Source organism: Peromyscus eremicus, chromosome 13 (assembly GCF_949786415.1).
Source record: "Peromyscus eremicus chromosome 13, PerEre_H2_v1, whole genome shotgun sequence".
NCBI lineage: Eukaryota > Metazoa > Chordata > Mammalia > Rodentia > Cricetidae > Peromyscus > Peromyscus eremicus.
In genome coordinates this window covers 29,053,989-29,126,077 of record NC_081429.1, presented here as the reverse complement: position 1 = coordinate 29,126,077, position 72,089 = coordinate 29,053,989, and the positions used below count along the sequence as shown (strand labels likewise).

General features: G+C 43.1%; 1 protein-coding gene across 1 annotated transcript; it reads right to left on the bottom strand.

Moving 5' to 3' along the window:
* Window positions 1–33,098: 33,098 nt before the first annotated feature.
* Window positions 33,099–44,072, bottom strand: Slc19a3 (solute carrier family 19 member 3). Its single transcript, XM_059278636.1, has 5 exons — window positions 43,923–44,072; window positions 40,002–40,815; window positions 36,996–37,188; window positions 34,116–34,257; window positions 33,099–33,571 (listed from the first exon to the last, which is right to left on the bottom strand). Exons 1-5 carry the CDS (start codon window positions 44,070–44,072, stop codon window positions 33,416–33,418), a joined length of 1,455 nt encoding a protein of 484 aa, XP_059134619.1. The 3' UTR covers window positions 33,099–33,415.
* Between the last annotated feature and the right edge of the window lie 28,017 nt (window positions 44,073–72,089).

Here is a 72,089-nt window from a genome sequence, read left to right as displayed (position 1 = left end):
CATTAGGAACTGTGGTGGTCTGAATAGGGCTGGCCCCCATAGACTCATGTGTTTGAATGCTTGGTCCATGCAGAGTGGCACTATTAGGAGGTGTAGTCTTGTTGGAGGAAGTGTGTCACTGTGGAGGTGGGCTTTGGGGTCTCCTATACGCTCAAGTCACACATAGTGTGACAGTCTCTGCTGCTTGTGGATCAAGGTGTAGAATTCTCACCTCCATGTCAAATTCTCAGCTCCAGCACTATGCCTGCCTGCACATTGCTATGTCCCGTCATGATAATGGACTAAACCTCTGAAACTGTAAGTCAGCTCTAATTAAATTTTTTCCTTTATAAGACTTGCCATGGTCATGGTGTCTCTTCATAGCAATAGAAACCCTAACTAAGACAGGAATGTAGTTAAAATGTTGCCAAACTAATGCTGTTTTTCCTCTTAATTAGATTATACTGTAAATTCTTAGTCATGAGGAGAAAGTTGGGTGCATGGAAAACAATGGTCCAGGGGTGATAGTCTATTTTAGCATTGCTTTGGGCTACTGTCCTATAGTCTGGGGCTCTGGCTGCTACAGAGCTGGGAGCCGCAAATGGCTCATAAACATTCTAGCTATCTAGTTACCATTATGTGGACCACCAGAGTCCCCCCCCCCTTGTATCCTAGCTATCTGACCCTTTTCCTTAACATTTTTGAGTCTTACTGATTTAGAGATAAAAAATTATCCCCTTTACTGTCTGTGTGGAGTAGATGGCATGAAATGGAGACAATGTGGTATACCATCTAATATGAGTAATACTATGTTTTTATTTGGGGATGTCTTTTCTGGTATAGGCCTGGTCACCCAGAAATTTACAAGAACTTGCTGGTAAAACAAAAATCTCATAATGTCCAATCCAGTTGTGTGGATGCATTCTGATAAAAATATCTCTTCATTTTAAGAGACTGAGGCTTTTGCTAGACTTCATAGTCAAAGTTAATGATGCATCTTGAGGTCACTTAAGACTCAAGACTGCTATACTGCTGTGTACTCATCCTGTTTGTTTAACCTGTCTTTAAGGGGACTGTGTAACATCGAGCCTTACTTGCCTTGAATTTCTCATGTAATCAACTTTTACCACTTAAGCTAATGCGTAGCTTTCATCTTAAGCTATGTGCTCTGCCATGTCCAGACCCAGAGTAATTCATGTATGTTCTAACACTCACTTACTAAGAGCAGCAAAACTAGAAGTTGAAAGCAATCTTATTAAATGAATATACACCATAAATGATGAGCACAACATTTGGATATTGATTGATAATGATGTTTGTGGCACTGTTTGTCATTTGGGTCATTTGGGTTTAGTGACTTAATTTCTTGTAAATTTTGTTAAAGATTTCTGTAAAGTATCACTCATTCCTTTCCCATGTGATGTTTTTAAAAAAAAACATTTAAAAATTAATTATTATGTGTACAGTGTTCTAACTGCAGGTATGCCTACAGGCCAGAAGAGGGAGCCAGATCTCATTACGGATGGTTGTGAGTCACCCTGTGGTTGCTGGGAATTGAACTCAGGACCTCTGGAAGAGCAGCCAGTGCTCTTAACTGTTGGCCATCTCTCCAGCCCTTGTACTTCTGCACTGTCTAATAAATACAGAGCAAAGCCTTTTGTTAAAGATGGATACTCTCAGACAACATAGGAACAGCCCCATTCACACAGACAGACAGAGACAGAAACAGACAGACACAGGGACAGATTCACAGAGCAGCCTTAAGGTAGGCACAGATTTGTACTCCTGCAATAGACAGAGGATGGAAGACACAGGGAGAGCAAGGTAGACAATTCAAACCCGGGCTTTCTCTTATTAAGTAACACTAAGGGGAAGTGCTTTGATTTACTTCCTTAAAGCGACATTGACACATTATTGGTGACTCTGGGTTTAGTATTAATGCATTCAAATGGACCACACCTACAAAATTGGGATTGTTGATAATTAATACTAAATGTGTAATCAGTTTCCAGGTTATACTATGAGAATAAGAAATATATTAGTCACACTTCTCATTATTGTGACAAAACCACTAATGAGTAATGTAAGGAAGGGTTTATTCTGACTCTCAGTTTGAGGAAGTATAATCCATTATGGTGGAGAAGATGTGGTGGGTGGCAGAAGCATGGAGTGGCCAGTCACACTGCATCCTCAGTCACGAAGGAGAAAGATAAATGCTCAGATAACCTTGTCCTTTGCATTCCATCTAGAATCCCAGCACAGGGAATGGTACTCCCCACATTCAGGCTGTGTCTCCTCACTTCAGTTAAACATCTCTGTGTGCCACCCGAGGTATGCCCGGAGCTTTGTTTCCACGGTGATTCTAAAGTCCAATCAAGTCAACAACAAAGATGAACCACCACAAGAGACTAAGTTCATAGTTTAACTGAAGTTGCGAAAAGAATGGTTGCAATGAGGAATCGCATTGTCTGGAAGTCCCCTGTCAATATTCTCTTGCATAAGAAAACTCACCATCAAGTTTCTGACAGTTGTCTACTAAAGGGAACACATGGCCTGTTAGGTCCTGCTTACAGTACCTTCTGTTCACACACTGAGTTCCTCATTTAGATATTTTACGAATTCATTTAGAGTCCTTTATGTATGGGCTGTAGTAGTGTACATTTACTGGATGTACCTTTAAAAGACCTGAAAGTAGTCTCTATATTCCAACCTCCTATGACTCAGTATAAGCAATGTTTTATGCCCCACCCCAGAACACTGAGTCAGCATTGTTGTGACATTTCCCACATAACCCAGCAAAAATGGTCCTTTCTTAGCCACAGTGTTGGTTATTATACACTGACCACAGGGTCTTATCTTTTTCGTGGTATTGAGACAAACCTTCTCTTACTGGGATTTTAGTCATACCATTGAGCTTGCTATTTTGGATGTCATGAACTAGACTCAGGACAGTTCATTTCAGTGGAATTTCTCTGTCTCTTAGGGAATAAGAAATTGCTTGATACCAATTTTGGTGCTAGCCAGTGGAGCACTGCTGTAATAACATGTAAAATGTGGATGGGGCTTTGGGATTTGGACATAGGCAGAAGCCAGTATTTTTGAAACATTAGGTAACGTTACATAATGTTAACAGAATTGTGGACTTTAGTGGCTGATCTGGAGAAGGTTCTGAAGGAAGCTAGGAATCTTATCTGTAATGGATTTAGATGATGAGACTTGGGACTTAAAGTTGATAACGTCCAGGTGACATTTTTTGGACCCAAGTTTGATGCTGGAATTTGGGGAATGCATTTTGTACTAGGGAAGGACACGGGCTATATATCCATTCCAGGACAAGTGCTTTAGAGGTAGAGTAGAGAGCTATGTTTGCTTTTTGAGCCAATTGTTCTTGTGTTTGTGGTATTGGGAGTTGAACCCACGACCTCTAGCATGCTAGGTAATAGCTCTTCCCCTGAGGTATGTCCTTTCCCCTTTTTGTACTTTCTATTTTTGAGAAAGGATTTAAGGAAATCGCCTAGGTAGGCCTTGAACTTGAGATCCTCTTGCCTCAGCCTCCCAGGTAGCTGAGTTAGTAACTGTGTTGCCAAGCCTGGCTAAAGGAAGGACCAGCACGAGTTGACTATGTCCCCATAAAGAGTAAGTCCCTGCTGCAGTAGAGTGAGTCACTAATCAATGACTAGTATTCTTATCAAACACTAAGAAATGGAGAAGAGACAGAGGTAGACACACAAAGTAAAAAGACCACCATGTGTAGACTGATAGAGAGACAGGAGTTACGTGTCCACAAGTGAAAGAGCACCAAAGACTGCCAGGAATCAGAAGCGGGGAGCCTCAGGATTCAGAAGCCATGTGATTCTGTCTACATCTTTGGACTTTTAACCTTTAGTACTATAGTGTAGTAAACTTATGCTTCTTTAACCCAGCCAATTTGTGGTACTCAATTATAGCCACTTAGGGAATGGACACAGATTCAATACCTCTAATTTGAATTTTTAATGATTTGCACAAAATACGTGATTAATCTTACATTAAATGGGAGTGCTGTTCAGTGATAGAGTGCTTGTCTAGCGTGGGTGAGGTCCCATTTTCAATCTCCAGCCTGGTCCCCACATAATTTTCATTTAGATTTGCACTGTCCTGTTTTTCTTATTTCTATGCTTTCATTATTGCTAAAGAGAAATAGGACAGATGCATCTTTATCTATATATGGGGTGAAATTTTCCATTTGTTTTTGTAGCTACCCATAAATATCTTCACCTAGGTAATGCATGTTGGCTGAACCCCATATGGCTGTTTGAAAGTTTAGATTTTTTTTTATAGATGACTGAAGTGCAAGTCTTAATAACTGGTTATTGTAGGAAATGCTGAGAGGTAAAGGAGTTCCTTGACTCTTTTAGGTGCCAAATAAAAAGCTGTACATTCCTTTATAGTCATTGCTCTATTTGTAAATTTAGTTCGTACTGATTTTGCTCCTGAGATACCAATACTTACTGCCAATGCGTTCCTTTTTTGGGAGACCTGTGTGCCCCGAGAATGAAGGCGTCTCTTGTTGGGGGCTGATGATGCTGGATGTTTGTTTTTGACAGGTTTATGTTTTCAGCCACCAGAGGAGCCTGCATGCACATGGAGTATTTCACATTCACAGACCCTTTGGGGAAGGAAGGAAGGAAGGAAGGGTGGAAGGAAGGAAGGAAGGAAGGGTGGAAGGAAGGAAGGAAGGGTGGAAGGAAAGAAGAATGGATGGAAGGAAGGAAGGAAAGAAGGAAGGATGGATGGAAGGAAGGAAAGAAGGAAGGATGGAAAGAAGGAAGGAAGGGAGGGAGGGAGGAAGGGGAGGAGGGAGGGAGGGAAGCCATTTGTCAGGTGGTTGTGTGGACTTGCTCTGACTCATTCCTGCACTCATATCCCATCTTCGTAAGTCACAGACAGCGGAACTGTGACATGGCTTTGTCAGAACAAAGAATTTTGCTGAAAATTAACATCCTGCTCAAATGCTAAATATGGGTTATTTGTATAGAATGTTTCCAATGTAAAATCTGTTCTTCACAGCTGGCGCTATCATTATGGAAAATTTATTTTGAAGAAAAGAGAGCTAGGGCTGGGAGTTAGCTCAGTGGTAGAGCATATGTCTAGCCTGTGTGAAGCCTAACGCAAAGCACGTCCCCCACTACGCGCTTTTTTTTTTTTTAGATTTATTTATTTATTATGTATATAGCATGTATGACTGCAGGCCAGAAGAGGGCACCAGATCCTATCACAGATGGTTGTGAGCCACCATGTGGGTGCTGGGAATTGAACTCAGGACCTCTGGAAGAGCAGTCAGTGCTCTTAACCTCTGAGCCATTTCTCCAGCCCTTTTTTTTTTTTTTTTTTTTTTTTTTTTTTTTTTTTTTTTTTTTTTTTTAGCAGACCATGTGTGTGGCTCAGCATTTTGAAACTGAGGTTTGATTTGCCTGTTGCCTTGGGTCTGTGTTGAGGTAGAACAACACGGTGGAAGGACATAGTGGAGCAATACTACTCCCCCAAGGATGTGAAGTAAAAGATTAGGGAGTAAAGGCCAGGGTTCCACAAACCTCTTCAAGGCTATTCCCTCTGAGACCTCCCATCAGCCCACACTCTCTTTTAAAAATTGAAAAAAGAAATTGAGAAAAAAAATCGTAATATTCAGCTCAGGGTGGCCTTGAACTTACGATGTTCCTGTGTCACTCTCCTCAGTGCTGGGATGAGACGGAACTACTACCTAGCTGGGCTAGGCCTCACTTTTTAAAAAAAAGAAAATCCCACAATCTCCCAACAGCAACACGGGCTGGAGATGAAGCCTTCTACACACGAGCTTTTGGGAGACTCTCAAAACCTAAGCTATATCGTTAGGAGGGATGGTTTCTTCTCAAATCCTCTCTTGGCAAAGATATCATTCCCAGAGTGTTGTTGGAATAGATATAGTCCATAATGAGTCTGAAAGCAATTTACAAGGTAAAAACTGATGAGCAAATGCTAAGTATAGAAATCCTCTTTTTTTTTTTTTTTGAACATTTTGCCTTCCAACAGGCTGTCTCCAAGCTTACCTCTACTCTACATTGCACATGTCACAAAAATGTCTGCCCCCGGGAGTGAGCGTGTGAAAGGCTGAGTTATGACTTGGTTTCTTCGCCTGGAGGGGTTGTGTTAACACCAGTTGTCAGCTCCGTTCCCAGTTACTAACTCACTGGGACTCATAGGGAGGGACTGGGACCCAAAGTTCAATTCTTTCATTTATTTATTCATTTCTTTTTGAAAATAGATTCTTCTCTCATACAATACATCCCAACCACAGTTTCCTCTTCATTCTATTCAGTTCCCAGGTGGAGCTGTTCCTGTGGCTGCCTGGGGTCCTCACTTTGAACGCCACTACTTAGCGAACAGCAGTCATGGCCGACCCTTGCTGCTCAATGTTTGAAGGAAGAGGCTTCTGTCCTCACTTGAGTCTCTTTGTCCCCTTAGCAATGTCACTAGAGAGCAATGTGGCTTTGGTACATGGAGCAGATGCTGACTGGTGTCACATGGAGTCCGGGCTCACCTTCTGACTCATTGACAGGTGCTTCTTTGTGCCCTCGGAATCTTTGGTTGTATTGGTCATGATTATAAATGTTCCATACTGCATCCTGTAGCTGAGAGAAGTTGTATTGCTAAAAAGAAGTTTGCTTTCTCCCCTGTCTGTCTTAAAATCACATCTCAATGAGCTGGAAAGCTGAGCTGTTGGGTTGTTACGAGTCTTTATTATTCAGAGAACTGTGAAGTTTGCCCTTTATTTTTAAATGTGTTTTCAGTGGTCGAAGTTCTAGTAATAATGAAAGTCCGGTGTGAGAGCAAATCTATTTGGAGACATGGAGTTAATGTTATCCAAGCTCCTTCTCTAGAATGTTCCTTGGAGCCTTGATTGGTGCTTTGGGCAGGATGCTGTGGAGAGTAGGGCTGCTATGGGAGGAATATCTGTCTGTTCCTAAGTCTTCACCTTTTCCCATGAGGAATTAGAGGCTGGAAGACAAAGTGGCTGGTGAAAGCAATAGGGCCCATCTCCTGACAGCAGCCCTCCCACGGTGCCCTCCTAGGGTCAAAATACTACAGTGGGATTACATAAGAGGACAAAGGCAAGGCAGGCAGATGCATGCCTTCTTAGGCATGCCTGCTTCACCTCTTGGAGTCCTCCTCTTCAGGTCACCACAAGTTGTACCTGACAACCTGCTCAACTGCCACCTCATTAGTGAGGATTTTCCAGTCAACCCCGTCCCAAATGACTCTCTTTCTGACCTTCTATTTCCTCACCTTTCTTTATTGTCAGCTGTTACACGTGTCACTGATGTAAGAGACTCTGTCTTCACGAGACTTGGTATGTTCCTAGTGCTTCATAGGTGCTCAGATTACTTATATCAGATGGGTAATGGATGCTATGGAAAATATAGGACATGAGATTGGTAATGGTAGCAGTCGGTGTTCTCCAGAGAAATATAATCAATAATAGACAAATGCAGACACATATAAATAATATTAAATATGTTAAAATGGTAGAAGCTAGTATCTTTTATGAATGGTTCTAACAGCACCCTGATAATCTAAAATTGTATTAATTCATAGAAAAAATTCATTTGTATTTTTGAGTTTAAAAGCATAATATCATCTAATTGGGCATGGTGGTACACACCCTTAATCCTACCACTCAGGAAGTGGAGGCTGGTGGATCTCTGTGAGTTTGAGGGCAGTCTATTTTATATAGTAAATACCAGGCCATCCAGGGACTCCACCTCAAAAAGGGGGACACAATATCTACTATCATCTAGAAATTGTTTAAATTTAATGACATTTTATTTTCATATATCCTAACTATGTTAGAGAGTATTCTTCTAGTCTTTAGAATGTTTGCATTTAAATAATGTTAAGAATTTATCCAGAGGCCCCTTTGAGGAGGGATTCTTGCACTGGATTTGACTGTAATTGAGATAATTGCCTTGGAGAATACTGGGTATTTAAATATTTTCTGCTCTTTGACTCTCATGGGAGTGCCTTTAATTGGCAGATTGACCTATAACCATATAGTCTTACCTGAGATAAGGATGACATCATCCCAGATTTATTCTATACTGTTGCCACTGCTTGCTTTTATCGCTCATTATTCAGATAACTTTGGAGTTGAGATGTAAGTTTGCTTTGAGTTTGCCATCTCTAAATGGCTTCAAATGACCTCATTCTACTAATAATAGGAACCAGGACACAGAGTTAAAGTTACCCAGGCTTCTTACTGGACTGTCTCTTGATTAGTACTTGGGGACCTGCTAGGAGGAGGCTGTGGAAGATTGACTCTGGAAGGTAGTGATGGTGACCATGATGTTGAGCTGTCAATGGACAGTGAAGCTAAAGATCTTTTAAAGAGGGTCTTGGAGTTTACTAATTTACATAAAGTCTATCTTCCTTTCCTGCTGAGAATCCCAGGGTTTCCTTTCCTTTCCCTTAGTCATGGGGCTCTATGTCTGACCATGATAGAGCTAGGGATAGAAGTAAGTGTGTGTATGTGTGTGTGTGTGTGTGTGTGTGTGTGTGTGTGTGTGTGTGTGATAGAAGTAAGTGTGTGTGTGTGATAGAAGTAAGTGTGTGTGTGTGATAGAAGTAAGTGTGTGTGTGTGTGATAGAAGTAAGTGTGTGTGTGTGGGTGAGTAAGGGATAGAAGTAAGTGTGTGTGTATGTGTGTGTGCATTTGTGCATGTGTGCACGTGTACACATGTGTGCATGTGTGTTCTTCAGTGTTAAAGAAAGCCAGAAGACAAAGGTGAAGAACTGATGTGTTAATAGTTGGTGTCTGTACTTCCTATATTCAGAAGTAAACTCTTTTTTTTTTTTCGTTTGTTTGTTTGTTTTTCGAGACAGGGTTTCTCTGTGTAGTTTTGCGCCTTTCCTGGAACTTGCTTTGGAGACCAGGCTGGCCTCAAACTCTCAGAGATCCGCCTGCCTCTGCCTCCCAAGTGCTGGGACTAAAGGCGTGCGCCACCACCGCCCGGCGAGAAGTAAACTCTTTTATAGTGAGAAATTAAATTGTTTCTGTGAATATTTTTATACTTACTAGTAATAGTCAACCTGCTTTCTGAGTTATTTCACTTTGAGAGAAAGCTGGAGATATTGATGCTCATCAGAGAGTGTGTAAGCATGGGCAGAAATCTGGCTCTCAGTGTGGGAAAGAACTGTGGAAGGGTGACCCCACCCCTTGTAATCTGCCATCAATTCTGCCCTTGCCCAAGGTGGGCCCAGATGAAGACGGACTCTTTTGAAGATGCATTTGATGCATCCTCCTCTGACCTGTGGTAAATACTGTTCCAACTTACATCAATCAAGTTCTTGCTTAAAGAGTCAGTGCCAAAGACAACCAGAACTTGGATTATGTCGATGAAGAGCTAAGCCACAACGGGGGAAAGTATTTGTTACTGGTTACACTGAAGTCAATTGCTTTCCGTGTACTTCTTCACTTAGAGTGGGTTCCTGAGTTCAATAGTCTACTATGATCTTGATCTTGGAGAAAGTGGAAACATCCTCTTCTGTGACATTCCTCTTGTGAGGTCCCTTTCTCCCAGCTGATATCCATCCATCTACTGTCTCTCCTCCAGTTCTCAGACTCTTTTTGGCATCCCTCTTTGTCATCACATAATTCCAAGCCCCACCACTGTCTTGCAGTTCTTCAGCACCCGTAAAGGATGTATCTTACCTCTCTAGGTCCTCCCTTTCCCTCTCTACCTCAGCTTTGCTCTCTACCCTAGTTACCTTTCCTCGTGGTCAAACAGGATTCTTCTCATGATGCGAAGGAGCCAGTCACCTGGCTGGATCTTTAGCTACCTCTCATTCCTGTTCCTTTCGTCACCTCCTTCTACTGTCTACCTTCACCTGCTCTGGACGCCTGTCGTCTCCTTCTAACCAGGCTTCCCTCTCTTTTCTTCAATTATCTTTTTGCCCCTAAACGATCATGTCCTTGTCCTTGCTGGTCCATGTTTTGGTTATAGCTCTGTGGAAAAAAAAAGCTGACTCCAGGAAAATCCATCTTTGGTTTGCTTCATTTATTTTCGCTGGTAAACACCCATACCGAAGTAGAATGATTGCATTATGAGGTCACTGTCGTCAGCCTCAAGTAGGATTTAGCACAAGGCAGTCAGTCATGAGAGGTTTCTCCACTTAGCCAGTCCATCACACCTTCAGGAGCCCCTCTCTTCCATTCCTTCATCCTCAGAGATGAGGGAAGCTGCCAAATGCCATCTCCCTCGTACTTCTGGCAGCATGTAAATGATTCTAGATCTGCCTGTGGCTGTTTGAATGAGAATGTCTCCCACAGGCTCCTACTTTTGAACACTCGGTCCCCAGTGGGTGGTGCTGTTTGGGGAGGTAATGGAACCTTTAGGACATTAAACCTTGCTGGAGGGAGTACATTACTGTCTTTGAGAGTTTAGAGCCTTGCCTCACTTTCAGTCCACACTCTTTGCTTTCCGTGTATGGTTGAAGATGTGATGGGCCAGCTTCTTGCTTCAGCTACCTGCCGCCATGTTTTCCCCCATCATTGAGGCCTATCCCTCTGAAACAGTTAGCCCAAACTTCTTAAGTTGCCCTTGGTGTCATATCACAAAAACAGAAGAGTAATGAATAAACCACCTCACCCTGCCTCTCTGCTCCTGGGTACTGGAGAGTCCTCTTTCTTGGGCCAGTGCCCCTTAGGTCATGGCCTTCCTGCTCCTCTCATCTTGTGAGGACATTTACATGGAACTTTTCTTATTATGTTTTTAATGAAATGGTCTTATTTAAAAACAAAATATTAACACTTTCTCTCTTCTTTTTTTTGTTTTTTGTTTTTTGATACAGGGTCTCACCATGTAATTGTGGTTGTCCTAGAACTCACTATGTAGACCTGGCTGGCTTCAAACTCACAGAGTGCTAGGATTAAAGGCCATTGTGCCCAGCTTATTCACTTTTCCATTCCAGGAATCCCTTTTTTAACCAACAGCCCACTTCACTGAAGGTTTTCTTCCTCTACCTTGCACCACAGACCATCTTCTTGAACAAGCTGTCAGGACTGACTGCCTTGATATTGACTTCCCAGAATTAAAAAATAAATGACTTCTGTGCTTGCAAATCTAATGATAATATTTCAGCAGTGCATGCCTTGACTTTCCAATATTAATATTTTATTTTATGTGCATGAATGTTTTGCCTGCGTGCATATATGTATGGACCATGTGAATGCCTTTGGACCTCCTGGAACTGGGGTTACAGATGGTTGTGAACCACCATGTGAGTGCTGGGAATTGAATCCACGTCCTCTCAAAGAGCAACAAGTGCTCTTAGCTGCTGACTCATCTCTCCAACCCCTCCAATATTAATATTAATTGACATTATTATTGATTACTCTTTTCCATGTCTCACTTTTGTCCCTTGACTGTTAACCTCACAGACAAACACATTTGGTTTTCTTCAGGCTTCTCCTGGAGTCACTGCGCAAGGTCGTCCCCCCCACCCCGACCCCCCCCCAAATAATTAGCCTTATTTATAGTTCCTCAAAACTCTATTATTGCCTCACTTCTCATCTCACTTTACACATATTTTGAGGCAGTTTCATCTCTGTCCCTGGCGTCTCTTGATGCCGCATTTGAATGTTGAGGAGAGGCATCTTGGGTGGTTGTGGTTTTCAGACTTTCAGACTCATTTGTGCCCAAAGCTAATGCCTCTGCCAGGAAATGACAGGACAGCCATCTGCTCAGGACCGAGTTAGACCTTTATTCTTTTTATAAAGTATTTATTCTTGCACAGTTTCATTATGAAATACATATTTACATATACATGCTACATTGGTCTATAGTTTCCTATTATTCTTTTATCCTTATCTCCTGCCACAAGATGCCTTCTCATATCATGAAAGTTCCCCTCCTTCTTTCTGGTAGAGACTTATTTTTAGAAGGACGGTCCAAGAGTCCAGAGTCCAGGATTTATGGGAAACACCCTTCCTGGCTCCGCCCCCACCACCAAAGCTGATCTTTTTCTTTTTCTTTATTCTATGTGTCTTTACATCATGTATCTTAATCCCATTAATTTCCCCATCTTGCTTCTTTAATGCTCACAGGTAGGTGCTCCTCCAGCTCTACCTTTAGTATCTGAGCAACTGTCATGATTCACTTACAAACGTCTATCCTTTCCGCCTCTCTCATGCAGATGGTTTATCCCAAGAGAACTGCTTTTAGCATCAGACCACATGAGAAACCCGATACATGTTAATTAGCTGACTCCCTGGCTGTCCTCAGACCTTCTGATTTAATGGGTCAGGTTTGACGCTTACGAATCTATGACTTAAACAAACTCCGGTGTTCCTGATGGCGTGGTCATAGTTTGATGCAGGCGACCTTTCTTCTAACCTTTTTGCAAGGTATTTCCCACAGTATACATTTGCTGGCTGGGAATGCAGAAAGTCAGAGATCACGTAGGCAGGATGCAGTCCTGTAAGGACGTGGAGCCTTTCCTCTCTCCCCTATGTCTCCCGGCTGGACTATGCTACTCTCAATTCTCTCCTTTCAGTTCCTTCAAGCTGTTTCACTGTCTTGATTCTTCTTCCTCTGCTGGCAACTAGGTTGATGAATCTTTGAGAAGGGTCGACATCTGCACTGTTGGGTGTCTTTAAATGACCACTTATTTCCCCAGGTGCATGAGTTCTTGAAATCAGCTCAATCCATCTCCAAACACTTTCAGCCTGGTTCAACAGGATCCTGTGCTCTTTGCGACACCTACAGGAAAAAGTCGGAAAGGCCAGCACTTCGGTGATTTTATTTTAAGAACGTGCAATTCACTGGTTACCACTGGGAAAATAGTTGCCATTTAACGATGCTCATTGTCTTAGACAACAACCTTAAGCTACACAGGCTCAACCTTTTGTAAAAGTCCAGGAACTCAAAGCTCAGACACAGCGGGAGAGCAGCTTTGATGAGGGCCTGGCTCTTCCTGTGTGGCCTGTGGCCCAGGGAGCCCTGAGTGACAGCCCTTCCTGTCCCTTCCTCAGCTGCTCAGGCACTGCCTTTTGTGGATGCTGTCAACAAAGGAGGCTTCTTCTGAGATGCCTTGTTACTGCAGCATCTCCCAGTACACAGTTCTGAGCAAATTTTCATCCTACCTCCAATCTGATTGAATGGTCTTTCTGTTCATGCAAAAGACCCCCTCCACGACAGAGACAATGAAGACCAGAAATAAGAATCCCATGCACGTTATTCTTACTATTGCCCTTTCTGTTTTGATATGACTTTTTTTTTTTAAATCTCTTCAACTCCATTTTATCCAATTAAAACTCATATATTGGCTTTCCTTCCTTGTCTGTTCTGGCTAAGACTAGTTACCTGTTAAAGCCTTATGAACGGAGCTCACTTCTTTGCACCTTCCCTTTCTGGCAAGGTAAATAAGACACTGATGTTTCAAGCTTGGCTATAGTGGTCGGCCACCCCCCTCTCACCACAATGTGACACACCAGGGGTTGTATTACCAAGGTTCCCACAGAATTCTAGCCACACTAGAGGAAAGCGCAGGCATATCGCTTTATAGTAGAGGCGATACTCCTTCTACTAAGAAGCAGGGTGGAGCTGTAGAACTAAAAGTGGTCGATGAAAAAGCGCTGTGCAAAGTACAGTGTTCGTGTGCCTGGCTGGGGCAGAGTTTATAACCAGCAATTACATAAGCGGCTGTCTCACATGCATTTCTCGTGCACCTGCTGAGCTAGGATATGTAACAGATAATTATGCAAGCACTACTTGTTGCTCTTCAATTAGTAGAGTTGCTCCATCGTCAAATCATGGGTGGCCTGTCAATGGGTACAGAACGGAATACAATGTGAACGTCATGTCGTGAAAACAGGAGAGACTCCAAGGAGTGGTCAGAGAAGAGGAGGGATGGAGAGGAAAGTAGGGTCCCAGCATCTTCCCTTCAGCACATGGGGGTGGACAAAGCTAGTGTCTTCACCATGCAAGAACTAAAGAAGACAGTGATGACTTGACAGGGCTTGACCAACAGAAGAACTCTAAGCAACAAAGCGCCTGTTCGGGAGCTGTGAGAAAAGTTAACTAAATCTCTCACAACCGCAAATCAGTAGATAGTGTTAAAACTTGAAATGCAGGGAAAGCATGGGTGTGTTTTTCTAGAGATTGTCTCCTAGGTGACACCCACTGAGAGGAAGTGGGGCTGAAGAGGGAGGGGTGGGAAGGTCTGTCTTCTGTGTGCTTTTCTAGCTCTTTCCAGTGTTTTGATGAAACATTTAAAAACACACAAAATTAGTGCCTTTTTAAAGAGTATATACTCACAATTAATAAAGAAACGGTCCCCTGCACAACTTTCCACTCAGGAACCAACCAAGCCCAGTGTCTCCAAATTTGGAGAAGCCAGTTAAGTTTGTAAAAGTAACTAGAAAGATAATTGACTCTCACTGCTGTGTCTTACAGTGGTCAGTGAAGCCCAGCTGGGCTTAGCTTCCGTGCTCTGAAGGCGAGAGCAGAGAAACTGTACACAGAGGGAGAATGGAGTGTCAACTGGCAAGAAAAGAGCTGGATCATGGGTGTCTAGGACTGTGGCCTCCACCTGGACACAACAGCCTTTCTGTTCACAGGACAGACTGTGGAGATAACACCTGCCTTAAGCCTCCCTAATGTAAAGGCCCTCCCACCCCCCGGAGTGCTTTCCCTACTCTGCAGTTAGGAGGGATCAAGTCAGAGTCCCACATTTCAGATTAGTGAAACCTCTGCCTCTCCATGGGCCAGTGGAGGAAAGCGCTGTTGGCCATGTATGACATCATTGCTCTCTGTCCGCAATGTCTGGGAGAATCAGTTTCTGATTTTGTTAGTGACCAGAAAAAGTCTTACATTCACCATATGCCACTAGCCTTCCGCTTCCGCCTCATGCCCGGGGGTTTTTCCAAGGTCACATTTCTCTTCCTGGTACATTGTAAGGGTCTGAAAGGTTCACACACTCCTCTTTTCTTCTATGACACATACTTATTAATTCCCTGCTCCAAAGTTGGCTGCGTCTCCACCCTTTGATGCCATTAGTTTGTCATAGAGAGTCTCCTTTTCCGAGACCTCAAATACAATTTAATCTTTTAGGTCAAAGTTCAGTGGCCCCATTCCCTTTATCGCATTTGATAATGGCTGGTGGACTTTTCTGATGACACAGCTCAGGACCTGCTCACGAGACACCTCTTTCAACTTGTTGCTGGCAGCTGGATCCAGGTCTGTCACTGCTCTAGGAGATGGTGGGTCCTGGGAAAATGGAGCCGCTAAGTGTGGCAAGCTAAAGTCTCATGCAATAGCCAATTATATTCAGAACATCAGACAATCGATAGTCCGAAGGTTAATGAGAATTGCACACGTAAAGTATACAATCACAAGGGCAAACAGCAAGTGGCAGACAAGCCCAGGGTGGCAGAAACATGTTTTTCTATAGAGTCATGAAAACAAAGAGCCAACTTTCATGAATAAACTAAAAGCAAACTCACTCCTATCCACTACACCTGGGAGGAACAGGAAAACACAGTCCAAGAACAATTCCATGCTCTGAAGAAACTGAGGTCACAAGACTATTGTCTTGTTTTCTCATAAGCACTCAGAATTCTCCTCACACGACTCCATCCTTGGACTGTGTTCCAACACAGGTCCAAGCTCTTCCCTCTTCATGTAGGGCAGCTCACAGACACAAGCATCTGCCAGCTGGCACTGAATTTTACATACTGGTCTGAAGCCCACACGCCTTCCCTGCTACAGGAGTGGTCCTCATACTGGCTCTCAAATGGAGAAGGGAATGATGATCATGAACAGAACAAAAATAAGTGACAGTGTCACCTATGGTTCTCATTCTGTGCAAGGAGAAGGGACAGAGTGGGGCTGTGGCCTCCAACAATACTCGAAGACTTTTGAGACTTGGTTTAGGGTAAGTTAGCCTCCCGGCCTCCGTAATTCTATTTATCCTTCTGTGTCACCCTGCTTATGGAAGAGGAACTCGGGTGCAATCTTTCAACAATAGTGTCCTATGAACCCAATTGGATTCCCAGTGTTTCTCACCTTCCTGCGGCCTTTCTCCAAAGGCCCAAAGAAGCTGAGCAAGGGCTACAAAATTTGTACATGATTTGATTCTCATTACCATAAATGCCTATTGTTCTGACATCAGTAGTTTACAGTCTTCATACCCCGTCATTTCATTCTAGTTTTCCCAATAATCTGTTGTCTATAAAGCTGTAAAGAAGGGCTTAGAGATGTGACTACCAACACAGAGTACCAAGAAGTGGAAATTTGGGCATTTGGTTGAATTTCATGTACATTCTAATATGATGAATGTCCAATTGACTTATTATGGAAGCAGAGAATATCCCTGTACATTAAATAAAAGCATGAAATGTCATTCCAGTCTGGGTTGTGATTAAATTGAGCAGAAATGATGCTTTGGGTAACAAAGAGAGTTGGTTAGTGTGAGTGTGTGTGTGTGTGTGTGTGTGTGTGTGTGTGTGTGTGCCTATGGAGGCTAGAAGAGGGCATTGAATCCTCTGGAGTGAGAAATACACAGCTGTAAGCTGCTGGCCATAGGTGCTGGAAACTGACACCCCACCCACTCCTCTCCAAAGAAGCCTGGAGCCATCTCTCCTTCCCTAAATTGGGTAATTTCTGTGTACTGTACATTATAAAATTGAGGGGTGTCCTTCTAAGTCTCTTGATTAAAAAGAAGCTAATTGCAAGACCTGGACTCATATCTGTTTTGTATCAAGTACTCAATGAGTTCCTAGGAAAGGGTCTAAACTTAGTGAGGCCGTCTTCAGTATGGCTTGGATTTGCCTATGGTTAGGCCTTCCAAATTGCCCATTTTTGTCATAACTGACCACAGTTCCAGACCTCAAAGCTTGTGCTGTGCTGTTTCTGATTTAAAAATTAGACATCTCAGAAGATGTGCATGTCTGGGTCAGAGACCTCGGGATGCTCTCCCTCGGGTCACTCCTTATCCAGCTTAAATTGTGCCCTTGGCCAGTGTCACAGGCTTTTCTCAAAACACCATGGCTAAGGGTTGTTTCCAACAGTCGTGCACTTCAGATCAGTCCTTGCCCACTGGGTTTGCTCAGCACATTTCTTCTCAGAGTCTTACACCTTCCTGAGGATGTTTCCTTCTTCCTGAACACACTCTAAGGAAATCCCTCACAGAGATCTGCTTGTGGTGAGTGCGTCCCTTCATTTGTCCAAAACCTCCCCCCCCCAAACCTTGAAAGGGGGACGTCTTTTGGATTCAATTCCAGTTTGACTTTCCCCTCCTGATTTCTCTTCCCCTGAGACATCCGTCTTTGCTCTGTGATCATCTTTTGTGAAGAAACCTTCTATTTTCTTTCTGGCTGTTTTTTTACATTCTTGTGTGTGTGTGTGTGTGTGTGTGTGTGTGTGTGTGTGTGTGTGTGTTCTTCAGTTTCACTACAAGATTTGTAATTTGAATTGACTTGATTTTATTGAACTGGGCATTTATTGAGATTCTTAAATCTGAGAACAGATGTCTTTATCATTATAGAAGCTACCAGCCTTTATCTTTAAATGTTGTATCTTTTCCATTCTCTGTATGTTCTTTTTTTCTTAACTTTAATCAGATGTTTGTGAAAATAATGGTTAAACTCTATTCTTTGCCACTCATTTCTCTCTGTGAATGTCTAATCATCTTTTTAACCTAACATTTAGTTTATACACTCAATCATTTCATTTATTTCTAAATACTTTAGAAACTTGGTTCTTAACATTTTGGTCATCAATAGTCTTGTATTCTTTGTCGAATTTATATTTTCTGTTATTTACGTAAATTTATGGACCATTTTATATTTTGTTGACTCCATTGCACCAGATGTTATAAGAAGTGTCTTTTGCTAATGTGTCATTAAAACAGGGGCTGAAGAAATCACTCATCAATTAAAAGCACATATTGCTTTTGCAGAGGACCAGAGTTCAGTTCCCAGCACTCACAATTGGCTGCTTGCAACTACCTGTAACTCCCACTTGGAGGCCAAATAGTGCATCTGGCCTCTATGGGTACCTACACTCATCTACACACACACACACACACAAATAAACAAACAAACAAACAAACGTGCGCGCATGCACACACTTAAAAATTAAAAATAAAATTAATCTTTAAAGGGAGAAGAATTAAAAGAATCTGTCAGATTTTTTTAAAAAACAGTCTTCCAGTATGGACTCATATTTTTCTTCTTGATATAATACATTGATTTTAGAATACAATCAAAAGTTTGGCATTATTTCTTGAGATTTCTTCATAATATAAATCAAGACTTAATCTTTTTTCTTCATTAAGAAATTTTTATTCATTTTACATATCAACCACAGATACCCATCTCTTCCTCCTCCCTAGCCTTTCCCTCCTGAACCCACCCCTTTTCTTTCTTCCAAAGTAGTAAGGCCTCCCATGGGGAGTCAGCAAATCTGGTACATTGAGTTGAGGTAGGTCCAAGCCCCTCCCCCTGCAACAAGGCTGTGAAAGGTGTCCCGCCATAAGTAATGGGCTCCAAAAAACCAGCTCATGTACCAGGGATGGATCCTGATTCTACTGCCAGGGAGCCCCTTAAGCAGATCAAGCTACACAACTGTACAGATTATGCAGAGGGCCTAGTCCAGTCCCATGGAGGCTCTACAGTTGTTGGTCTAAAGTTTATGAGTTCCCACTAGCTTGATTTGGTTGTCTCTGTATGTTTCCCCATCATGATCTTGATGCCCCTTACTCAGAGAACCCCTTTTTCCTCTCTTGGACTGGACTCCTGGAGCTCAGCCTGGTGCATGGCTGTGGATCTCTGCATCTGCTTCCATCAGTTACTGTATGAGGGCTCTGTGATGACAGTTAGGGTATTCACCAATCTGATTACCAGGATAAGCCAGCTCAGGCACCCTCTCCACTATTGCTAATAGTCAAGACTTAATCTTTAGGATCATTGTTGAGGAATAGTATTTTAAGACGTGTTCCTTTGTTTACGTTGCATTTGTTTAACTCTGTGAAGCTGTGTTACTGTGCCTGTCTAAAACACCTAGTGGTCTAATAAAGAACTGAATGGCTAATAGCAAGGCAGGAGAAAGGATAGGTGGGGCTGGCAGGCAGAAAGAATACATGGAAGGAGAAATCTGGAAGAAGAGAAAAGAAGGAAGGAGCCAGAGAAGGAAGAGGAATCAGTGGCCAGCCACCCAGCTACACAGCAAGCCACAGAGTGAGAAATAAAGAAAGGTATACAGGAATAGAAAAGGAAAAGCCCAGGGGCAAAAGACAAATGGTCTAATTTAAGTAAAGCTGGCTAGAACAAGCCAAGCTAAGGCTGGACATTTATACTTAAGAATAAGCCTCTGTGTGTGATTTATTTTGGAGTTGGGTGGCGGGTCCCCCAAAAGACCAAAGACCAACCAACAACAGATCATAGTGAGAGAAACTAGTGAGGTTGGGCTGCTATAACAGAAGGCAGCAGAATGAGGGGGTGGGGCTTAAATTATCGAAATGCATTTCCTTACAGTTCCAGAAGTTGGAAGTCCCAGATAAGGTACCACTGGGGTTGGTGTCTGATGGGGCTTTCTCTAGCATTGTAGATAGTTCCTTCTTGCTGTGTTATCATGTGATCTTTCCTGTGCACATGAAGAGAGCATTAGTGTTTCTTTTTCTTCCTCTTAAGATGACACCAGCTCTATCATATTAGGGCCCCATGTGAATGATCTTATTTAATTTTAATTATCTCTTTCAAGGCACAGTATTCAGACCTACATTGGAGTTTCACATTTTGGAAGAATATCGTTTAGTCAATAGTCAAGGCAACTCTGTTTGGGACACCATGTAATAAAGTTCACTTGCGCATGCTTTTCATAATTATAATACTTTTGTTCCGTCTATCTACAATACTATCTTTGTCTTTTCAAATCAGTTTACCAGGTATGGATGATGCAATGAATGATGTTTACATGCACTGACTATTGGGAGGATGTGTGCTTTCCGTGATGTGTGTAGAGGTGGCAATCATTTCCTGTGAGTAACATATGCTCTTTCTTCTGGTCAATTTGCCAGCCTATGGTAGACATTTATGAAACAAGGACCTAGGCAGTTTGTGAATAGAATGGAGTAAGCTAAGTGCCTCACAGTAGTAGAACCTGTTCTGGGCCCAACTCAAGACCCAGTGCCTCTTGGTTGATCAGACACAGCCACCAGCTGGCTCTCTCTGGTGATGCCAGTGCCTTGGAGGATGGGCTGTATCTCTGACTGAGTCCTATTCCTAACTGGCTGCCCTAAGCTCCGAATTCCTTCATCATTTATCTTTTGCCGCTTTGGCCCTTGGCATATTTGATGCCCAGTATCATCAGTATGGTCACTACTCCACAGTACTCCCTAGCCAAGTCTTTTCCACTCCGTGTAAGTCCCAGGAAGTGCTTAGGGGTCCACTTTTTAAGTTCTGAGAGTTTTCTCAGAAAGAGAAAATGCATGTATGCTGAGTTATTTTTTTCTTCTCTCACCTCTAGACTTCCTTGATTTCTTCTCCCCATATCTTACCAAGTTTGAGGGTATCTGTAGTTCATTCACACAAATACAACTCTACAAGGTCTGGGTCTAAGCATGTAAATGGGAGTGTCACAATTTAGTTCTTTTATTAAGCCAAATGTTTCTAGTAAAGATATATCTGAGAAATGACTCCATGGTGTTTTTGAACCCCAGAATAAATAAGAATGAGGAAGTATCTATTGTCATGTGTCTTGAATCACACCACTACCATCCTCCTAGACTGGTACATAAGGGGCTCCCTCAGCAGAAGGAGTCATCACATCTCCCTCTCCTCTCCTGAGTCTCTCTCCTCACTGCACCTGAGTCCTCTCTACTGACACCATGGGTTGCTGTGGCTGTGGAGGTTGCTGTGGCTGTGGCTGTGGTGGCTGTGGCTGTGGTGGCTGTGGCAGCTGTGGCTGTGGCGGCTGTGGCTGTGGCGGCTGTGGATGTGGTGGCTGTGGCTGTGGTGGCTGTGGCTGTGGCAGCTGTGGCTGTGGTTGTGGTGGCTGTGGTTGTGGTGGTTGTGGCTGTGGCTGTGGCGGCTGTGGCTGCTGTGGCTGCTGTGGCTGCTGCCCTGTGGTCTGCTGCTGCCGCCGCACCTGCTGCAGGTCCTGTGGCTGTGGCTCCTGTGGCTGTGGCTGTGGGAAGGGCTGTTGTTGCCAGCAGAAGTGCTGCTGCCAGCAGAAGTGTGGCTGTAAGAAGTGCTGCTGCTAGGATGGCTGCTGGCCTCTGGGTTTCTGCTGTAGCTAACTGATAGAGGTGAGTCTGTCTGTCTGCCTGTCTGTCTGTCTGTCTGTCTGCTCCTGTTGGGATTGTGAGTCACCAGCATGAATCAGCTTATTGCCATTGCAACCTGGCATTTCTATAGTTGCGATCATCCTGCCAACACTTGATGGTCACCAAGCAAACGAATGAATCCAAGGTCTTCTCTGTCAGTTACCATTCAGTCATGACTGTGGCAGACACAGTCCAGGTAGGTCATGCTGTGACTTCCTACAATGCCTCTAACTCTGCACCAATGACTTGTTTCTCCTTTGTATTGCCATATCTGTAATCACAAAGCTACTCTTAATAAACTTCAGTAAATCCGTCTCAAACAACGACTCCTGTGTGTCCCATTTGCTTTCCAGTCCCTAAACTGTCTTTCCAGGGGATGAAACAATCTCAACAGACACCACAGTGCTAGATGTGCAAAAGCAGCAGAGAGCCAGAGACAAGATGGAGTGATGCACACAGACAGGTGTGATGCTGATCCTAGGGGAGGTCTCCTGATGGTTGGCCCTTGCAGTGAGTCAGGGCCCAGCCCAGAATCCTTTTCATCCCACCTACTGGCCATGATCTGGGCAGCTTTGCTCTTTCAGGAGATCCCTGCCAGAGCATGCTGCCTCACCACGGGCCTGAAGCTGCTGGGTCAAACCACTGTGATGCTTATTCTCTGGGCCAGCTTGCCTGTATTCAGATTGGCCTGGGAGAGGGATGCGGTAAACTCTGGATGTGTCTGTGGGGATGTTTGCAGAGATGATGTACGGGGTTTTGGGGTAGAAGAATCACCCTAAATGTGAGTGGAACCATCCCGTGGGCGTTGGGTCCAGATGGAATAAAAGGGAAAAAGAGGAAAGCAGAGCGCCGCCATTTTCCTTTCTCTGCTTCCATCGAGTACCTGGGAGTGGCTGCTTAGATCAGAGGTGATTATTTTCTCATAATCTCCCATCCTAGAAGGCAAGGTCAAGGTGTTAGCAGACTTGGATACCTCTCTGTCTTCACAGGGTCTGCCTGGTGCTCACATCTGTACACTCCTTTCTTCCCCTACCGAGCACCTCAGTCGTGATGAATTTAAACCTCCCTGTCTTAGTTAGGGTTGTCACTGCTGTGAGGAGACACCATGGCCAGAGCAACATGGGGAGGGGAAGATTTGTTCAGCTTACACTTGCATGTCACAGTTCATCCCTGGAGGAAGCCAGGCCAGGAACTCAAACAGGGCAGGAATCTGAAGGCAAGAGCTGATAAGTAAGTGGCCGTGGAGGAGTGATGCTTATGTGTTCCTCACAAAACTTGCTCAGCCTGCTTTCTCATAATACCCAGGAACACCAGTCCAGGGATGGCCCTGCCCACAATGGGCTGGACCCTGGCTCATCAATCATTAATTAAGAAAATACTCTACATGCTTGCCTACAGCCTGATCTCATGGAGGCATTTTCTCAGTTGAGGTTCCTGTCTCAGTTGAAACTTGTGTCAAGTTCACATAAAATTACTCAGTACATTAGTGACCTTATGTTGACTTAGTTGCCTTTTATAGTTGCTGTTAAGATGCTATCTCCAGATAACATCTACTTTCTGAGGTATTCAGAGTTACATTTTCAGTATATAGATGAATGGGCCCAGTTCCGCCTCATAGCAGAAGAGTAACACAATAGAGACTCTGCATGCTTCATTCTTTATTCAGGTAATTTCCACAGTGATCTGTGTTCAGTCTAACATGCCCCCACCTTTTTTTTTTTTTTTTAGTAAAATGGTATTCTGCAAAGAGGACCCAGCACCATGTCTGAAAAGACATGTTCATTAAGGGCCGTGCTACACCGTCTTGTAAATTTTGAGTATCCCTCCCAGGTAGTCAGATGCCCCTCTGTAAAGGTAGCATTGGCCACACAAGTTCTCCTTGTCCACCTCTGAGAACTGGCTCTTAGGGACACCAGTAGAATTCACTGGTACCTTTTGTTTGGAAATTGCATCATCACGCTCCCTCACTCTGCCCTTCAGCCCGACTGGCTGAGCTTTCTCTCCTGCTGCTCCCTGGCATGTGACCCTCTTCTTGGTGTGCAAGCACTCCATCTCTCCAGAATTCTGAGTAAAATAAGCCTTTGTTGCTTCCCTGAGCTTTTCCTCTTTCCTCTTGTGACCACATTTGACATCTGTTTTAAGAATAAAACAATGTAGGCAGACGGGACGGAGCAGGGTAAGGTATTAGTTAACCAAAACTAAGGGTGTGTAGAAGCCTTAGGGAAATCTCCTCATTTGTAAGCTAATCAGCCTACAATGTGAAGATGGGAGCTGTATTAGAGGTAGTGTTAGTGGATAACAATGCTTTCAGAAGATCTCAGTTACTTAAAGTAATTCTCAGTACCAGGCACAGCTTACCTCTCTATAACTTATTGGTCAGGGAGGCCCTGAGGAACCCAAAATAATACAGGCTACTGTCATTGTCCTTGGTTGCCCATCACAACTAAATGGTAAGACCTTAATGCTGAAGATGCTACCTACCTTGATGACAGAACACGGAGAAGCCGACCTCCAACTGACCAGGGAACTTTCTTCCTGTTGGCTAGTTTACATTGTGCTAGAAGGTACTAACAAAGCTGCTGGCGTGGGTGGGGGTGGGGGAGACAGCAACGGTCGTGCCCCGAGATAGATGTGAAAATACTGCAAAGTGAGCACAGCGTTCTTGGGAAGCCCTTTGGGAACCTGTCTGATCCACAGCCAACTGCCATGTTTGCGTCTCTCATGATCAACTCTTCCCTGACTTATCCCTCCCACCCCACATACTGTGTGCTTCTTCTAAAGACCCCTAGACAAGCTGACATGCCTCTTCATCTCCAGCTTCTTAAACCAAATCTTCATGTTTCACACAAGTCAAGGCTTAAATAGAAACAAAAAGCAGACTCAAACAAGCTGGAACCATGGTATTTTTTTCTCAGATGTGGTGATTTTTCTCACCATCTCTATGCCTTCATTTCCATTTCTTTGCATGTGTATGTATGTATGTATGTGGCATGTGTTTGCATGTATGTGGGGCATGTGTATTCATGTGCACATGTGTGTACATGTATTTGAAAGTCAGAGGTTGAGGTTGGGTGTCTTCCTCAATCACTACCCACTTTATTTTTATGTATTATTATTGAGTCAGGTCCTCTCTCTCCCTCTAACCCAAAGCTCTCCAGTTTCACTAGTCTAGCTAACCAGTTTGCCCCAGGATACCCTGTTTCCAATTACTGAACACTGGAATTACAGGTGGGCCGTGTGTGTGTGTGTGTGTGTGTGTGTGTGTGTGTGTGTGTGTGTGTGTGGTGTTTATTTGAGACCAGGCCCTATGAAGTCCAGGCTGGTCTTGAACTTTCTATGAAGCTGAATATGATTGTAAATTCCTGATCCTCCTGACTCCACTTCTTAAGTGCCAGATGCCACACCCAACTCCCACCACACATTTTTCTATCAGAAGTTATCTAACCTCAGAGGATAAATTTTTCTTCTCATCTTGAGTACTTAGCAGGCACAAACGTGTTGACTTGCTTTATGATAAAAATGATGAGAGCCATTAGAGTCATTATATATTCCCAGCTACTGGGGAGCTGAGGCAGGAGAATTGCAGGTTCTAGACCTGCCTGTACTACAGAGTGAGCTCAAAATGACTCTGGGCAACTCTGTGATACCTTGTGTCAAAATAAAAAGTCAGCTGGGGATATTACTGAGTGCAAGAGAGCTTATGTACACACACACACACACACACATACACACACACACACACACACACACACACACTGGATGTCAGAGGACAAGCTATTTATAAATGGGTTTTTAAATGCTGAGACGTGAAAGATCATTTCTGACTCACTTTAGTAACAGTGGCTAGCACTAGCTCATGGAAGTGAGGGAGGCCCCACTCCACATATTAGTTTCCACTCTTTTCAAATGTTTCCACTTGGTGTGAAAATTCGCTGATAGCATTTTCACTTTAGTTATTAATTTTCTTTTCCTAAGAACTAATTGAATTTTCAAGAAGCAGCTAAATTTACAAGCAGCAAATGTAAGAAAAAGTAAATAAAACATTTTTTTTAAAAGAAGGAAATACCTAAATAAGCCCTCTCAGATGATGCATGGGTTAGCTTGAGAGACATGGACATTATCCTGCCTATTTGAATTTTTCATGAGACAGTCATATAAAATTATTAGAAAGGAAAAAGGAACCCAGACAATAAAGCACAGATTAAAAATGCTTATGGTCTCCAGTGCGTATTTCTTTGCCACTACCGCTGAAATGAAATCTTGAACGAATTACATTTAAAGACATTTCTAAAACAGCAGAAATCTCATTTCACCCCAAAGTCATGTAGTATTGATGATTTCAGAAGCCCTTTTGATGCAATCAGAGCAAGGCAATGATCCAGTCAACTGAACTGTGTCAGCCTTCCTGCAGGCTGGAGGGGAAGCTGACGGGCGAGAGCTGCTCAGAACCGCAGCATCCCTGGACTATTACAGCTTCATGCTGAACATTTGACCATAAAATGCTTGGATGAAATTTGTTCTGAGGGCTGAAGAGACAGCTCGGTGGGCACAGCACTTGCTGGGCAAGTGAAAAACTGAGTCCGGATCCCTGACACCTGTGTGAAGAGCTGGGAGTGGGGGTACACACCTGTCATTCCAGTCCTGGGAGATAGAAGGATCCCTGGGGATTGCTGGTCAGCCAGTCTAGCTAAATCAGTGAGCTCCAGGTTCAGTGAGAGATCCTGCCTCAACAAATGAGTGACTGAGGAAGACACTCAGTGTCAACTTTTGGCCCTACTTGCACACACACACACACACACACACACATATGTGTTTTCACACACATGATCCTATCCACATGCATGGGTGTGTTCACATCTATTCACACACAAAAGTTGTATCCTCTATATGTTACATTTCTTGGGGCAGAAACTGCGTAGATCTAAGGATACAGTGGAAGAAGGAGGAGATACTGGGTATAATGACCAAGCCCTTCTGCTCACCTGCGACCTATCCTTGTGCTTTATGTATCTGTTGGGAAGGGGGTGTCCTTCAATTCATCTCTGCTCTCCTCCCACTCTTCTGTTTTATTTTATTTACTTGGCCCTATGTTCCCCACGACTACGGAGAGGGGACGCTGACTGGAACACAAACACAATGGTTTGACCACAGCCCTGGTGCTAACATACGCTAGAAGACACCTGTGTGTTTCAGCTGTGTCCCCAAGAAGTTTCAGACAGCAGCACTTGGGTATCGAGTCAGGGGAAATGAAGTTTGAAGTTTTTATAGCTACAGATATTAATAATTAAGTAGTAAAGTAAGGAGGGAATGGAAAAAGGGAGGAAAAGAGAGAGTAAAGCAGGAATGATAAGGAAACAGAAGGTACATGGGCTACAGGTATGAGGGATAAGAGAAAAAATAGAGTAGGCATGGGAAAAAGACAGAGTCATAAAAATGTAGTCTGGAAAGATACAGGCTCACACAAAACAAGTAATTGAAGTATAGGTGTACAGATTAAAAAATACAGAAATAAATGTAAAAATGAAAACAGGAAATAGAAAGAGATGGGAGGTATTTACAGCTTCAGTCAGTGCCTCTTCCTTGTTGGGTATATTGTCTTTCCAAACACTGCGCTGAGTCCACACAGTCCAAGAAGCCCAGCTTCAGTCATTCTACATCGTGCTGCTCTCAAGGAACCTATTCAAAAGAGGGGAGAGCATTTCAACAGCGCAGGCTGGCCCTCTCTGGGGTGGGACAATGCCAGCCCCGTTGGTCTATCTGCAGCTCACTACTCCGTGGCATTCGTGTCTGCAAGGGGGCTGACCTCAGCTCAGGGTGAGCAGTGCAGCGAGGCTGGAGGTTGGTCTTTGTCCCTCTCCTGTGGCTTTGAAATGAGATTTCCCTCCCTGTCCACCACCCAATGGAGGAATCACTGCCATTGTCAGATGTGCAGCTGGATTGGGGCTTTTGGGAACTGTGGGCTTGCCATGAGGGTATGGCGGCCAGTCTCTTTGCTGGGGCTGTCTGTGGATGCGTTGGATGTGTTTTTGGCTTCCCCAGTCCACCTCTATGCATCACCCAGTTTCTCTTTCACAAGCTTTGGCTCTCCTATCACTACCTTTGCGTTATTTCGAAGGATCTTCCTCTTTTACTTTCGTTTGAATAGTCTGTTGTCCCCTGCCCCCCTCCACCCCCACATCCATAAAAGTGACGGTTCCTAGCCCGCCATCTTGCCTGGAAACTCCCTTTTCCATTTTATTTTATTTTATTTTTAAATAATTCTAAGATTTTTAAAAAATTTTTTTGAATTTTTTAAAATTTTATTTTATTTTACAATACAATTCAGTTCTACATATGAGCCACGGATTCCCTTGTTCTCTCCCCTCCCGCCCCCTTCCCTTCCCCCCAGCCCTCCCCCCATTCCCACCTCCTCCAGGGCAAAGCCTCCCCCGAGGACTGAGATCAACCTGGTAGACTCAGTCCAGGCAGGTCCAGTCCCCTCCTCCCAGGCTGAGCCAAGTGATCCTGCATAGGCCCCAGGTTTCAAACAGCCAACTCATGCAATGAGCACAGGACCCGGTCCCACTGCCTGGATGCCTCCCAAACAGTTCAAGCCAATCAACTGTCTTACTCATTCAGAGGGCCTGATCCAGTTGGGGGCCCCTCAGTCATTGGTTCATAGTTCATGTGTTTCCATTCGTTTGGCTATTTGTCCCTGTGCTTTATCCGACCTTGGTCTCAACAATTCTTGCTCATATAAACCCTCTTTTTTCTGGCTAATTGGACTCCTGGAGCTCCACCCGGGGCCTAGCCGTGGATCTCTGCATCCAGTTCCCTCAGTCATTGGATGGGGTTTCTAGCACAATTAGGGTGTTTGGCCATCCCATCACCAGAGTAGGTCAGTTCGGGCTGTCTCTTGACCATTGCCAGCAGTCTATTGTGGGGGTATCTTTGTGGATTTCTGTGGGCCTCTCTAGCACTTTGCTTCTTCCTGTTCTCATGTGATCTTCATTTACCATGGTCTCCTATTCCTTGTTCTCACCTCTCTGTTCTTGATCCAGCTGGGGTCACCCACTCCCCCAAGCTCTCTTTCCCTCAACCCTTGCCCTTCATTACCCCTACTCATGTCCAGGCTGTTCATGTAGATCTCATCCATTTCTCTGTCATTGGGCAATCCCCGTGTCTTTCTTGGGGTCCTGTTTTCCAGGTAGTCTCCCTGGTGATGTGAGTAGCAGTCCAGTCATCCTTGTTCCACATCTAGTATCCTCCTATGAGTGAGTACATACCATGTTTGTCTTTCTGAGTCTGGGTTACCTCACTCAGGATGATTTTTTCTAGATCCATCCATTTGCCTACAAACCTCATGATGTCATTGTTTTTCTCTGCTGAGTAGTATTCCATTGTGTATATGTACCACATTTTATTTATCCATTCTTCAGTTGAAGGGCATCTAGGTTGTTTCCAGGTTCTGGCTATTACAAACAATGCTGATATGAACATAGCTGAGCAAGTGCCCTTGTGGTGTGGGTATATGCCCAAGAGTGGTATAGCTGGATCTTGGGGGAGATTGATTCCCAATTTTCTAAGAAAGCGCCATATTGATTTCCAAAGTGGTTGTACAAGCTTGCATTCCCACCAGCAGTGGAGGAGAGTTCCCCTAGCTCCACATCCTCTCCAGCATAAGGTGTCTTCAGTGTTTTTGATCTTAGCCATTCTGACAGGTGTAAGGTGGTATCTCAGAGTCGTTTTGATTTGCATTTCCCTGATAATTAGGGATGTTGAGCAATTCCTTAAATGTCTGTGGATGCGTTGGATGTGTTTTTGGCTTCCCCAGTCCACCTCTATGCACCATCCAGTTTCTCTTTCACAAGCTTTGGCTCTTCTATCACTACCTTTGCGTTATTTCGAAGGATCTTCCTCTTTTACTTTCGTTTGAATAGTCTGTCGTCACCTGCACCCCTCCGCCCCTACATCCATAAAAGTGACGGTTCCTAGCCCACCATCTTGCCTGGAAACTCCCTTTTCCATTTTAAAAGACACTTTGTTGGTTCTGTTTCTGGGTAATTGTTAAACATTTATTTATTTGTTTTGTGTGTTTGTCCCCCACAGCGGTGGTACATGCACGTATGATGGTACACTGAGTGCTGGGCCAGAGAACAACTTCACATGGGTGGTTTTCTCCTGCCGTCATATCGACTCCAGGGATAGAATTCAAGTGGTCAGGCTTGGTGGCATCCTTACTGCTGAGCCATCCCGCTGACCCAGTTCTTCTTTTTCATTATTTAAACCACTTTTTCAATTTAAATATATTTTGACTATATTCTTCTCCTCCTCGAAGTCCTTCCAGATTCCCCCGCCCCTACCCATCCAACTTTTTTTCCTCAAAAAACAAATAAAAACCCAATACAACAACAAAATGTCCCCCAAACAAAGAAAACAAAATAAAACCACATCCAAAAAGAAATAAAAACAACAACAAAAACAAAACACGATACCAACTGTAACCAAATAAAAGCATACACAAAAAAACCTTTTGGAGTTCATTATATGTTGGTCAATTACTCCTGAACACGAGGCCTGTCCTGCAGTGTCTGATAGACCCAGTGTCACTCTATCGGAGGAAACTGGTTTTCCTTCTCCCAGCAGGTATAAGTGACAGTTTCATTGTTAACCTTTACCCTAGTGGCAAGGTTTTCACTCATTCATTAAAAAAATAAAAATATAAATAAATATATATGTTAAGATAGAACAAAACCTATCACATTGAAGTTGGACAAGACAAACCAGCAGAAGGAAAAGGTCCTAAGATAAGGCACAAGAGCAGGAGACTCACTGTTTTCATACACACCTAGGAATCCCATAAAAAAAACACTAAACTGGACTGGGTGGTGGTGGCCCACGCCTTTAGTCCCAGCACTTAGGAGGCAGAGCCAGGTGGATCTCTGTGAGTTCGAGGCCAGCCTGGTCTGCAGAGTGAGATCCAGGACAGGTAGCAAGGCTACACGGAGAAACCCTGTCTCGAAAAAACCTAAATAAATAAATAAACAAAAAAACCCCCAAAACAAAACAAATCCAAAACAAAACACTAAACTGGAAGCTATAATATAAATGAGAAGACCTGGTGCAGACCCGTGCAGGCCCTCTGCATGCTGCTTTCGTCTCTGTGAGTTCATATGAGCACTGCTCATGTTGATTTGGAGGGCCATGTTCTCCTGGTGTCCTCCATCCCCTCTGACTCCTACACTTATAGGGCCCTGGCCTCCTCCCAATTTGGGTAGCTGTTGCCTGCTTGCAGACCTTGACCAGATGCCCTCCCTATGCTAATTCCCTGCTGGTTTCCACTCTCCTGAATGCTTAAGGGAAGTTTCTTGTTTGTGTATCCTGCATATTGAGCGTTAACAGCTTAGATGCAAGATTGTAAACATCAGTAGTGAACTTCTGCCCTCTGGGGTTCTCCCAATGTGCTATAAGCCTGTATTTAATGTTTCCTCCTTCTTTCAATAAACGGCATTTGGCTGAGGTGAGTGACTTGCTGTCTTTGTCTCTGTTATTGCTACAACACTCTTTCCACCTCCTCTTCCGAGGGGTTCCCTGGGATCTGAGGGGAGGGATTTGATGGAGACATCTCATGTAGAGCTAAGACCTACCTAGCTCTTTTTTATTTTTCAAATAATTACTTTTACTAGTTCTGGAGGAAAATATGTTATATTTTTCCATAAGGATAGCATTTAGTTTATAATTGATTTAGAAAGGTCTTACATCTTTGTATTTTTTTTTCTTCAAAATCAAGAACAAAGGACAACTTTCTATACATTTAGCTGTCATTTCCTTTACCTTCAAGTATTTTCAGGCCTATTTCTGTGCTTTATACATTTATAGAGTAAATGCAATCATACATGTTTACCATTTTGCCCTACTATAAATGGGATCTTTACCAATCATGTCATAAAAACAGCTGTACAAAAGTTGTTGGTGTCTCAGTTATCACTTGAGCCTCTTGGGTGTGTCCTTGTAGCTTTTGGAGTCATTTTTCTTCTTTTCCAATGTTTGACTCCTAATTTTTTTTCTTGTCTCATTGCACTGTCTAGCATCTCCAGTAGAAGTCTGTTAATTAGAGCACATCCCTTGCATCTAGGTAGGTTTGTTGTTACTTTTTCATGACTTCCAGTGGATGCTGAAACCATGGGCAGTAATGGAACCTGCATATACTCTGTTTTTACTTATGCATACACCTATAATGGTCAGTGTCTCTTTTGCATGACTTCATTCCCAGCATTGCTACTCTAGCTTTAAGAAAAATAAAGTTTATTTGAACATGAGTGCTCAGATAGGACCACAGTTGACTTGAAAACCGAGAAGACCATGATGCAACTATTAAGTGAGTAGCATGGACACACCCAGACAGGACAGAATGGATAGTGAGCTTCCACTTGTGCCTGTCAGAACAGTATGCAGTTTAAATTATGTACTGTTTATTTCTAGGACTTCCCACTTAATAGTTCTGGAGAGTGGCTGTTTATAGGTACTCAAATTACAAAAAAAAAGTACCAGTTAAGAAGATATTGCTGTTTAGGCCTTTGGGATAAATTTTATTTTCAATCCCATTGAATGGATTTTAAAATTTGGAATAAAATATATTTAAATTACAAATCCTAGATCAGTATTCTTTTTTATCCTATAGCAGATTGCTCAATAAATACTCCACTGCATTTCAAATGGCAGAAATTCTTAGACAACACTCAGAGAAATTCATAAATTTGGATTCTTTTAAAATTTTAATATTTTATTGAACATAATCTTTGCCATTTAAAAATTAGGCATGGGCCCAAGGGTTGATCTACCTTAGTGGCAGAGTATTTCTCTGGCATATGTGAGGCCCTGGTTTGAGCCTTAGCACCAAACATAAAAATAAATTAAACAATTAGTATTTAATATCTGCAAGTGTTTTCTTATGTATAAAAGTTGCTGGAAAACTCTGGAATTTCCTTCAGAAATGTTCTACACTCATCAATCAAACACTTATCTCCAGGATCATGGTGGGAAGAAGGCTCATTATCTCTCCCAGGCCATTAGGAACTGATGTGAGGGCATTCCAAGGACACACAGGAGCATCTGGAGTGATCTCTGGAGGAGAGTTCCAATACAAAGTTCAGAAGGGACCACAGGATGAAAAAATGACATGTGTGAAACTGTCCAGTAACAACTTGTGAAAAGAACGACAGTATTTTCAGAGTGGAAGAGGGACTCTCAGAAACGGGTGTAAACCTAGTCATTCTTTCAGAGAGCTGTAATTAAAACAGAAGTCTGCTTAATGGAAGAGGAAGAAAATGGTCCCAGGTGCTGCCTTTTTAGATCCTTGACGTATGTAAGTCAACTCCAGGTCAGTCTTGTTGGTATAAGTGCTCACTCAGGGATCATCATTTCTAGGAGGCTTACGTCTCTTCATGGCTTGTTCCCATGCCCTTTGCTTGTTCTCGGAACTCATCAGAACTTTAGCATTTCCAAGTTATTGTTAATCATGGGGATTCCCGATGAGGGTTGTTCAGCTGTTAATATTGATAGTTGATATTGTCACCTTGAGAGGATCTAGAGTCACTGAAGATGTGTAAGCCTCTTTGAATATCTGTGAGGGACTATCTTTATTAGGATCACTGAGGTGAGAAGACTCACCTTAAATGTGGGTGGTGCCACTCCCCCTGGCTGGGGTGCTATGTTGACTGAAAAGGAGAACGTGGTCTGAACACCAGCTTTCACTGTTCTCTTCTTTCTGATTGCAGATGGAATGTGTCCAGTAGCTTCTTTCTGCTGCAGACATGCTTTCTTTTCCACAATGGAATGTACACCCCGCCCCCAACTGTGAACTACAACGAATTGAGTTCCTCTCTTAAGTTGCTTTTTGTTGGGTATTTTGTCATAGCATAACGAAAGTAACTAATACAGTTGAGGTGGCCTATATGGAGTGCTTGGAATTAGCTGGGTAGAAAGACATCTAGCCTGAGAATGAGGTTTGGTTGTGGTTTTAGAATCCATACTGGCCGAGTGTCTGGGTGTGGCAAAGCACGTCTGGTGGTCCATCTTGAAATCCTACCCTTTTAAAATTGGAGTTGATGTAATTGGGTTAGAACTTTGTCTCTTGTGGTTGTGGCTCATTAGGACTCTGAGTGGCAGCAAGGCTCTCTACTTCCTTTTGGCACTTGGCTGAGTAGATAATGTATATGCTTCTCATTAGGAAGACCCCAGCAATGACAGCAAAGTAAATTCCATAAACTAAAAACTGGAAGAAAACAAACAATTAGCTATTTATAAAATCTGACCATTTGTATCATTGATAATATATATCAGCCTTCCTTGTTTGATTGGATTATGGGGTAATTGATATCCAGAACTTAATATGGGTTACTCTGACTGGACTCTTCTATCTCAAATGAACCAAGGTTAAGAGTGTAAGCATGGGGAATAGTGATGAAGGCTCTGGCTTTGAAGCAGGCTGCTTAGGTTCAAATCCTAGCCACTCCAGCAATGGTAGAGGGAAACCCCAGTAGATCCCAGGGTTCTGTCTAGGTTTTGTGTTTGAAGGCTGGTTCAGTGTAATGCTGAGGTTACGTCTTACCCACCTTCTTCAAGTAGATATGAATCTAGTCACTCTAAACTTAGTTGCTGTTATAATTAAGGACTGCATATTTAAAACTGCTCATAATCAAATAATTTTTAAAAAATCTTCAAGGTTGGTAGTTTATGATCAAGACATCTTAGAAGCAAACTGGTTATCTATATTCCTAGCTATTGTGTCAATAAAGACCAGAAGTCCTGTGGCTTACCTGAGTGGTGATATGCAAGTGGAGCCCTCTTTTATCTGCCACAATCACAGTCATGATGGCTTGAATCACCAAAGCAATAAAGGTGTCTATGCCAAGCACCAGGGCATAACGCTCTACGCTCAGGTTAACGGCAATCTGAAACCTGCCATTAAATGCTGAGTTAGTATTTAACCATAGAACACATAAAATTCTTATCTAATAATAAAAACTGAAGCTGGGCATGGCAGTACATTCCTATAATTCTAGCATTCAAGAGGCAGGAGGAATTCAAGGTCATTCTTGTCCACAGAGCAAATTCAAGGCCACCCTGGAGTACTTGAGACCTTGTGTTAAAATCAAACAAAAAACCAGAACAAGACAAAACAAAAAAGTTGAAAACAGTGTTGTCAAGGCACATTTTCTCTCTTATCCAGTATAGACAAACAGGAGAAGCAAAGAAAAAAGAATTAAATATTGTTAAAGGTTGGATTAAAGGCACTATGATAAAATTTCTTCTGCATAATCTAGCATGTTCCAGAAATTAAATATAAACATTAACATCTTCTAACTTGAGAATATTGAATGTCACTTGCTTTTATACATGTTTGCAATGAAGTTTTATAAAAATGCAAACATCATCCAACCTGAGGACGTAAAAAAATACAGTCAGTTTATTGTCACTGTCCTACAGTGAGAAGGTATCGTGGATCCGTGATTTTTTTGAAGATTCAGACCATGGTTGGTTGTGCAACTGACTGAATCCATAATCAGTTTTTAACTAGAGATGTCAAAACCTTACTACATTTCTTAGACTGCAGATAAAAGGCTTTGGGCCCTGAATGTTTTTTAAATGTAAAGGAATAGTAGTAGTTCTACCTTTCAATCCTCATCATAAAAAAAAAAAAGAAAGAAACTAGACATTCGAGTTTGATACATTAAACCAAGATATTTTAGTGAAAAACTTAGCTTTCTGTGATGGTTAATTTCAACTATCAACTTGATACAACCTAGGATCACTTGGGTAGAGAGTCTTAAAGAGGGATTGTCTAGATCAGGTTAGACTGTGGACACATCAGTGGGGGACTATCTGGATTATTAACATGGGTGGCACCATTCCTTAGGCAGGAGAGCTGAACATAGAAGAAAGCTATCTCATGAAGCAAGGATGCTTTATTCTCTTGTTGCTCTTAGTCATGGTTATAATATGACTCCCCCCACCAAGGTTGGATTATAACTTGGAATTATAAACCAAATAAATACTTTCATAGTCTCTGTTGCTTTTGGCCAGAGTATCTGTCACAGCAACTGAAATGAAACCAGAATACTTGCTAACTAGTTACATCTCCATTTTCTTCTGCGCTGTGCCTTGGAACTCATACTCCAATGTTTTACTGTTTATCAAACACTTTTCACAAATTAAAAATGAATCGTGATAGAGCCTGTCACTATGTCTCAGATGTAGCTTGGAACTACAATGCATGTTTCTATCTCTTTTTGGCTAATACCAAAGGAAACTATACTCTCCTCCTCTCCCTTTTCCTCCTCTTTTCTGAGACAAGATCCATGTGGCCCAGTCTGGCTTCAAGCTTGCCGTGTCATCAAGGATGACCTTGAACTTCTGATCCTTCTGCCTCTATGTCCCATGTTCTGAACAACAGGAGTGTCTACTGTGTTCAGTTTGAAGGGATACTCACCCACTCAAGCATGTGGCTCTGGCAAGCCTTGCCCTTTCCCCACCCCACTCCCTCATTCTTGCTAAAACCCCTTAGATGACATTCCTAAAGTTAGCCCCCGAGGTCTGTTCTCTTATTTGGCCACTTCCTCCTCCTGAGGCTGACCACCAAGGTCCAGCTATCAAAGTATTGAAGTTCAGCAATCAGAAGTTCCCCTTGGCTACCTAATTAACATGCCCAATGAAAATTAAACACCTCTTCCGAACATGAGATTTCCTCTTTTACCTTTATAAACCGACATTTTCCTATGTGCCACGTCTGTCTCCTCTCTATCCAGAGGCAGTTTTTGTCTCCCTCTGGGGATAAATAGCGCTTCTATCTTTTGTTTCCTTCCCCTTCTCCCTGGTCCTCCTGTCTCTGTCACCTCCTATTCCCTATACTTTGTCCCCCTGGGGCAAAGACCTTTGTGCTGAGACCTTGGTCTTGGGGTCCTGAGCTGATACCGCTCTCTTTTACTGTTTATGTAGGGCTAGGATTCGAACCCAGGTGTCCATACATATGTGGCAAGCACTTTACCAACTGACTTACAAAGCCTGTTCCCAAAGAAAATTTCTTGTAGTCAGCTTTAACTGTACCCATACAAGCTCACATGCTTTTAAGTAATTTTTTCTTAAAAAAAAAAAAAATCCAAACCAAAACCTCTTAAAAAGTAGACATAAGTTCTAAAGGAAACTGAATTTCAGTGACCTTATTTTTTTTTAAAAAAATGATTCAAAAGCACACAGTTCCAGGTCCAAGCGAAGCTGGAGTTTTATCATCTTGGCATCATCTCTCCCACCTCCACCTTTTCATAACTTTCCTGAGACTATTTTGTTCACAGAAAGTATGTGCTTAGAACTTCCCAAGCAACTAAATGAGGCTAGGGATAAAAATCTAAACCTGTGCATCTAAAATTAAATCACATCATACCTTATTACGACAAATCGTTGGAAGTAAAAAGAAACCAAAAGTAGACCATGGGTCCTTGCTTTTGGTTCACACAGTATCCCAGCTTTTTTCCCCCTTGGATGACTCGGCGGTATTCAGCTAAATGAAGAGATGGCTTCATTGAATTCCCTTCACTATGGAGTTAACATTTGACATTGCAACTGATGGAGATCCTTCTGAAGTTCTCAGTGAGTCTATATGAAGTCCAGGAAAGAGTAGGGGGATGATAGGGGACACTTACACTGCTATGGTTATAAGAAACATATAGCTAGCCTTGACTAGTAAATAGCCCGCATAGCACACCCAGATGCTGAGCGTGTAATTCATGAGAAACAGAGCGCCGGAGATGACGGCCGAGAAGATGGCTAGACCCAGCTCTCCTAGGAGATCCCAGTTGACCTTCACGTAGCCCACTGAGAAAGCCGCCAATGCTCCTGGAAACAGACATGGAGGAAGATGTCAAGCTTTTGACTTTGTAGGAAGAAAATAGCAATGCATCAAAGAAACAAACAAAACTCAGCTCTTGAACAATTATAAAGGTGATGAATGTACCGTTTCACAAAAACTATGTGATCCACTTAAATGAAGATTTTTTTTTAAAAAAGAACTTTTTTCAAGCAGGCTTTCTTCTTTTCTCACTTCCTATTGTTTTCAACCACTTCGCTCTTATACTTTTAATTAGTATTAATGACATATCAGGCTTACACTAGGCAGAAGAAACAAAAGGTGCCTGAACACAGCAGTGGGACGCAGTAACACAGTAGCCCTGTCATTTACAAAACACCAGGATAGCAAGCATGTAAATGTCTTACAAGTAAAGTTGCTCTATTGTTTTCAATTGTATGTTTTTGAGTGGTGGGTGTCCCAATTTTCTTTCTTCTCTTTCCTTCCTGCCTTTCTTCCTACCTCCTTCCATCCATTCTTCCCTCCCTCTCTTCTTTCTTTCCTTCCTTCCTAGACTTAAGGAACCTTTTGGAGGTCTCCTTGTATTGCGCTTGACCTCCTGGGTTCAAATAATCCTTCTGCTACAGCTGCCATGATTTTCTTAAGGCTTTGGACAAAAAGGACCTGCACTGATGTATAGAGTTTGAAAAGGTAAACTACTGACTGCAATCAGTTAGTAACTATGGTTCTCTTGAACTCAACAAGAGATATTTAGGGCTCAAATTATTGATAACTAGTCAATTATTTTCCCATAGGTGATCTGCAGTACAACTGTCTCTAAAAAGGAGTAGCTCTTCCCAAGAACTTTGGCCGTAAGAGCAATAATTTCAATGGTCTAATTCTGTAATAGCCTTGGCTGTCAGGAGTTTGCTGAAGCCTCCCAAGAGGGAAACAATAATAAAACAGAGGCTACGTGCATTTCTGAAGCTTTCCATAGAGGAAGGTGTGGAAAAATATCCTACTTCCTAAAACACATCTTCAAAGTCGCACGTAACATTTACGTTTCCATTTACGAGTATGTAAATATTATTGCAGAGTATGCTTCAAAGGCAAATTTCTTTTTGATATTAGAATGCTGAGTCTAACATCATGGAAACTGTAAAAAAGCCACTGGTGAAAATTGTTGGTGTACAACCTAGAGTTGTGAAGGTCCCTAAGAAGACTCTCTGAGTAAGATCCTGGAAACCTTCATGCACTTTCTAGAGTTAAAAATAAAAACTCTGCACTTTCTCTTTTCTTTTAATATTAAAAACCGTCTGGACTCTCGTAACTCAGGAAATAAGGGTGACAATCAACAAATGAGATCACATGAGACTGGAAGCTTCTGCAGGGTGGAGGGAAGCAGTCGAGTGAAGAGGATGCCTACAGAATGGGAAGAAAGTCTTTGTTATTGGACACAGACAGAGGCTCTATGTCTACAATACCTGCATCCAAAATACTAAACAGGAAACCAAACAACTAGGAGGGAATGAGAGGAAGGACACAGAGGTACAGGGGGAAGTATGCCCAACATACAATATGTACTCATTGGGCATAAATATGCCCAACAATATGTATTTGTACACAAGATTAAAAAGACCAAAACAGCAAAGGCCTGGCTTAGCTTAGTCAGTAAAGTCCTTGCCATGCAAGCCTGAAGACCCCAGTTTTAGCCTCAGAACCCATATAGAAAGCTGGGCATGGTAGTGTATTGTATTTCCAGCATTGGGAAGGCAGAAACAAATGGAACCCTACCCCAAAGTGGCCAGACAGTTTGGCCTATTTGGTGCGTTAAAGGCCAGTGAGAAACCCTGCTTAAGAAAAGAAAAAGATGGCTGGCACCCAAAGGGTGATACTTAATGTTGTCCTCTGGCTTTCACATGTACCTGCATGTGCACACACACACACACACACACACACACACATACACACACACGTACACACATACACATACCAAAAAGATAAAAAAAAAAGAAGCTATATTGATGTCACTCATCTTTAAATTAAGAATAAAACAAATTATAAAACTTTAAAATATATGAACAAAATACTGAAGGAACAGGGCACATTATCAACATTTATTTCAATAATGAAATGGGACCTATGGATTCTACTAGAAATACATTACTTGGTTCTAAGCTTTATACTCTGGAGTTATTTGTAACTGTAATATATAGCACAAAAAGTTATTGCACTCTTATTTTTTCCAGTGCCTTCTATCCTTGAATGGGAAGATGGCTTAGTGGGTAAGTGGTCTTATGATGGAAGCATGAGGCCCTGAGTTCAAATCCCAAGAACACTTTTTTTTTTTTTTTTTTGGTTTTTCGAGACAGGGTTTCTCTGTATAGCTTTGCACCTTTCCTGGGACTCACTTGGTAGTCCAGGCTGGCCTCGAACTCACAGAGATCCTCCTGGCTCTGCCTCCCGAGTGCTGGGATTAAAGGTGTGCGCCACCAGCGCCCGGCTTTTTTTTTTTTTTTTTTTTTTTTTTTTGCCCAAGAACACTTTTAAAAAGTTGGATGTGCTTTTGCATGCCTGCAATCCCACCACTGTAGGGAGCAGAGACAGGAGGATCACTGGGGCTTGCTGGCCACTAGCCTAGCTCCAGGGTCAGCGAGAGACTCTGTTTTAAGGGACACCTAATAGCTTCCTCTCACCTCTGTGTACACACAGCCACATACACATATGTACATATATTCCCCCTAAAATTAAAAAAAAATTACTCTACTTTTTGATCATCTAATTAATCACCAAGGAGAAATTTAGCATCTGGAGCAATACCCTTGAGAGGGTAGCAGAGGTGGATAGAGATGTGTCTACTTACCTCCAAATGTTGCAATAGCCTCTACTGCTCCATTATAGATGGAAGAGTCTTGGGAGGGTGCCTTGTGTTCCCATAAGACTTGAACATAGTTCAAGATTTGGTTATAACCTGATGTCGCAAAAGCCCACCACAGGGACCAGTAAAGAAGGTGCTTTGAGGAGTAGCACTCCTTCAGATCTTGGAACCAATGCACAAAGGGTCTCAAAGCCACATTTTCTGGCTCTGGGCTACTCAGCTCTCTGTCCCCTGGCTTTCCTGAAGGGGCATGCAATTCTGGGTGAGCTGCCTTGTGGTTCTTCTGAGCTTCCTCAAGGACAGTGTCTTGTTCCAGTGGCTTTTGACGGGCTTCTCTCTCATACTTTGTATGGAAAAACATGCTCTTCTTAGGCATTGGTAGAAAAAGTGAGAAAAATAAGGCCACAGAGACGCAGGCCAAGGATATGTAAAAGAGGTAAAAGTATGGCAGGGTTGCCAGGGATACCAGGAGCTGGGCCAGCACGGAGCCGGCTGTGTAGGCCACCAGCGTGATACTCCGACAGTAGCTGCTCACCTTCTGGTAGTGCTCTGGGCTGACCATGCTATAGATGTAGGAATAGTAGCCTATCTCTGTGGATGAGACGATCCCAAAGAAGAACTCAGCCGCCTGCATGAGCATTACCCCTTGGCCAAACAAGAGAAGCAGGTAGCAAATGATGAAGGCAATGACGTGTAACATGATGACTGGTTTGTAGCGCAGGTAATCGGTGAGGATGAACACAGGGGGCAGTGTCGCCAGGTAGGAGTATGTCCAAACGGGAAGGACCTCATTGGTTATCTGTGGAGTCGATATGTAGGGGTGACCAGAAAGCACAGCATATCTCAAAGAGACACGTGGTAGATTTGTACCTCAAAGTCACATCTAGTCAGATATTCTTTGTATTACGAGGAAAAAAAACAATAGAAAACTGATCTACAGGCAAATTGCTAAGAAAAAGTAGTGTCCTTGGTAAATGAAAAACAAGACAACAACAAAAATAACTCAATATGGGGCTGGGGGGGGCATCGGTGGTAAAGAAAAAGAAAATAAAACCAGTACTCCAAGCAATTTACATACTTAGGTGTATCCTGGTAGAAGAGTTCTAGGGAGATAGTATGTCCTCTGGATTACACAAGAAAGTTAAGTTTAAGTAATATGTAATAGTTGAGTAAATTAGTTTTAAAAAATTCAAGTTAAGTTTAAACTTAAATACTCTGATCTTCTGAGATTTCTGAGTTCTTAAAAAATCCCAGTCTACAGAGCAAGTTCCAGGACAGCCTGGGCTGCACAGAGAAACCCTGTCTCGAAAAAAACCAAACCAAACCAAACAAAAACCCAGTCTAGGAGGCTGGAGAAATGGTTCAGTGGTTAAGAGCACTGACTGCTCTTCTAGAGGACCATGGGTTCAATTCCCAGCACCCACATGGCCGATCACAGCTGCCTGTAACTCCAGTTGTAGGAGATCTGACACAGTCGTATGGACATACGTGCAGGCAAAACACCATTGCACATGCAGTAAAAATTAATAAATTAAAAAAATCCCAATCTACTCTTACACAAAGGTTAGCAATGTTAAGTATGGAGTTCACAAGGTAAAGAGAAGAACAACCTCTCTCTCCTTGATCTGCCTTCCACCCTTCGGAAATCTGGGTGGACACACACAGTCGGTAGCAAAAGCCAATGGCTTTGTCAAATTACCAAGTGGGAACAGGTAATGCACGTCATTTCCTTCTTGTTCAGATTTACTGGGCTCTCCAGCTCCTCTCATCCTATCCATGTCTACAGATTCGTCACTGCTTGCTTAAGTTTACTGTGGGTCATATTACTGTTTAAAGACAAACACATGAGCGCACAAGTTTCACAGGCAGAAAGGACGCAAAAGATTGTTAATGATCTTTAAGTGTGATGGGTAAAAGAGCAGTCTTTTGAATCACTCAACTTGCCCTCATTGACGTCTGGGTCATCCCACGGTCTCAGGAGGGCCCAGATCTAACCTGTGGTTATGAAGGAGAATTTATTCACTTGTCCATAGTGTATGCAGAGGCAAACCTGGTGGGTGGGTGTAGTGGGTAGCCATTCCAGCTTTGACCTGGAAGTTCCAACCCCCATTGAGGCTTCAGTAACTGTTACGCCTACAAGGCGGGGCTGAGAGAGGACACTGAAGACCCAAGATCCGGATGCCCGGGCTCTCTTGGTTCCTGGATCCTGGACGCTGGAGCTAGACCAAGCAGAGTTCTCCAGAGAACACTGCTGGACTGCGCCACACCTTTCCCAGACCCTGCAACCTATCCCTTCACTTGTAAGTTACCCCACAAAATAAACCTTCCTTTTAACTATGTGGAGTGGCCTTAATAATTTCACCAATAGGTGGGTTAAGCTGACTTTGGCCCATCTCTGTGACCTTTGTCTTAAGTATGACATGCTTCAGTCCAAGAAACTCTGAAGCCATTATGTTTCACACAATGAATCTGGCTTCTGTCTTTGCTCATTCCCTACTGATGACCCAGTACCAATTAGCTTTCTAGATGATGTCACATTCCACACAGTATTTTCATGGTTATGGTTGTAGATAGTAAACCAGCCTAGGGTGATTTTCTAGTTGGGTTGGTACATTTTCTTCTTGTACCTTTTAGACAGAGAGAGAGGAAGGGAGGGAGGAATGTATTCCTGGCTAAACTGGATCATGCTATGTAAACCAGGCTGGCCTTGATGTCACAGAACTCCACCTGCCTTTACCTCCAGAGTGCTGGGATTAAAGGCTTGTGCCACCGTATCCAGTAAGAATTATCCTTTTGAGTAAGAGAACTTGACTTTCCAGGAAGGAAGATCAGGGAATCAATCTGTTTATAGCACATTCGCTGCTAAATAGTTTTTCGAAACTGAGTAAGAGTCACAAAGAAATACAATTATGTGTTGCTTTGAAAAATGTGTCTTTGGCTAGTTTTGTTTACTGTACAAACCTTACAGAGAGTGCTTCCAGAAACTCAGATGGTATAACTAACTATGTAGACCAGCTATGCGGTGTATAATAGCCTATTGCTCTTAGGAACTAGAAAAATAAAACACGAGGTTAACTTAAACACAAGAGAATAGGATGCAATTGAAAGGTACAGTAACCACAGGCTATATGGGCTGATGCTGGTGTAGTATGGCACTTTTATTTTTGCTACGTAGGAACATACCTTAAGACAATGATAAAAGTATCAGTAAATGCATAGGCAGTAACAACCATTTACCATCATCACCAAGCTTTACATTCCATACTATATATAAATGTGTGTGTTGTATTTTTATGGGTAATAGAGCACAGCAGTGCGTTTGTTTACACTGGTATCACATAAATATATACATAAACATTGAGGTGTGATTTTTAAGCTGGCTATAGTGTTACTAAAGAATTCTCTGGGATATTATGATTTTAGCTATAGTTAAGATAGCTATAGTTATAACTATAGGGACACCATTGCATATACAGTCCACCATTCACTACACATCATTATGTGACATGCAATTGTATTACACTTTCTTATTGCATCCTGCTTATACTCAGTAGCCTCTCGGTTTCTCAGAAGGCATTCCTTAGGCAGAGAACAATTTCATTTTAGGGTAAGTGTAATAAAACCAATGGAGACCTGAAAAACTCCTATGTATGCAGACTAACTTCAACACACTGAAAATTAAAATACTCTTCATACATGTTAAGTGTTTGGCTTAACATTATTGAAGGTGTGAGGAGGAAAGAGCAGTTCTATTATGTAATAAATTCTGTGAGAATGGGGCTCACTGGAATTCAAAGGTTTTTTTTTTTTCTGTCTTACTGTAGACTGAATGATATCCCTACCTCCGTGTTTAAATTCTACTAAGTTACCCCCTCCCCCTATTAAGATATGTATCCATTAGCTTACCTCTGTTTCGGTTAGATTCTTACTGGGTTCAGACAAAAATGGGATTAAGAATGATTCGGCAGGCCTGAACATGGAGAAAAATCCAAATAAGCAGAGTATCACAGTGGGGTAAACCCAAGAGTTGCTTGGCGGAGTCCTGAAGCAGTTCATGGCTGGGCAAATGGAAACAAAGCAAAGTTAAGCCATGTTTATCCTTGTCTGGCATCCTGGAGAGCATGAAAAGCTGGTTATTTCTACACATTTTGTGAAAAGATGATGTTCATCCATCTGCTCTGAAGCTGGAAAAGTAAGAGATGAATTTCTTTTCACACATTTCCCAGGTGAATCCTCTTTTTTTTCAGAGGCCCCCTTTTCATTATTGCTGGAGGGAATCAGATTTCTTTAGTGTTTTTTCAAACATAGTTATAGGCAGCTACTAATAAACCCTGAGTGGTTGGTCAGCACATGCTTGATCCTAAATCAGATACCAGCTAATGAATCTGTGTCCAATTGTAGCAGGGAAAGTGCTTCCAGATGAACAGACTGGATTAATCAAGCCCTGGTATCTATCTGCCCACTCCACTTTCTGTCGATTTGAGAAATTTTAACACATTGACTGGCATTCATTTATTATAAATTTATCTTTCCACCAGACTGTTCCTGGTCTGGAATCTTACTGGTTGTATAATAAAAAACTGAAATATCTGTTATGTTTCCCCGTCTTTGAAGAATTTCTAATTTTTCAGTTAGAAGAATTGATCGGGAAACATTTGGGTGGCTCAGCCAGGCAAGCCTGATGTCTGAGTTTGATCACTTTAATCCCCCACCCCAACCCCCCCCCCCTTTTTTTTTGAGACATGGTTTCCCTGTGTAGTCCTGGCTGCCCCAGAACTCACTCTGTAGACCAGGCTGGCCTCTTATTTAGAGATCTACCTGCCTCTGCCTCCCAAATGCTGGAATTAAAGACATGTGCCATCAAGTTGCACATGGTGGCAAACATCTGTGACCACAAAACTCTTACCCTAAGATGGGAAGCAGACGTTAGGAGACTTTTCCAGAAGCTCACAAGCCAGCAAGCCTGTAGTACACATAGTACAGGAGACACAGAGACCCAGCCCTAGCAAGGTGGAAGTCCAGAACAACCTCCTGAGAGTTGGCCTCTGACCTCTAGACTCTACAAGTGCACCATAGCATGTATGCGTCTGCCTCCACCCCACCCCATATTTAAGGAAATTAATTGGATAAAGATCTAAATTTCCCCCATATTTCCACCCTAGCCCCATATTTTCCACTGGTGCCAGTTATATTTGGAAATTGGAGGCGTGGCTTCTAAGGCAACCACGCCACTTTTCATTATGAGTTCTTCTCTAAATGTGCAGTTGCAGATTATTCACAGGGATGGGTCATTAATTCTTCATACTTTTTCCTAATGTTGATACTGCTTGAAGTTCAAACTTCAGACATAAAGCGCAAGATCTTAGTTACTGCCCAGAAAGCAAACAACAAACCCAACCAGCCTTATTGTAATGGTGGCTGTATTTGAAAACACCTGACACCCCCACCCCCCATGGATTACAGTGAGCACAGAGGCATTGACTATATCTTCATATTTGAGATCAGATTCATAGTGAGAGGCATTTTTGGTGGTCTTGACTTTGCTTACATTCTGGGATCATCTATAGGAAGGCAGCTAGCTGGCTATGGGTATGACAGATTTCTGTATATTTTCTTGTTAAAGCATCATAGTAATCATAATTCCAAGATGACTATGTGAAAAAAAATCTCACCATTGGATTGGAACCGTGATCAAGACTGGCATCGCTGGGCGGTGGCGCAAGCCTTTAATCCCAGCACTCGGGAGGCAGAGCCAGGTGGATCTCTGTGAGTTCGAGGCCAGCCTGGACTGCCAAGTGAGTTCCAGGAAAGGTACAAAGCTACACAGAGAAACCCTGTCTTGAAAAACAAAACAAAACAAAACAAAACAAAACAAAACAAAACAAAACAAAACAAAACAAAACAAAAACACACAAAAAAGAAAGGGCTGGAGAGATGGTTCAGAGGTTAAGAGCACTGGCTGTTCTTCCAGAGGACCCGGTTTCAATTCACACCAACCACATGGTGGCTCACAACCATCTATAATGAAATCTGGTGCCCTCTTCTGGCTTGTAGGCATACATACAGGCAGAACACCATATACATAATAACTATTTAAAAAAAAAAAAAAAAGATTGGCATCAAGGTCTCCTAACTCCTCCTATCCGGATCCTTTCACCCAGTCTACTCTGCTTTAGTGTGGTGACACTTTCCCATCTACCGCTGTATTAATCTACTGACAGACTCTTTACACAGAGAAAATAAAGTGCGTGTATAATATGACAACCTTGCTTTAGCGTGAGGAACAAGTTTCCGAACAGGAATCCATGGCTGACACTGTGGCTTAATATATAAAACTTTCAAAAGGGAATTTTTGAGTGGCCGGAATAGTTCAAGTGGGTGCTCATCCCAGAAGGGTAGGCCACCTGGGTAGAATGCCAGGTGTCTATTCAGTCACGTCACATTTTGTCCTCACCCAACCTTTTACAAGGTGCCCTAGACAGCTGTACAACTTTTCTCTTAAGTTAAATAAGATCAATACCATTTCCATTTATGTCAACAACTCTCTGGACTTCTCAGCTTAGAAAGCATGATGATTGCATTTTGGAAAATGGTTCCAACAGTGAGCAAGGCAAACTTGAGTTTGTCTGACCACTCTCAACTTATGCCCTCAGCCCAGAAACCATGGGCTTTCTTTTCTCATTTTCTGAGATTCTGCCAGGCCTGCTGGGACTACCTTCCTATCTTATTAATAGTCTCATAGGAATGGTTATCTCATGTAGCCAATTACTAAGGCTAGAGCATCTTTTGAAGGCTGGTGGTGATAGGGTGGCATTTGTTGGCTACATGTGGAACATTCAATCTTTGTTGACCATAGATTTGGCTATTGACCTGAAGTTATTCTGTGCATCTCAGAGACTTGGGACTGTGTCCTTTGTTCCTGGGATGCTAGTAGAACCATGGATTCTTTATCTATTGACTCCTTATGGTCCAACTACACTTAGTTGGGAAGGCAGTAAAAAATATGCCCCTAGAGTGTAAGTCACACAAACTCAGGGCATGTTGTATGGCTCATTGTGCTGTCCTAAGTGGCTAGAAAGTACCTGACAGTCAGCAAGCCCTCGAGGATGATAGGGAACTTAACAAGCAAACAACTCTGGCCTATGTGGACAATGGGGATGGAAAGGGAAGATGTCAGGATTAGGAGAGATACAGGGCATGAGAATACACACAGTTCCCTTCTGGTTGATTCTTCTGGGTGCACTCCACTTTCTAATTGTGTCAGTGAAAGGCCAGATTTCTTGCAATAGTTTTCACACTGGAAAAATTAATTTTGTGGAGGTAGAGGTAATATTGGTCTCATTTAATTTAGCTTTTACTTTTAGTTTTTGAGAGCGTCTCATGTAGCCCAGGCTGGTCTGAATTCCTTATGTAGCTGAAGACAGCCCTGAACTTCTGATCCTCTTGCTTCTACATCCTGAGAGTGCTATCCTGTCTGGGTTTACACAGTGCTGGGGTGTGAGCCCAGAGCTTCATGCATGGCACACAAGCACTCTATCAACTGATCTATAGCCCCAGCCTTTCGTCCTCATCTTATAGAAGGGAAACAAAAGGCTAGAATGTGGACCTGGACTAGGTTTTTCCAATCCCAACTTCCCTAATCTTTCCTCATCCCTGTGGTCAGAAAGCCTGGATACATTTCCAAAGTTTCAGTTCTGGTTTATTTTAGGATACTACTTTTTCTGACTGTGTTGTTAAGAAAAATCTAATGCTCATGAACAGGATTTTTTTCTTTAAAGCAAAACCATTAAAATTGGAGTTCACTGCAGAGTCAATGAGGGTTTTTTTCCCCCATGTAACTTTTGTTTATTTCAATAACAAAAAAATACACAAACACAATTACAAATGTGACTAATGAGGCAGTCTGGGGCCAGCAGTTGAAGAGGAAAGAAGTGTAAGGATGCACATGTATCCCTCAGAACACACTGGGGCAAGTCATCTCAGAACACCTGTGTGCTCCTGGAGGGCCACAGCCTCTGGACTCTTTGTGGGAGCCCGTTCTCGGGTTCCTTGTGGCTTTACCCAGCAGGTCCGCATAGAGGATGATTAGGACCACGGGCCTGAGTGCAGGTGTCTGAGATGGTCTGCACTTGGCTGTGCTGGGGGAGGAGGTCTTTTGCTCCACCCCTTGGCGTCTGTATAAAAAACCTGGGGCAGAGACAGTCCGGACCCGTTGGAAAAGGTTCCAGGCCCTCTTGAGGCTATCCTTTATTTTCTGTTTATCTCCGCAATATAAATCCTTCTATCTAATATTTCCTGCTGCTCACACTCAAGAAAACTCTGGGGAGCTGTGGGGTTGGTGGGTAAACGCCCCACAACTCTTAGATACTGGGGCATGTGATATAGCTCACTACATAAAGGCACTCGCCCTGCAAGTCTGGCACCCTGAGTTTGATCCCTGGAACTCACATAAAGGTGAAAGGAGAGAACCAACTCCAGAAAATGATTCCCAGGCCTCTATACATAGGCTGTGGGGCATGTAAAACACACACACACACTTAGAATAAATGTATGGACTGCACTGCAGTGTTCGGCTGTGTTTCCATTTGTCTTTGTCTCTGACCATCCTCCCATCCCTACTAAAAGATCCAACTGAAGTTCTCCTTGCTTTACTTGTGTAACTTGAGGACACGAACTGGTTTGATATTATGAGGTGATCCTTCTGAAAGTAAGTTTACCTTTCCCCTCCATCTCCTTGCTTTCCAAATACAATAATCCTTTAAAAAGTGGCTCTGGGGGACTGGAGAGATGGCTCAGTGGTTAAGAGCACTGACTGCTCTTCCAGAGGACCCAGGTTCAATTCCAGCACCCACATAGCAGCTCACAACTGTCTATAACTCCAGTTCCAAGGGACCCCACACACCAGTGCACATAAAATAAAAGTAAATTTAAAAAGAAGAAAAGAAAGACATAAAAGGGATTAAAAATAAAAAGAAGTCAAAGTATTTAAAAATAAAAAAACTACTCCTTTAAAAAGTGGCTCCACAGCAGCAGTCTTTATACATTACTCATAAACCTTACAAATATGCATATATATGGTACAAGAATACTGTGTGGGTTGAAGTTAAAGAGAAAAAAGAAGCAGATGAAGCAAAAGAAGAAAAAAGAGGAGGAAGAAAGGAAGGAAGGAAAGGAAGGAAGGAAGGAAAGGAAGGAAGGAAGGAAGGAAGGAAGGAAGGAAGGAAGGAAGGAAGGAAGGACAAAACATCACCCAAGCAAAATCACGGCTCTTAGATTTAAGCAGTGAGCAAGCATCCTATCAGTGAAGACCGGAAGTGCAGCACACAAAGTGGAATTCATCAGCCACTCCTTCTAGCTCAGACTTGGGGCAGTTAAACCTGCAGCAGAACTTACCGGGGTAGCCTGGGAAGGATGTGGAGGATTCTGCAGAGGGAGAGATGAGGCTCACGGCACAGAGGGAGAAAGAAGGAGGTGAATGGACCAGGAGAATAAATAGTAAGTCTCGGCCTTAGGGTCCTTCCCCACCACGCTGGGCACTGGTTGGTCTCACCTGGTCCACCCACTCCCATGACAAGAGATCATCGCACCACCATCCCCACTCTTGCACTGGTGGGCTCACACAAGGCTGCACGTGTGACCTTGAAAGAGTCCACCAACATGTTCACCACAAAAGTGACCACCTAAGTTACCGTCAATGTCGTTCTTTTCTCCTTTTGCTGGGCTCAGAACAGCACTGATTTTCATCTTGAGCAAAAAGCAACGGCTGAATTACTTGGACCTATCAGCACCATTCCGTCCCCAGACTCTCTAGTTTGGGTCCATTTTCATATTCCCACACACAGTCCGCGTATTTTACTGGTTTCTGCTCCCAGATGTGTGAAACATTGTAGCTTTCCAAAAACAAAACAAAACAAAACAAAACAAAACAAAACAAAACAACAAAAAACCCCCGACAATTCCCTTGCTAGTACATCTAATCCTACTTCATTAAAAACCAACCAACCAACCCCTAACTTTATCTCTTCTAATATGTAAGATTTACTTGTGTTTTGACAGTGATCATGTTTGGGTGGAAGGCTTCTCATGGTTTTTTTTTTTTTTTTTGGTACTTTGAGAAAATGTCTTTTAATGCCGCCTCTTACATGCTGGCTATCCTTGGTATCAGAGTTTGACGTTGTGTTCTTCAAATCATTACCATGTTATCGATTTCTTCCACTTTTAACCACTGCCTTAAAATGTTCTTTCCTAAAAAGCAGGAAATAATATTCGAAGCTCTCTGTTTCCATACTGGCTTCAAGGTAAGTTCATTTGACCTCTCAATTCCATGACATCCCATCAGGCAAGGTCTTTCTTCTTTCAGAAATCTGAAGCAGAAAGCTCCACTTCCTTGTCAGGATCCCATGCAGGGGTGGGGGTGGTTACAAGGGAAAGCTGGAAGTCGCTTCCTGATTCCGCTGCTGTTCCTTCAGTTAGCCTGGACTCAGCCCTGCCGTGACTGGTGAATCAAGCCCTTGTCACGCTGGCACACAGAGAAATTTCATATACTGTTTATATGAAAACACACACACACACACACACACACACACACACACACACACACACACACTGGGGTTCCAATTCTCCCCTCATAGATGGCTTACAGAGCTCAGGAAAACGTGTTTACTGGCGGATTATGAGGGAACATTACAAAGGTTACTGAGGTTGGATGACAACTAGGATAAGGTTAGGAGATGCTGCAAGCTCCAGCCCTCTAAGCCTTAATCCCTCGATCTCCCCAGTGACTAGCACTGGACTGAGGTCATCTAAGGGAACCCACTTTAGGATAAAACCATTAGCATAAACTGTAGTGTCAACCAAAGGCTCCGAGATGAAAACCAACAAACAAACAAGCAAACAAACAAATCCAAACACTCCTACCACTCTGGAATTCCCAAGAATGATAGGAAGTGGAACTATGATGGAGTAATGCATAGTTTCTTTTGTACCAGTTGCATTTTCTAAAAAATTCCATCTCCTAGGCTTTCAACAATACCCATCAATTCCATCAACGGACAGAAGCAAACTAGAAGTCTGATTAGCAAAAACTGAAATAGCTACTTTGAACCGATATCAGATCATAAAAGCTAAGTATGTTTTTGCCTCTACTTATTCCTAAAATGGGGAGAATTTAACTTTGAATGGAACAGTCAAAACCACAAAGGCCTGCACGGACATTAATCAAGGCAGATCTGGTGGAGGAGGCACAGACAAAGGATGCCAGGCTACTGCCAAAGTCTATTCCTGTGATGCAAAACCAGGAATGGAACATGAATCCACCCATTTCTACCTAAGCTACTGTATTTTGTCTGTGAATGGACAAATTAAAAAATGCCTTTCACTGTATGTAATGCCCTGTATGTAAAAACCAATTTGATATATAAAGTGTAACACTATCACTGACTACCAAGAGGAAAACATTTTTGAGACCAAGGAACTGGCAAATATTTCAAAGAAATGACAAATAAGACTAACCTTGAAAGAAAGAAAAAAAGGAGAGAAATAGAATTTTATAAAAGCAAAACCCACAAATATTTGCTTATATACTGTTCAAAAATTGGGAAGGGAAGTTATAGAGCCAAGAGAAAACAGCCATAAGCCCAGTGTCTGCCAGAGGAATACCACCCCAAATGTGTAATAAATTCCTGTAGCCCAGGGATAGAAGATGAGCAGGAGATCTGAACATGTTACAAAAATGTGTCTGTCTGGAAGTACAGAGAGATACCCCTCAGAAGTTCTCAGAAACCATATATCAAAACTGCCAATGATGACTTACAATCGCTGGGAGGGCTAAGTGAAAACTGATAGGCAAGCATACCGAATGCTGGGAAGCCTTTCAAGTTAATGAATGTGTATACGTTGCTTTGCAGAAGTGCAAAACACTGCCAGCTCTTTTGAACACCATTTGGCAAGCTGTCCAAGAGAGTTCATGTTTTCATGATGTGGCGAAAAGTGAGAAGCAACCAGGGTGTCTGTTAAATGGGGAAAGGAATATGCAGCACCGTATTCTTTTTATCAACCAATAGCAACCGGCAGTTAAAAGGACCACACTATTGCAAGACTAGGGTGAATAGTAAATCATTACGCTATTCCAGAAGATCCCCATCCTCCCCCACACACAGTCTTAGGTAAGCAAGACTGGCCTAAGGAGACAAGGAGCAGATTAGGGGCTGCCTTGCATGGGGTTAGAGGATGGAACAAGAGCAACAGAGAATGTGGAGGTTTGTGTAGTGAAAAGAATGTTCTCTCTACAGCTTGGCTGTGGTATTGGCTGTAAGTTTTTATCCAAATGTACATAGTACGGACTCATAAGGTACATCTTAGCATAGGGAGGCCATACCCGAACAAAGATTCATATATATATATAAGGAACAAAAGTAAATTAACCTCAAACACTATGTTCCATAAAGGAATCCCGGCATGAAAAGTAATGTTGAGTAATTCCATTTATCCCTTGTCTCTAAGCAGGCAAAACTATAGTACTTCATGTTGACTGAAACCAGAACTCTGAGGTGGGGAGCTGGGAATTGGGAGTGGCCACAAGAGGACACTGTCTGGGTTATTAAATATCTTAATGAGCTAATTATAAGTAGGGGTTTAATTACTAACACCCAAACTTAAATCTGTTCTCTGTCTTGAAAGTAAGTTACACCTCAATATGATGAAAGGCAGCCTCCCCCACCCTCCTCCGAAGCGTTTTATAGTTCAGTTTTCCTTACAGGTACAGAGACTGCAGTAATTCCAATTCACCTGAGGACGGGGCTCCTATATGAATGGAAAACTGAACGCGATCTCTGAGTTTGGGCTTATCCCAGAAAATTTAGAGTAGAAATAGTAGGGAAAGCCAAATCTAGGACAAATGAACTAGCCTGCATTTGGCCCCTTCAGAGTAATTCAGATAGATCAAGTACCTCTTTCTTCAGCGTCCTGAGTTGGGGGCTGGCTTCCTGCCTTAGACTCACTTCCACTCCTCCGAGCTGCTGCGAAGCACAGCATGTCCCTTTAGCTTGGGAGGAAGGCGTTCCTTAAGAACCAATCTGTCAGGGCAAAGGCCCTGGCCCCTTCCGGAAGGCTGACTGTTCCAGAGCCCACATCCCTCCACCCTCTTTTGGCATAAACCAAGCCCCCTAGGCTCAGAGCTTCCTGAAACACAAACGATTAGAAAGGTCTACACATTCCAAACAACGTCCACTTTGCTCTGAATGGTATTACTAAAGTAATCTAGTTTCTCTAGAACACAGTCCTAAGTGACTTAAGCTCTGAGAAGACTAGGAAGGAGGCTCCAGCTCACTGGTAAACCGTCATGCCCACTCCCAATCTTAGCTGTGGGAAGAAGCATGCCGCACAGATTCAAAAGGTGTGAACCGGGCGCAGACATCCAATAAACAGGACAGGTTTATTGGATGGTTCACCTTGGGTCAATGGCACTGTCAAAGCACACGTGATACTCAAAGAATGTGCTTCAGCCTCTATTTTTATCATATATGCTATTTCTCTTTTTATTTGGGTCTGGCATCTCCCCAGGTATGTTTATTCTCTGCCCGTCTATGGCTTGGCTTAACTCTAGGGAGACGTCTGATTAGCAAAGCTATAAAAGTGAAGAGCAGTTTAGCCAGAAAGTCAACCAATAAAATCCCCGCTGTGGATGTGGAAGGGTGAGGACCTGACAGAGGCATGCAATGAGAGTGGAAAAAAAGGATAGATCGGTCTTTCTATTTTATAGCTCTGTATTGTAGTAACTGATAACTTTGTGAAAAACAAATTCTTGTCTATAGGTACGTGAAGACCCTTTACCTAGGGAAGGGACAATATTCTTCTCTCATAGAAATTAGTTTCAGTTATCTCAATCTATGTTTCCTTAATCAATATTCAATGTCCCCGTTTCATGAATGTACCCATTCTTCGGAATCTCTTTCCGTTACTAGTGTCCTCCCTAGTGACTTAAGATCATTAGCACCTTTATCTTTATTTATTTATTCTTGACACAGAAAGGCTCACTGGCAGTTGTTAAACAGTCTAGTCTGTCTTAACCGCAAACTCTCCCGAGCTAAGGCTTTTATTTTCTCTTTCTTTTACTCCCTTCTTCATTAGGTTTGAGTCTGCAGTGGCAGTGTGGGGCAGTGGACAGACCTTGACTTCGAAATCTGAACCTCTATGTTCCTCCTGGCTCCGGCTTTGCTTGTCATGTGTGTAACTTCTCTTAAAATACAGAAGACCGGGTCTGGGGGATGGCTCAGGTGATATCACTTGTTGTGGAATTATTCCATCCAGATGTTGTCACGTGACAGCTAAGACTATGACTCATTTCTTCTCCTGCAAGCACACATTACAGACTCTACCCAGAACCGGTGGTTCTGGGTTCTCACAGCTTAGGGAAAGATTTCAAACAGGTAAAGAGCAGAAAACTTTATGTTAATGGCTAGGGACTGGGGAGGGGGTGGGGGCAGAATAATAAATTCCTCTTTAACTGTTTATGCCTGTTAGATAAAAAATTACAGAAGGCCATTGTTTTCATACGAAGTGCCAGTGCTAGGCCTTCACAGACTGGCTAAAAATTAAGAGCCATTCATGCCAAAGTCCTGTGTTACTATGGTGTAGCTAAGCTGTTGGCTGAATAATGAAGTTCCCTCTGAGTTAATTCTTACAGAAAAGTAGCCACCTACAGTTAACTTGTCACTTATTTCCTCATTCTTCTGCCCCTGTCACACCCACGTAAAGACAGGTACCCTGAAATGACTTGTACAGTCTTCACTCTTTGTATAAATCCACCTCTCTGCCCAGCCCAATGAAGTGTCCGTTCTAGAACCCTTTTAGACCATTAAACTCAATTGCTCAACTGTCGCCCTTCGACATCCTTGAATTTTCGAGTTGCATTTTCCACTACAGAATTTGCTCCATTAGCAAAACCTGACTAAACAAAGTTGGTATGTTTTCCATTTCTGCTACTTCTGAGGCGACACGAAGAAAAACATATTTGGGAAATTAGTTAATGTCTAGGTCTATTTAAAATGTATGTTTAATACAAAAATGCGGTTTGCCTTAGGAGACGGCTGTGTGTGTGTGTGTGTGTGTGTGTGTGTGTGTGTGTGTGTGTTGATCCTGGTAGAATCAGGGCTCTTTCCAATTCCAGAAAACGTTTCCTTACCGCAATGGCACTCTCCTGATAGATACATGGTTTTGTTTTCGTTTCTATTAAAATAGTTCTCAACAGTCTTGGTTCTTTTAATTTCAAAGTTAGCCTTTCCTTTTCTCCCTTGGAAGGAACTTTTCATTTTTTTTGGCTTGGCATTTGGCATTCTGCGCTAAAATTGCTTCTGGTGAAAACCTAGGAAGCCGGGTGTGACCATGGCAGCTGCTGGCACTAGACCAGGATGGTTTTTTATTTAATCTACCCTTGCGGAGGGCTGTACAGGAATCCTGGCTAGAACAACTTGGGTGAGTTCCAGTAAGCAAGGAATACTGAAGATCACCGAAGGCCCCAGAAGCGGAAGCCAGTGGGTCTGCGTGTAAGGCACACGCTCCCCGCCCCAACCCCCGCCCCCGCAGTCTCCCACCTCCACCCCTCCTCCAAATGAGAGCAGAGAGAAGCAAGTGACCCAGGTTCCTGGAGTTTCTTTAATAATTATACTCCTGGGAAGGTCTTACCTATGGAAGCAGGTGTTGCTCATTTGCCGGGACATCAAGTACCTTCAGCCATCGTAGGTGCACGAACTCAAGGAAAGGTGGATTTGGCGGCTGGGTCACTGGAGCTGAATCGAAGGCCACGCCCAACTTTGCATATGCTAATTAACGAAAGCCCCCAGGTTTTTGATCTACAGGCTTGATTCCGAGGGAGGTCCCTGAGTTGGTTTGTCCTGGGCTTAAAAAGTGAAGCCAGTACCTGAAGAGAGCAACCTCAGCAGCGTAGTAGGGCAAGATGAAGGGAAACCAGGGCTGATCTGCTCCGTTTGTCTTTTCCTATGAGTTCCTTTATTTCAACTAAGAATCAGGAGAAAGATAGGCTGTGATCCTTAGCTTGCAAATGAAGAAAGTGGATAATAAAGAGACATAATCATTAAGTTAGAGGTATAGCTTTTAGTTGGGACATCCTGGCTTCAGAGACAATTTTATAAGCACTGTCTCTCCGGGCCCTAAGGAAGTTGGTGGGTGTTTTCCTGGCGCTTTAAGAGTGTTTGGTACAAATAGTTCATACTTGGTACAAATAGTTCCCAGGTCCTTGATCATAAGTGTGTACCACTGAGCTCTCCACACCAGCTCCCAAAGGCTTTCAAGTTTAATTTTATCTACTTAGCATAGATTTCTCACTAGTTAAAATGGAAACGCTTAAGAATGTCTTTTAAAAAACAAATTAATTTATGGAAATAAAAAGTCGTCCTCCAAAGAAACACTGTTTGACTTTAAAGAGCTCCCAGGAAGCAGACATGAGATTGGTTAACAGTCCTACAGGTGTCTTGGATCTCTGTACCCCTAGTTTGGACTTTTCTGCCCTACCCCTATGGTTTGTGAAAGGGCTGCCTGTGAGTGTGTAGCCACACCTTGAGTATGGGAGAATTCTGTGCATTGTGCAACACACTGTTTTTGCAAAACTGGTTCTCCCAGAGAGTGTTGGACATACTTTGAAAGGTGAAAGGTGTCTTGGTCTGCTCCATACCCATCTGTGAAAGAAGACCTTTTGAGAGGTTATTTCGTTTCTTTGCTATTTTTTTTTTTTTTCGAGACAGGGTTTCTCTGTGTAGCTTTGCGCCTTTTCCTGGAACTCATTTGGTAGCCCAGGCTGGCCTTGAACTCACAGAGATCCGCCTGGCTCTGCCTCCCGAGTGCTGGGATTAAAGGCGTGCGCCACCACCGCCCGGCTCGTTTCTTTGCTACTGAGTAGCAGTAGTCATTATCCAGTGGGACTCATCACAGCAATGTATTTGCTGATGAGACCAGGATCTGGTGCTGGAAAGGGTGGGGGGTAGCCTCACAGGAGGGCCTGGCTAAGATAATTGCTGACCTGTGTAGCTCTTGAACTTTTGCATGTAAGAAAATCACATTTTAAAAACCACTTACTAAGACTTCATTAATTAGATACTATGTATCTGTCAGTCACTCTTCTAGGTGCTTTGGCTCTGCCAATACGGATCTTCTTGAAGCATTTACATCCTGGTTGGAGGTAGGGTTAGGTGAGGGGGAACGTCAAACCATAAGTATGGTATGTATGTGAATGTTAAGGTTGGTTAGGAAGTGTTCGGTTCCTTGGCAAAGAAAATTAGGGAAGAGTGGAGATCATGTGAAAATGTAGATCTGATGAATAAGAGGTTCGAGAGGAGAACAGCTAGGGTCTGAGACTTGAGGTTCCAGTGGTGGAAGGAGAGGTCAGATAGGATAGTAGGAGGCAAAAGGGCAGCCACGAGGGCACCACAGCTTATGAAAGAGGATGCAGGGAGTCTGGGAAGGAGGGTTTGGGGGAAGGAATGGTCAGTTCTGCCCAATGATCAGTTTGGTACAAGTTACTGGGAGGTCAAAGGTCAAATGTCTTAGAAGAGAAAGGCAGGGTGGAGCTCTGAGGGGAGAAAAGGTCTACCTCAGAATAAACCTGAGAAGGGCTCTGTTGTGGAACATTAGTTTAGGATGTGTTGCATGTATTTATGCTGTGGCATATTTGTTTAATGATGCAAAGATGTGTTGCATTTGTTTAACTCTGTGAAGCTGTGTTACTTTGCCTGTCTCAAACATCTGATTGGTCTAACAAAGAGATGAATGGTCAATAGCTAGGCAGGAGAGGGCTAGATGGGGCTGCCATGCAGAGAGAATAGATAGGAGGAGAAATCTAGGGAGGAGAGGAAGAGCGGAAAAAAGGAGGAGAGGAGGATGCCAGAGGCCAGCCACCTAGCCACATAGCCGACCATAGAGTAAGAAGGAAAGAAAGACATATAGGATAAAGAAAGGTAAAAAAGCCCAGAGGCACAACTTAGTGAAAGAGAAATAAGATAATTTAGGTTAGAAACACTGACTAGAAACAAGCCAGGCTAAGGCCAGGTATTCAAAAGTAGGAATAAGTCTCCGTGTATTTATTTGGGAGCTGGGTAGCAGGCCCCCAAAGAGAAAAACAACAACAATAACATCAACAAACCCAACCAACTACAGGGCTCTCACCAGGGGAACCTAGCGAGTAAACTTTTCTCTCAGGCGGAGTTAATGGTTAAACTAGGATGTGTGGGAATGGCAACTGTTAGCTGCAGGGAAGACAAAGAGGGTAGAGGACAGTCACAGAGCAGGGAGGGGGCTGGAATGGATGATTTCTGAGTTGTGCTCTTGTTCTCACATGTGGAAAGTGTGATCAACTCACCTAGCGAGGGAACTGAGACTCTCACAGGGTCAGTAGTCTGCAATGTGACTCCACAAAGTCTAGAAAAACCTACTTACACCGTCTGGATAGGAGTGGGGAAAGGGTGACCCATCAAAGACATTAGGAAGCTGCTAGAACTGAGTCTGACTTATTCATCTCTCTCTTGGATATTGACTCTTTGAGGACCAGGGTTTGTTTATCCTTGGCTATCCAGGGCTTGGCTGGGTATCTGGCCTAATGGAGTACTCAGCACCTGTCTGCTGGCATTGGGGACAGTAGTGGTAGGGTGAGGCTGTGACTTGTCTAATACTCCAGCTCTTGTTCAGTTGCTGGTCATGATGGTCCCTGCAGGAGAGGACCAGGGTGTTCCCCCATGACACTGAAGGCTGAAGGTGGGAAATCCTCTCCTAGTCTCTCTCTTTATCATGAAATTTATTCTAAGACATGATAAGGACGAGACACCCACCAACCAAACGTCTCTGGAGTTTGAATGTCACCTTCTCTTGTTCCATTGACCTCCCCGCCTCCATGCAAGGGAACACATTGTACAAACCAGACAGACACATTAGAGTCAGTTAGATTTTTGTTTTACGTATTGAGAATGAGTCGCTTTTGTTTTAAACAAAGTTGCAGAGTTAGGGAAGAAGACAGTGAATATATATAAGTTAGCCATAACTATTTTCTTTAAAAAGTGACATATTATGTTAAGCTCATAATATAAATATATTTTGCTCTTATCCATAACGTTGAGAATATATGCTAGTCAAGATTAGAAAGATTACAGCAAATATATACGTACTGAGCACAAAGACCTAGAAGGCAGGAAGAATTGTTGGAGCCTTGATATCACCAAAAAGGTCAAGAAACAACCCTGAAGCTTCAGCGTACAAAAGACTGAGAAAGCATTTCCAGAGGATGTAGGTAGACAAGAAGGAGGGAAGGGAACAGGATGGGTGCCCCAAAGTCTTACCACATTCAGTGAGCAAGGCCCCAAGCATTACTTAGAAGCACAGCCAACAGCCGTCCTAGCAGCAACACTTCTTGCAGCCACACTTCTGCTGGCAGCAGCACTTCTGCTGGCAACAGCCCTTCCCACAGCCACAGCCACAGGAGCCACAGCCACAGGAGCTGCAGCAGGTGTGGCGGCAGCAGCAGATCACAGGGGTGCAGCAGCCACAGCAGCCACAGCAGCCACAGCCGCCACAGCCACCACAGCCACCACAGCCACAGCCGCCACAGCCACAACCTCCACAGCCACAGCCACCACAACCACAGCCACAGCCGCCACAGCCACCACAGCCACAGCCGCCACAGCCACAGCCACCACAACCACAGCAACCCATGGTGTCAGTAGAGAGGACTCAGGTGTAGTGAGGAGAGAGAGAGACTCAGGGAAGGAGAGGGAGGTGTGACTGCCTTTGCTTTAAGGGGTCCTTAAATACACCCGTGGACCCACACAGGCAGGTAGCCACTTCCTTGTTTCTGTCAACTTCCCTGGGAGAATTCACAAGACCCTGAGTGCATTTCCTCATGGAATGTGCCTCACTCCATAGAACTGCTTACTTTAGCATTTACTTCCTCCAGGGATGCTTCCAGGAAAAACACATTTCTGAAATAGTCTTGTTTGAGCATCAGTTTTCAAGCTCGCATGTGACCTTCCTGTGGTCTTGTTTGGTGAAAATGCACCTCCTGGTCACAAATCAGGATTCCTCAGCTCCCACTGCATGCCTTTCCTGGCCTTCAGAAGACCCTGTCCCATGTTCACCTCCACTCTGATTAATAGAGAGAAGCTGTCACCCCTTATGAAGAGACAAAGCTCCTTAAAACTTTCACACTCCAAGTGTCTGTGTCAGAATGTCTTGTTTCCCTTGATTCACAGGAAAGCAACCTGGCAAGGTCACTATGGGTTTAGAGAACTTGTCATGTATTTCAAAGTGAGCTTCTCAGACTGGCTCAAAAATATCCCCCTTTCTTCTCATGTATTTCCAGGGTGGGTGGGTAACAGGATCCAGAGCCTCCAGCAGCAGCTGGCTTCATGTCCCAAATAAATTGTAGTTCCTTGCAACTTGAATTCCCATGAAGTACAAGAAGAAGAAGGAGGAGGAGGAGGAGAAAAAAGAAGAAGGAGAAGGAGGAAGAGGAGGAGGAGGAGGAGGAGGAGGAGGAGGAGGAGAAGGAGGAGGAGGAGAAGGAGAAGGAGAAGGAGGAGAAGGAGAAGAAGAAGAAGAAGAAGAAGAAGAAGAAGAAGAAGAAGAAGAAGAAGAAGAAGAAGAAGAAGAAGAAGAAGACGACAGAGATCAGTTTACATCAGGACACATTCTGTTTGTGAAGATGGTACCAAATGCAAATAATAGAGGGAGCAAGTCCCTCATCTCCTTCCACCTGTCACCATGCAAGTTAGCACCGGGGGTAATGGATCTCAGGGAGTCTCACCAAAATTTCAAGAGGAAAGAAGAATTTTTTATACCGAAGTCTGATGAATACTTCAAAGGGCTAATTGTAACCACTCCCCCTCTTAGGTTGCTGTGGTATGTGGTATTTCCCTCACACTTTCACGGAATAGTGGGTTACAATCACAGGGGACTGTTTCACCTTCAGGACTCTTTCGGCAGAGACGTTTTCAGGTGTTGTACATGGGAGACAGGTTGTCTTTACTCCTGGCTTGGGTCAGAGATGTTGCTCAGTGTCTTACAATAGACAGGACAGTCACAGTCCTCTATTAAAAGGAATTTTCTGGCTCAAAATGTCAGTGCCAAGGTAAAAATCCTCATCATCATGTTTAATCTCTCCACAGCATTTTCCCTTCTATTGTTTTTAAGCAATATCATTGCTGGAAACTCACCTAAAGGAAAGTATTTCTCGAGTAAGAAACAAAGATGCATGAATTCCCACTGTGCTCCTGCTGAAGGGTCCTGAAGTTGAGCCCTGTGCTCCTTGTCTGGCTTGTGTTTTAAAGCTGAGTAATCAGGTTACTGCTGTGTCATACGCCGCTGCGACCAAGTGACACTGTGTAATGCTGACCATATTGGTGATTTTGAACATGTCTGAAACACTAATTAACTAAATGTGTCTGGATGTTTCCAGTATTTCCATGCCCTTTCCTATCTGCCACCCCATCCTCTGTTCCACTTTGCAGAAGCAGGGCCATGTTTCTGCTGCTAGCTGTCTCCGTGTTTCTTACTAATTCCACTAGACAGTTCCTGTTTGACAGGCAATGTTAGTTTAATATTCAGTCAGTGGCAATTTTACTCTTCCATGTTACTTTTGACATACCTGTATCACTATTTTTAGTAAAAGCTGAGATGGATGATTATTTTACTTTTACAAATATTGCTCACTTATAGAACCAAATATTCTATTGTGACGAAATTTCTTCAAATATGGTAATTTACCCCACCTCACCCCATCCGTCTTGTTTATTTTCTCTTTGAGTGTCTACCATTGTAGACGACTAGCTTGACATGCAGATTTTCCTTTTGGATAGCAATTGATAAAAATTTTCAAACACCCCAATTAAGTTTTTATTCTAATACATAGTCTCTACACATCCAAAGCTCAGTAGGAGTTTATAAAAAGAAAATAGATTATAGAATGTTATGAAGGATTCCTTAGGCTTTCTAGACAATCCCAGTGTTAAACACACAGAATATTAAAACAGTACCTCGTGCCACAACTGTGTAGGAGGAGGGAGGCAGATCTCCCATTGCTCAGTGGACAAGCTCTGGCATGGATGGCTGTTGGGGTTCTTTGACAATGACATTTGTGCCTAAGACTTCCAATGGTACCACACTGGGAGAGTTTCCTGCACATGGTTACGTGTCCTTCAGATGTGAAATGACCAGTTTGAACATTCCGAGTGGTACTGTGGTGTGTGGGCCTTCTCAGTGGGCCCCAGAGATGCCAGTTTTCTATAACTTTAGGCACATAACCTAGGAAAAGGAACAAAGGAAGTAATCTAGTAAATCTGACTGACATTCCAAAGGGAAGTAAATAATGCGTTTGAGGCTCCCTCATGACAACTGAGCCAAACAACAAGGAAGTGGTCATGTGTGCTGCTGTTTCCCCTGGAGGAGGTACATAAGGGGCTCCCCCAGCAGAAGGAGGCATCACATCTCCCTCTCCTCTCCTGAGTCTCTCTCCTCACTGCATCTGAGTCCTCTCTACTGAAACTATGGGTTGCGGTGGCTGTGGTGGCTGTGGCAGCTGTGGTGGCTGTGGCTGTGGCGGCTGTGGTGGCTGCAACAGCTGTACCACCTGCAGGTGCTACCGGGTTGGCTGTTGTGGCTGTTGTGGTGGTTGCTGTGGTTGTGGTGGCTGTGGCTGTGGCTGTGGTGGTTGTGGCTGTGGCTGTGGCCGCTGCTGTGGCTGCTGTGGCTGCTGTGGCTGCTGCCCTGTGGTCTGCTGCTGCCGCCGCACCTGCTGCCGCTCCTGTGGCTGTGGCTCCTGTGGCTGTGGCTGTGGGAAGGGCTGTTGCCAGCAGAAGTGCTGCTGCCAGAAGCAATGTTGCTGCTAAGAGGACTTGACCTGGTCCCTGGCAAGGAGCTGCAGGTAACTCTCGGGTTGGTAAGACTTCCTTCTTCCCTGTGCGCCGTGATTCAAGTCACAAGAGTTTCATCCACATCCCTTGGTCTCTGAGAGTCTGTCCTCAAATGAAAAATTCCAACAAGAATCTTGCCCATAAACAACCAGTCTGAGTATGAACTCAACAAAATAGCGTAATGATTATTAATGTTATGTCCTTTGAGATTTCCCCATTTAAATGCTTATCTCTACTTCTCTCCCCCTTGCCCTGTAGCTCCCACATATTGTATTTTAGCTATGGTTTTTCATTTCTGTGAAACCAAGATGGTCTTCTCCCAATAAACTACACCAAATTGTCAATCTGTCTGCTTCTTTTCTTATTCTGGCGTGTCTAACCAAAAATGCAACCCAACCCAGAAGAGTAAACCTCCTGCTGTTTGTTCAAGACAAGTGAAGAATGGATAGTCTCCACTAAAAGGAGTTCAGACCATTGTAAAGATTAGGTGTCTTTACCCACCCCCTTACATAAGTCAGAAAAGAGCCCAGGGGTTCATCATTGGTGTCACATTTCATCAATGTCTCTGGGCCTTTGGAGTGCCGTTTTCTAGCTGATTCTGATCTCTGTCTGAGGCCAGGTGATATGCAGCACCTGAAACCCATGCAGCAATGGGGTCTGGGTTATTTTAGCTTGGTTCTATTAACAGGTTAATATTTGATCACATAGGTTTGGGGAGATGGCTCAGTGGTAAAGCGCTTCTTTTAATCCCAAGTACCCATGTGAAAAGCAAGGCATGGTGTGTGTGCATTATTACCAGCATTGGAAGATAGAGACAAGGGTCTCTGGGGCTTGCTGGCTTGCCAAATCAGCGAGCTCTTAATTCATTTAGAAACCCTGTCTTAAAAAAAAGGTGGAAAGTGATTGAGAATGACCATGATGCTGCCCTTTGGCATGTGCACACACACACACACACACACACACACACACACACACTCACACACACGTATACACACATATACATGCACACATGTGAACACAAAAGCATGTACATATATGCATACACATAAGCATATATATGTATATATAATGTTTAAAAATAAGGTGGTGAGTGATGGATAATAACATGATGCTGACCTCTGGTCTTCATGTACCTATGCACACATGTACACACATTTGTATACACATATATGCATATATACATGAACAAACACACACACACAAATACTTAATTGCATTTTAGTGGAGATCTTTACTCCATCCCCAGTACTTATTAACTATCTCTCTAGTGGATTATGATCACAAGGTAGTAGGAGTTAAATAAATCTGCTAGTAAGAGTTGAAAGTTGCTAAAAACAGGCTATCCATTTTGATTATAGCCCATTATAGGTAAAAATCATTATGAGAAGCTGAGTGTGGTGCCGGTGTGGGAGGGTCACAGGAGCCTAGACATCCAAGGTGAGCCTAGGCAACACAGTCACCCCATCAAAATAGCAACAGAAAATCATAAACAGTAAGAGGTCATAAAAAGCAGCTTTTGTACCATATTGCTGAATTCCTAGAAATGAAACCTCATAAGATTTGTGGCATTGATCTATCCATGCTCTGGATGAACTGCCTCACCCTTTTTTGTATAAGCTGTTAATTTCTAACTTTCTACCTCAGTATCTCTTGTAAAACGTGTGGGATGGGAAATGAACTACCGATGAGGTCAACAGCTACCTTGTGGCTTCAGAAGTGAACCACTCACACTGCTTCCTGATCCTCGACCATGAGTTCTCTTCCCTTCCCTTCCCTTCTTCCAAGAAGTGCTCTCAGAGAATCCATGCTTCAGAATCATTGCACTAAAGAGCACTACAGAAGAGGCCAGTGGAGGGTCCAGGTTAAAAGTACACATCAAATATGAATGCCAGGAGCCTCCAAAACAAAGGATCAAGAAGAAATGTGTACTTTCTGCCTAATCCTCGCTGTTCTCAGACAGACCCAGAAGATGAAGGGCTATGATGTTGACTCTGAGAAAGGCAGAGTGCTAATACTTGTTTGTAGGTGGAGTTTTTTGTCAGGACCACTGGCTCCCCAAATAACCTCACAGACACTTATTACTAGTTATAAATACTCAGCCAATAGCTTAGGCTTGTTACTAACTAGCTCTTACCACTTAAATTTAGCCATATTTCTTATGTAAACTCTACCATGTGGTGGTACCTTTTTTTAGCATGTTCATCTTGCTTCTCTCCTAGTCTCCTGGAGACTCCACCCTCCTTCTTCCTCAGCTCTCTTTTGTCCACAAGTCCCACCTAACCTCTACTGCATAGCCATTAGCCATTTAACCCTTGGTTAAACCAATGAGAGCAACAAATATTCACAATTTACAAAAAGATTGTTCCACAGCACTTGTTATTTCTCTGCAGCTTTGGCATTATTACATGCATTGGAAGAACCAGATAACAGCATAAAGTAGATTAATTTGCTTAAGTGTACAATTGACAGTCTCCAATTTCATATCAAACATGGGCATGCACAGTGAAATGCACAAAAATGAAACATGGTTGGGACTTTGCTTGGGTTCATTTTGCCCATCTTCTACAAAACCATGGATTCCACTTACAAGTGTGTATAAAAGATTGCATGTATGTTCCAGCAGATCCATACAAGGATGATCATGGTAGTATTGCCAAAATAGCAAGGAAATCCCATAATCTGGGCAGCAGATGAATGGGTGAATTTTAATTCATAGAAAGAAATGCACGTGATTGTAGTAAAACCACGTTCAAAGCAAAGCAATGGTGAATGTAGGCTTTAGGATAGAGGCTGTCTTGCGAATGGGATGCCTGAGGGATGGGCATACAGTTAGCCCATATTTTCAAGGTCCTGACCTGCTGGCTATTTTTTTTTTTTTGAGACAAGGTTTCTCTGTAGCTTTGGAGCTTGTCCTGGACTAGCTCTGTAGACCAGGCTGGCCTTGAACTCACAGAGATCCACCTGCCTCTGCCTCCCGAGTGCTGGGATTACAGGCATGCACCACCACTGCCCGGCCATGTTGGCTATTTTTAAAGTAGCCAGTTAAACAAAGACAATGCTTAGAATATCTTACGAAGCAACAAGATTATACCTCATTGTTCTTTGTGCCTTTTATAAAATTATGGTAAAATGTGGCATTGTGGAGAAAGAAAAGCAAAGTGTGTGGAGAGAGGCCTTGTGATTGTGGAGGCCAAAGAGGATTTGGGTAAAATGTGTCATCTGAGCGGACTACAAAGTGATGAGGGAATAAACTGTCCAGTTTGGAGGACAGTAAAGTTCTAGAAAGTGGTAAGGGAGTTGAAAGAAGGCAGTTCTAGAGAAACCAATTGAATGAGGTGTTAGGAGTGGAAGCCAGGAGGAGGAAGTAGTGGTTAGCTCATTGCAAACGTCAGCTTGGATGCAAGAAGCTGGCCGGGCATGAGGACCGCTGCTTTCATTTTAGAAGGATTACTTTGAACAGAGAACTGACCTGGCGAATGGCTGAAGTGGGACCTACACTATCCACTCTAAGGAAGTCCTGGGTGGACAGCATGGGGCCTGGCCTGTGGAGTAGGGGAGCAGGCTATGAGGTTTGCTGACGATCCGCTATAGGGTCCGAAGAGAATTGGAGTCAGGGTGGCGGCCATTTCTTCTTGGCCTGTGCAACTGCGGTGATGTTACTTTGGAATGACCTTTGCAGGTAAGGGATAGACAAGTGCAGTGAGAATGGAGGGGAGCTAATGGGCTGTCAAGAGCTCAGTGACTAACGTGTAAAATTTGCCTTGTCAACTGCCTCCCCTCCCATAGTGAGTCCCCTACAAAACCTTGGTGAGAGAAGAGAAGTTTCATATAAAAGTTAACGCAGGCTTCTGTCTTGAATGTAGGCTTCAATTACACTGCCCTTCGTAGACCTTCACCCTACACGGTCTGAGGGTAGGCATGAAGTTTCTATTTGGTCATGTTGATATGGAATATACTTTTGTTGTGCTGGTGTGTGAATAGACACGCCCCCTTTCTCTGTTTAGACTCAGACTCCTTGCCTGAGAGACAGTCAGCACGGGTTCTCTTTTCAAATGGTTGCTCACAAAGGTTCTGGAGCATGGACCGCAAGGCTCTGGAAAAGATGTAGCAGTCTGATTTATTTTTAAGTTTTTTTTTTTTTTTATGTATGGGTGTTTTGCCTGCATGTCTGCTGTGTGTGCACCACATGCATGCATTGCTCTCAAACAGAGGAAGGCTCAAGTCACATCATTCCTCAGCCTTGATAGCAGATGGGACCACAGGTTATTAGTCTCCACGGCCAATTGCCAAGGGAACAAAACTTATGTTCTGCACGCGTGATGCTGAAACAAAACACTGTGTGTCCTACAATACTAAAACTGGTTTTTTGAATCCTAAAATGGGACCTGGGGCTCAAGGCAAGCCCATCACGTGTGGCTGCAGGAATCCGATGGGTTTTTCCCTAAAAGGATCAGATGCCCTGTCATCTTGTGTGGAGACAGACCTGAGACAAGAAGAACTGGAATGTGGGCGGTCCTCCCGCTTCCACTGCACTCTGGATGGACTCCCAGGAGAGGAAAGCTCCCAGAGGGCATTCCTGTGAGAGGAGGGGAGCCAGTCTGTACTGCCAGGCTGGCATCAAGGGAGAGAGGACATGGGACAGAGGCTTTTGTCAGGGGCACTCCAAGGCTGTTTGGCTGTGATTTTAAATTGTTCTCTGTTGTCCTGGAACTTTAGTGCAGACTTCCTCACCAATTGTAATCGAGAGCCTGAAAGGTATTGGGATATCACAAGAAAAATCCCGATTCCCCCTGCAGATGGGAAGCTGAGCCAAGTCCAATGGTGGACAAGCTGTGAGCATCAGCAGAAGTGTTAGGATTTGGGCTGATGTGAAGATTTTACTCAAAAGCAAATGCACTGTTTGATGCTGTGCTGTAGATGTGTAAGATGGTGCCACTGGGTTTAGAACACATGAGGTGTCTCACACTGTTTTTATGGCTAATTTTGTTCACATGCATTAACTGTTCAAACAAGTAGGTCTGCTCTGACATTTCCATCTCTGTGTGTATTGTGTGTGGATCATGTCCGGTTTTCCTCTGCCCTCTCTTTTTCATAGCATCTTTGTGGTCAGAAAGCTATGAGTATTTTGTAGTAACAAAAGCATATTTTGTTTATTTTTTTTGTTGTTGCAGTTGGAATCTTCAGTTGACCTGTATGTTCAGAGATGGGGCCCCTGAGAGTTAATTAGGATTGGATAAGGTCCTCAGGATGCAGTCTGAAGAGTAAGTCTGGTGGCTTTATGAAAAGAGGGGGACAGACTGGATACATAGACATGTGTGTGCTTCCTGTTTCCTGCCATGTGATGTACTGTGCCAAGCCACTGCTCAGCCTGCAGAAAGGACATCATTTTCCCCCATATCCCACCATTCTATCTTTAATTGAAAGTAGATTATTTTCATAAGCACTCTCCAGCTAGCCTCCATCTGGATCCACAAACAAGCAGCCATCTAAGGAATAATACTAATAATAAACATGAAATACAATAAGATAAATAAAAACAAACAAATTTGAATATGACAAAACAACCAAGAAAAAGAGCCAAAGAAAGAGCACAAGACACATATATAGACATAGAGAAACACATGTTCGCACACACATACACACACACACACACACACACACACACACACACACACACAGGAATCCCATAAAAACCCCAAACTGGAAACCATAATATATATGCAAAGGACCTGTAAGGTAGAGGGGAAAAAATGCCCTGACTTGACATTATGAGACAAAGAACCTCCGAAGATGCCACTGAGTTCATTTTGTGTTGGGCATCTACTTCTGGGCATGGGGCTTATCCTTAAGAGTTTTCTCCATTAGAGAAAACTACATTTTCATTTACAGGTGGCTGTCATCTGGAGACAGCTTCTGGGTTAGAGATGGGGTGCACGTCCACATCTTTCAGTTCTAGGACCCATCTGGTGCAGACTTGCGCAGGCCCTGTGCATGCTACCACAGTCTGAGACTGTGAGTTCATACATGTGCCTGCCCAGTTAATGTCTAGGAGGCTTTGATTCCTTGGTGTCCTCCATAACTTCTGGCCGTTACACCCTCTGCCTCCTCTTGTGAAGAGTTCCATGAGCACTGAGGGGAAGGATTTGATGGAGACATCCTTTCAAATTGAGTGTCCCAAGGTCTTTCACTCTGCATAATGCCTGACTGTGGGTCTCTGTATTTGTTTCTCTCTGCTGCAGGAGGGAGCTTCTCTGATGATGGCTGAGCATGGCACTGATCTATGAGTTCAGCAGAATGTCAAGGAGTCGCTTTATTGCTACGTTCCTTTAGCAGAACAGTAGTATTTGGTTTTACCCTAGATCTCCGGCCTATCTTCAGATTCTTGGTCATTCAGGCAGTGCCAGATATGGACTGGCTGGGTCCTTAACTCAAATCAGATCTTGGTTGGTGACTCCCACGTGTTTTGTGCCACTATTGCAACAGCTTGTCTTGTAGGCAGGTCACTCTTGTAGACTGAAGGGTTTATGGCTGGGTTGGTGTTTACATTTCTCCTTTGGTAGCAGGCAGAGAAACTTCCAGTACCATGAAGATTAGTCCTCAGGGGTTAAGGGTTTAGGTAGGCACCAGCTCAACTTCTCCATGTTCAATGCATTGTCTAGGGTCTGTCTTCAGCAACAGGGCCTGACGATCAGTTTGTGGAGAGCCTCTAAAGTCCTTGGAAACAGTTTGGGTAATGTTTGGAGGTTCCCATGGGATCCCTTTGGTCAACAACTAGATTAGATGTAACCCATTCCTGGTATTGGAAGCTTATTTGGTGACAGATGTCCAGTTGGGGCTCTGCATCTCCTGTTATTTGGCGATTGCATTTAGATCTCCTTCATATATCTGTACATTATAGGAAGCTTCTGTTGTATTAGATTTCCATGAGTCTCCCAAAGGACTTTATAGTTTTCCCTTCCCATATTCCCCCCTTATCTCTCTCTTCCCCCTCCCTGTTTGATCCTCCCATTTCAGTCTCCACCCTCTCCATCCATCCATAACTATCTATTCTATTTCCCATTCCTAGGGAGATCCATCCATCTCCACTAGTTCCTTACTCAACCTAACCTCGTGGTTATACAGATTGTAGCTTGCTTGTCAATGCCTCAGCAGCTAACAACATCCATATATAAGTGAGTACATACTGTATTTGTCTTTCTGGGTTTGAGTTATCTCACTCAGGATGATTTTTTTTTCTAGTTCCATCCATTTAACTATGAAAGGAAGGCCATACTTAATGAGATCCCTTGGTCATTCATCTCCAGAATCATTAGCCTAAATAAACATCCTTCCAATAAGCTTCCCCAGTCTGGGGCTGTGATGATGACTGGATAAGGCACTTGAATTGGGATCCACAGAGCCAACAAGGACTGGACATGGTAGCACATGTCTGTAATCCCAACTCCTTGGTGAGATGTGAGGTGGAGACAGGAGAATCCCTGGAATTTTGCAGGCCACCTAGCCTGGTGTACACTGCAGTGAGCAACAAGAGACCCCTTCCCAAACAGGATGGAAAGAGATGACTGACACCCAAGGCCATTCTCTGACCCTCCACATGACTCTTATGCACCCATAATTACACATACAAGCACATATGACACATACACATAGATAAAGAATAAAATTAAAATAAAATGGAATCAGCCAATGTTATTAGCAGCAGAAAATAGGCTAATTCATGCTATCTTTAAAAAGTTTTTTAAGAGCAACAATTTAGTAACAATGATATTTATACACAATTAGATATAAATTAAAAGTCAGGGTACAAAACTATATATTCATAGTTCTTTTAATTTTGCCGTATGAATGCATTGGGGATAACACCATATTAATGAAAAGAGGAGAAAACGTGGGTTGACAAGGGAGAAATTCAGTAAACATCAGATTAATATGGTGATCAAGCTTAACATCACCAGTAATAGGATACACTTAAATCACACGCCTTTTGTTTTGATGTATTGTGTAATAATCTTATAAAGGTGTTAAATCATACTCTGACCTTTGGGGGCCGGGAGAGGGAGGCACTATACCACTCCGTACTAAGGACTATTTCCCAATACCATTTTTTGCATAAAAATAATGAACATAGGGACTGTTCTAGATTAAAGCAGACTAAAAGGACAGCTTTGATTACATCTAGAACAAAACACTAGCCCTGGACATTCTTGGAATAGTTAGGGGAAGCAAAGCTTGAGGGTATAGCACATAAGAATGCACGACACTTTTACATTTCTGGCATCTGATCATTGCCATGTGATTCTAGAAAGAATATCTCTTTGGGGAAATACTTGATAAGATATTTATAGTTGAATGTCATTTATACACCTTAGTGTTAAAAAGGACAGAGAGAAATAAATAAAGGAATATGGTAAAATGTTAATTACTAATGGACTGAAGTGAATGGCTACATACTGTAATGTAATACTTTTAGTCTTTTGCTGTGAGCTTGAGATTCTCCATCATAAAAATACTGGAGGGAAGGAAGGCAGAGGAAGAAGCTGGAACGATGTACAACAAAATAGTATTAGTGGTTGTGGTGGCTGGTCTTGATCCTTATCTCAATGGAATGTAGAAACACTCTGGGAATGTCTATGAGGTACCAGAGAGAACTGACTGAGGTGGGAAGGTCCGCACTGGCTATGGGCAGCGTCATTCCACAGGGGATGGGGCCCAGACCGAATAACAAAGCACCACTCTATTCATCTCCTTCTGCCTCCCACTCCACCAAAATTTGAAGAGGTGACCATTCTCAGCTGAACCCTGAGCCACCTGCCTCCATGTATTCCCCTCCAGGAGGGGCCATACCCTTAAACTGTGTAAATAATGAACAAATCTGTCTTCCCTTAAGTTACTCCTGGTTAGGTATTTGATCACCATGGTGAGAAAGGGGATGCAGAGAGTGCTTGACAGCATCCCTACTGTTTTCTCTTTCTCCTTTTCTGTATTTTAAGTTGATTTCTAATGATGTATGTAGTTTTAAATTCAGAAGTGGGGAAAAACTTTAAAGAAAAAGGAGGGAGCGGTGAGGTTGCTCAGTGGGTAGTGTTGTCTGTTACCAAGCCTGGTGACCTGGGTTTGATCCTTGAAGACGAGGGACAGAAATGACTTCTTTAAGTTGCCCTCCCTCTGA

Coding starts and splice junctions, on each gene's coding strand:
- Slc19a3 (XM_059278636.1), bottom strand. CDS start 44,072: ATGAACTGCTTCAGGACTCCGCCAAGCAACTCTTGGGTTTACCCCACT. Junction 40,816..43,922: donor AGAATCTAACCGAAACAGAG/GTAAGCTAATGG, acceptor TCGACTCCACAG/ATAACCAATGAGGTCCTTCC. Junction 37,189..40,001: donor GGCTATTGCAACATTTGGAG/GTAAGTAGACAC, acceptor GTCTGTTTCCAG/GAGCATTGGCGGCTTTCTCA.